General features: G+C 43.8%; 1 protein-coding gene across 1 annotated transcript; it reads left to right on the top strand.

Moving 5' to 3' along the window:
* Positions 1-37,394: 37,394 nt before the first annotated feature.
* ache (acetylcholinesterase (Yt blood group)) lies at positions 37,395-42,847 on the top strand. Its single transcript, XM_067246478.1, has 10 exons — positions 37,395-37,462; positions 37,833-38,155; positions 38,295-38,523; positions 38,705-38,837; positions 38,928-39,079; positions 39,301-39,487; positions 39,723-40,033; positions 40,129-40,338; positions 40,586-40,734; positions 42,499-42,847. The coding sequence occupies exons 2-10, from the start codon at positions 37,849-37,851 to the stop codon at positions 42,591-42,593; spliced, it is 1,773 nt and encodes a 590-aa protein (XP_067102579.1). The 5' UTR covers positions 37,395-37,462; positions 37,833-37,848; the 3' UTR covers positions 42,594-42,847.
* Positions 42,848-72,089: the final 29,242 nt, after the last annotated feature.

The raw sequence follows: 72,089 nt of genomic DNA, 5'->3' as shown, positions 1-72,089 counted from the left end.
CATTTTTGACCAGGGGTACCAGTAATACTGGAGCACACTGTATGTAGAGCATGGATGTTGATCTATGTATGTACCACATTGGTCAAGACCATACTGGTCAACACTGCACTGGTCAACACTGTACATCATAGACTAGAATTGATGGTCAGTCCGCCTTCAGAAGTAAACACTGCCGAGCTGAACCTGACCTGCGTTCACATATGTATGTTTTCCTCTCATACTGAGTTGTATAAATAAATCCCTTTAGTGTGTCATTGAGCTACCTGCACCAGCATTTGGATGATAGGAGAGTGTTGCGTGTGTGAGCGCATATGTGTGTGTGCGTGTGCCGTTCCCTGGGTTGATGAGATAAGCATGTTGATCATTGCAGTCTTAGAGAAGGGAAAGATTGGCCTGATACCAGTGTGTGTGTGTGTGTGTATGCATCAGAGGGTGTATGTGTGTGTGTACTATCCAGTCTGATGGGCTTGTGTTAACCACTTGACATTTTGGAAGTGGTTTCATTAAGTCTACTGGCTATCTCAGACAGTTATGATGACAGGGCTTTAAAGACTGTCATAGTCAACACTCTAGATCAATACTGTGGTAATCCCTGAGACTGCCACAAAGCTCAAACACACACACACACACACACACAAACAGGCTCATCTGACCATTGGCACTTTAATCTTGATGCCATGAGAATAGAGTGAAGGGGAAAAAAGGAGTAACAGCAGAGAGAAAATAGGAATAAAAGAGAGATGAACTGGGATTGAAAGGTAATCACAAAGAAGAAGAATGATGGAAGGCACAATACTGAAGAGAAAAGGGAGAGAGAGAGAGAGAGACAGAGAGAGAGAGAGAGAGAGAGAGAGAGAGAGAGAGAGAGAGAGAGAGAGAGAGGGGAGGGCAGGAGAAACAATACAGAGAAAGATAGAATAGAGTAGCTCCGAACAGACAGGATTGAGAGGAGGAAATTAGAGTATCAAGAAAAGAGAAAAGGGGACAGGTTCAGTTAGTGGGAACACACTGTTGATTTCAGTGGTGGACTCTGGGGGGTCCAGGGCAGTCGCTTACATTTATCTTTTTTTGCTTGTAAATTATTACAAATTGCATTTACTATTGATGTCCCTGCTTAAGCTGATATCAAACTTACGTCCCTGAACTGTACATATAGTGGGTTATGCAAGGAAAGTCTGTATAGTGCATTGTATTGCACACTTGTTGTACACAGCAAGCTTGGAAGACGATATAAAGTGATGATTATCTCTGATGAATGGTCTGTGCCGGAGTAGAGCTTGTGCCCCCCAGAGGTGCCCCTGTGCCCCACCGTATGCAGCTGGTGCCCTTTTAATTGTTTTCACCCCTGCCCCTCAGATAGCCTGAGTACCGTCCCTGGTCGATTTGCTGGGACTGCCTCTGTCCATCTTCCCCAACAGGTTTTCTCTACCTGTTACACCCACAGCCATATAAATCATGTGGTGTAAGGTGTTTGTGTGGATGTGTGTGTGTGTGTTTGTGTGTAAGATGAGGTGCTGAAACAAATCATACTGAGAAATAGCCAACTCTCAAGGTTTCCAAGGTCCTCACAGTTATTACAGAACATGCTTGTGGGTGTCAGCGTCTGTGTGCGTGTTACCCAGAGGAATGCAGCCCTTAGACCAGGTAACACTATAAATACCCCTTAAAACAAACAATGAACTGTCAGAAATAGACAATTTAAAACAGTAGACCTCAGAACGCCTGACTTGTTAGAGATTCACGGAAAATGTATGTCGTTTTGCCAGGTGAGAAAAAAAAGTTTGAACGACGCGACAGACCGCCAGATTCTGAGACCAATGAGACTTCAAGTTAGAGAAATAGTCCTCTGGCAACACTTCCTCAGCAGCCAAGGACTGCAGTGGAGTATCGAGCTCAAAGAAACGATTTGACAACCTGAGTCTGTGCTTGCTTTGGCACAGAGTCCAGCCCTCATATCGACAGTCTTCTCTCTGAGTGAACTACTTAAAGACAGATTTTTTTTATTTTCGTCTTCTTCTTCTTCCATGACGATCAATACGTTTGACTAGGCTGAGGAAACGCCTGACTTTATTAATTAACTTGATTGAAACTAGGAAGCACAGTCTGTTTTAATTGCTTAGTCAAGGATCGGCTGCAATAGCACAGGAAAATAAGCTACTTTGTCAATTCTCACAAGATAGCACAGGAGGCAGGCGCCGAGAGGGCAAGAGGCTGAAAATATTAACTTTCAATAACTATGATATTTAGTTTTTTGGTGTGCAAAATCATTAAGCACAAATGATTTTAATAACATTGCAGAAATTGAATTATGCTAATAAGTTGAAGTTAAGTTGAAGACAGTGCTCTCCACCCTGTCCTACTGATTACTTTAATATTTTCTCAGTATTTTTCTAATTTTCTCTCTGGTACCAAGTAAAGTGGAAAAAACATTGTTCTGTGATATGAGCTGGAGTGTGTGGTGAAGGGAAAATAATTACACATAAATGGAAATATGATTAGCTTTTTTCCATATCAAACCACGAGTCTGTGTTTACACACGATAATTATGACGTGTCATTAATTACAACCGGAACGCAATGTGGACTATTTACAAGCCTTCAAAGGAAAAAGAAATAGAGGGGAAAAAAACATACACATCTTAGAGGAACAGACTTGCTGTTGTTCCAACCGTGAACTCGCTGAATTTGCTTCTGGTGGACAGTTGGTCCACTTGAGGAAGTCTCAGAGTGGTCTAAAGTGAGAAGGGGGGTGGGGATAGAGAGGATGAATTTGCATGTAAGGTGTCCCAGTGCTACGTAACTGCTATAGTCTGCCCTAGTTAAAGTTGTCACACAGTAACATTATGCTACTGTATTATTATTACAATTGCTCTCCAAATGGTTCTTCTTCCATACATTTTTCAAAATTATAAATGGCAATATTTTGCCATTTATAACACCAATTGCTAATGTACTGTCTATTGAAGAAGTTAAGAAAAATTGGTCCTCTGATAACCTAAGCCTTTCTGTCAACAGCTTCCTGTCATGCAAAAAAGCTATCCAATCCCAAACCTTGTGCGGACCGTGAAGTGCGCAGGAGCTTAATCTGGAGCAAATTGTAGTTGTTGATGGATGTTATCCTCTCCGTATTCTCCTGTTCTGTGCTGTTCACTCTATAATCCTTCTGCTACAGAAAACTAACTATGACACACCGGTCATGGACCATCAGCGTTTCTCCTTGTGAAAAAAAAAAAACTGTGTTCCTGCATCGCTCCCTCTCTCTGCTCATTCGGCCCTGGGCTGCATTTGCGGTTGCCAAGGTGTTTTGACATAATTTCCTAAATGAAAATAAATGAGTCTGGGAAGTCAATATGGGCTGTGGGCTGGTGAAAGGGGTTGTGGGGGAAAATGATTCCCACAAAATGCCACCCACCATCCATAGGGACTCACGGGGACCCTCACACACATACACGCGCACACACACACAGTTCTAGTCTAGAAAACCAAGGCCAAGGATAAGTGCACTACAGCATGCTGGATGATTCAACACAGGGGGGTTCTAACAAATAAGTCACATGGGTGTTTGACTTGAGACTAACTTTATCCAACTATAAAGCCTTTGTCACAGTAGACTGATAGAACCATCTATCACTATTTGGGGGGAACAGATGATGAGACAACCTACTGTATGTCACAATAAGTTATGAAGGCTCAAATATTTCCTCTTTGACCTACTCTTCTGGGACCTTCTAGAAAGACCTGTTTGAGCCTCCATTGATTTTGGTGTCACAGCTCGTCATGCTCTGCTCCTGCCCGGGCCTTTATCTCTTTTAGCTCCGTCCATGACAATCCCTTTTTATCCCCTGCGGTAAATGGATCCTAGCAGGGTTACTGGCCTGGCCTGGCCCGGCCCAGCACATCACTCTGGTACCTGCAGTATCAGCTCCAGCCTGTCAGCCTGTATCAGCTCCAGCCTGTATCAGCTCCAGCCTGTCAGCCTGTATCAGCTCCAGCCTGTATCAGCTCCAGCCTGTATCAGCTCCAACTTGTATCAGCTTCAACCTGTATCAGCTCCAGCTTGTATCACCTCCAGCCTGTATCAGCTCCAGCCTGTATCACCTCCAGCCTGTCTCACCTCCAGGATGTATCACCTACAGCCTGCATCAACTACAGCCTAAATCACCTACAGCCTGTATCACCTCCAGTATGTATTACCTCCAGTCGGTCTCACCTCCAGGATGTATCACCTCCAACCTGTATCACCTCCAGGATTGAAGGTTTAGCCTTGTATGGAGAGTATGTAGGGTTTTGCTAAGTATAGTAGTAAAGGGTACAGTAGAATAGGGTAGGGTACAGTATAGTACAGTACAGTAGAGTACATTACGATTGTGTAGAGTAGAGAAGAATACAGTACAGTACAGTAGGGTAGAGTAGAATAAAGTACAGTACAGTGTAAAGTACAGTAGGGTAAGGTAGGGTGCAATAGAGAGGAGTAGAGTAAAGTAGATTAGAGTAGTTTAGTGTAGAGTTGAGTATCACTTTATTGATCTCTTGTGGGGAATTGCATTGTTTCAGCAGCAGACTCACAGAAGCATTGGTTGTTTTCCCTGGTAGTCATCATGCGTTTTCTCTTCTGTACTGCTCCATTGCTCTACCTATCCTTGGTATCCCGGATGTTACAATCTGAATTTGATCAACTTAAATTTTATTTTACATTGAAATACGTATATTCATATGAGAATTCGGTCTTGTTTAAATTGTATTATTAAGTATTCAATGCCTTTTAACATTCAAAACATTATGTCACTGATTTCCATACAAAATATATAAATGCAGAACTAAATGGAAACTAGAGAGGGTACAAGAGGTGTGCTTGTGTCCGTTGCAGATGAGTGCTTTTTTTTGTACTTAAATCATATTTTGGGAATTTAAATAATATGCATACTTATTATTAATGAAAATTACAGAGATTAAAAAGTTTACATTTGTTGCTGCTCATTTACACTTCAAAATAATAAGAGTGAAGTGTATTGTGAAACCGTGATCTCATCTCATTTCCCTGCGATTCTTCTCATACCCTGCAAGAGGGGATTGTGATAGTCTATGTGGCAGCCTCACATAGTTGAAACAGTAACATGAAAATGAAGAAATTGGGCAATCTTATTAACCTATGTGTCTTAAACTTCCCCTGAAGTTTTTACCTTCTAGTGATATTTTTAAGCATTTACTCATATTGCATTCATTCACTAAGAACCCACTTTGAAATAGGTTGATTCTAACAACGTTTTCACTGGCAGTATCTCAGCTGGAATCCCTATTCCAACATTACCATCTGCAAACTGAAAATATGCCTCCAAAAAAGTAAATAAGCTTGAAATGTATTTAGGGAAAACTGGCTGATATGACAAGTTTACTGGAAGCGATACCTGACAGTAACAGCATCCCTGGTCTGAAGACTCGGCGCTCATTTGACCAGTTATCCAAGTTGTAAGTAGGGAAAAGTGCATTTAACTTTGTCAGCCTCTCTTATACACCCTCTATATCAGCCTCCCTCAATCCTGGTCATTGATGCTGGTCCCTGGGTCTACTGTAGCCCTGCAGGTTTTGAGATGTTTATCTGCTCCAAATGACTGGGTTGTGAAAACAAAAGTAGGAAGCAAGATAGATAGCCCTACAACTAATAAGTGTGCCCTTTTTGCACCTCCCCCCACCTGTCACTGAGGTCAGTCTGCTGACCACTGCTGTTGCTAGCCAAACTTCACTGAAGGGATTGCTTGAATGCGCCGGAATTGAAAAATGTTTCTTTATGTATATTTGAGTCCACACATTCGTAGATATAGACCTACGTTTCAACTATATGGAAATGGATTATGAGGTAGATCGGATGAAATGAGCGAAAATGAAGCACAATTCTCCCTCATCTGTCCATATTTTTTTTGTGCTGAGAAAATGCCCGTGCTAGCTATCTAGCTAGATCGAAGGGCAGTTTGTAACACTCATAATGTACCCGCTACTCTAAAACAGGGGCACTCGTCGGACATAAATCTCAACTTGAAAATGTTAGCCGTTTTCACAACCCTGTAGAGGAGACCTTCGTGAACAGATTGACATAAAGTTTAGGCTGTGGCATTGAAGTTCAGGTTAGTAGTCAGTTTCACCAATTGAACAACTTAGTGACGTTAGTGAAGCCTAAACCGTGCAACATAATGTAAAATCCAATACAAGCAACGCAATCGTGACCAAGACAAACATTTTGACACCGACGTTGTCTATGTCGTGCAAACATTTACCGAGCCTTAGGGTTGGGAAAATAAATAAGCATAAATATGTATGTGAGATTATAATAGCTTGTGCTATTGCCAAAGGCAAGCACACTTAATTATGAACTTTCTACATAGAGCATCCAGGAATGGACACAGAAAGAGGATTCTAGAACAGCGTTAAAAAATAGAGATAATACTATACATTACCATTAATTATTGGTTCATGGTTCTGTGTATTCTCACTTATGAATGCAGGCACGCAAACGATTTACTTTTTAAATGAAAAAACTAGATCACAAAAAAGCGAGATTCAAGGACTTTGATGTCCCTTTTTCAATTTTTTTCATCCACCTGTTCTCCATCTTCTTAGTGCTTGTATGTGTGGGCTGGATGCTACAAAGCACTCTCTCTCAACCAACCCATCCCTCTATGGTAATTAGCTGGGTTCCCTTCCAAACTTTTATTGCTGTTTTATTTCATGTTTAATAACTCCCACCATGCCCTGCAATGACGGAACTGGGTGCAACATTAAAAGTCTATTTTATAGCAGATTCTAGTTGAAACGTAATTTTTTTTCCCAGACTGACAGATTTTTTGTGAAATGGTTCTAATGTGGAGTAGAACCCTGGACACTGCGCTGCAGGTACAGTGTGTGTGTGTGTGTGTGTGTGTGAAAGAGAGAGAGTGTGTGTGTGTGTGGTAGTAACAGAAGTTGACCGTTGAATGGACAAGCAGAGGAGGGATGGGGAAGGTGTGGGGCCTCACCGGCATTCACACTCTCATCATGTCGTCTGGTTTATTCATGATGGCCATCAGGTCTCATCACAAAGACTCAGCAGTCCGTGTTGTGACTTCCGACTCACATCTGTTCAGGTACACATAGTGGGAAGGGCTTGTGTGTGTGTGTCTGTATGTGTGTGTGTATGTACTTGTGGCCTTCTGTGTATATACGCATGTGTGTGTGTTTAAGAGCAGCATGTGTGTGTCTGTGTGCGTGTTTGCATGTGCCAGTATGTGGATGCATGTGTTATGTATGAGAGGGGAAGGTCTGCGAGTTTCTGAGTGAGAGTACAATGCTTGGAATGAAATGTTCAAATAATAAATATTGGAGGGAATGTCAGTCCCCCGCAGCTCCTGCTCCCAATCTCTCCCAAAAGGCAGCGTGGCCCTGATCACATCATAGGAGCTGTAGGGGAGGGGGGAAGGGTGGGCTGTAACAAAAACACATCACAAAAGAAGGATGGAGAGATGAGTGGAGAGACCAGAGGCAAAAAGGTAGGAGACGTGAAGGGGATGGAGGTGGTGAAAAAAGAAAGAGCCCAAGTGAGAGGACAGCCTTCACTTTTGGAAATAACTAAGTGGGGGTCCTGTCTGCCAGCTCACACTGTGAAACCCTGGGATGTGGCTGAAAGAGAGAACGAGAGAGAGAGAGATGGGAGTGAGAAAAAGAGATGTCCAGGAGAGAGAGAGAAACAGGAAAAGCGAGAGAAGAGTGAAAGAAAGTGTGAAAAAGAAAGCCATTGTGTATGCTCAAGTTCATTGTGTGTACAACAGTCTAAGACAACAGTTCCAAGAGTGTGAAAACAGCAGTGAAAAAACAACTTAGAAGTCAAGTCCTTCCCCAAAGCTGCAATGGAGCTTGTTGTATGGAAGGCCATGAGTTCTGTACAGTAGCTTCTTGTGATTGGAGAGTGAAATTCTCGAATTATCTAAGAGTCCAGCTGTCATTCCCAGAGCTTGCCATTTCTCTGACCTTCGCTTCGTCCCCTCGACTCCTCCCCTCGCTTCCTCCCCTTGCTTCCTCTCCTGATGCTGCACTCCTGTAGGGAAGATCATCCGCATGACTCTGTGATCGTTGAATCATTCTGACCCCTGCGAGTCCCCTGCCAGTTATCTGTGCTGGTTTAATCAGGTCTAGAGACCGCTGTGAAAATCCATGTCAAGGGGAAGGGGGCTTTTCTTTTGAACTTCAAAATGTTGAAGGAGACAAAACCTACAAGCTTTGTCTGAGGTGAGATCATTCAACCTTAATTTAAAATACATTAACAGCGCGATTATATTCCATTTTTAATCCTGAACAAGGCCCTGCTACAACATGTTCTGGCTGTTTAGCCAGTCAACAAGATGAGTCCATTGAGATGCCAGGGCCCGGTGGTGTCGACGGCGCTCGTCTCCGCGGTGATGATCCAGATCAGCGGCGTGCGGCCGAGGGGGTCGGATACAATCTCAGCCCGGAGATAGAAAAACCATCTCCTGGTTAAGTGATTTGTGAAAAGTGTCACATTTTCACCCCGTGGTAATGGCTTGTTGGTGTCACTCAGTGAGGAAATGGTGCTTCCTGGAAAGGATGAGGAAAGGGAGAGGGATGAGATGTGTGTGTGTGTGAGGGGGGTTGAGGTGGCAGGGGGGGATGATTTGATGTAGGATCACGGGAAAACGGGGGATAAACAGATGAAATGCCACCTCATCCTCTCCAACCAAAGTACTGTGCGAAATGCAGAAAAGGTGTGTAAGTGTGCATTCCGGTGTTTTTGTCTGTGTGTTTGTGTGTGTGTGTGTGTGTGTGAGAGGGGGGGGAGACACATTTATACCTCTCAATCTGATGGTGATTGGCAGGGAGTATAATCTAGCCTCAGGCGACATAGAGATAGCCTCATCTGGGATTCCACCTCTCTTTGAATGACAGGAACTGAAGGAGAGAGGGGGAGATAAATAGATAGAGATGGGGAAAGATACGTATATACAATATACAGCATATGTATATGTATAAAAAGAATGAAAGGGAGAGAGAGAGGGGTGGAGAGGGGGAGAAAGTGGGAGATGAGAGGGCGAGAGAGAGAGAGGGGGGGAGGGGGGTAGAGAGAGCGTGCCAGAGACAAAGAGACAATGGAGTGCAATATGGGGAGGATGAGAGTAAGACTGAGCCTTTAAGGATATTCAGAGTCAGAGGAATGGCCCAGTCCTACATCTGGGATTTGTATTATTATTTTTTTGATCTGTATAGTTCAATTTCATTTGTTTCTTCTGTAACTTTTTACCTGCAAATATCATTCCAGATTACGTGCATTTTCACCATGAACATTAATTCACCTCTTGCAAGAAACACTAAATGGTCTCTCGTTAAATCAGTCAGTTATGGTTTTATCCTGGTGTGGCTATAGAGTATTACAGTATGCATCAGCCTTGATTTGATTGGAGCGGAACACTGATCCATATTCTATGAGAGTGCTTGGACCTTCCATCTATTATTTACTTTGTTTTTCATTCTTGTCAGCATCCTTTCATTTTCTCAAAGACTTGAACCCGCCAAAAATTTATGAAAAAGAATCACCGGCGACAGCCATGTAAACATTTGTTCCATTACAAAATGTAAATCAGACATCAGTTTGGGCATATGCATGTGTATTTGCTGGTTACTGGTAATGACTTCTCCAGGCAAGACTCTTCATGGTTCCCCAACATGGTCACTGCAGCGTTGTAGACCTCATTAGGCGGGGGACAGATCGTCCTCCGCCGTGCCTCCTGAAGAGGGCCCCTGCGTGCCTCTGAGGGCCTCTCGGGGGGTGCTTCACCTTTCTGCTCTCACTAGAAAGAGGCGCAGATGACGCACACGCACAGATGCTTGCGTTCACCCCGACACCAATAAAAACAGCAGAAATGTAGTGATGCTCACGTTTGCTTACACAGGCATGCGAAAACACATGCACACATATTCACATTCACAAACACACATTTCCCATGAAAGGGACAATGTGGGGGTGGGGGGCAGGTAGGGGTGGGGACAGAGTTGGTTTGGTGTGTCTAAATGACAGGCCTTAGAGAAGGATTACCTACAATACAGTTGGATCTTCAATGTGATCCAACATGGTTTCAACACGGAGAGAAACTGTACACCACAGAGACCTGGGAGACGGATCATGGGAGGGGGAGTGAGAGAGTGACGGACAGACATACAGAGGGGACAGACAGGGAGACAGACAAATGGACACAGAGGGAGATAGACAAAGGGACAGGGAGACAGACAAAGGGACAGACAAGGGGACAGACAGGGAGACAGACAGGAGGACAGACAGGGAGACAGACAGGAGGACAGACAGGGAGACAGACAGGAGGACAGACAGGGAGACAGACAGGAGGACAGGCAGGTGGTGGAGGGACACATGGTGGACACGACCTCCACCATCTGTGTTCCATGTTGTCAATTCAACATGGAGGCCAGTCGGGGCTCTGACTACTCTCGCCAGCCCCCACAGAGACAGAGAGAGCTGCATCAACAAACAGACAGAGAGATATATGTGAAGAAAGAGAGGACATCTGGATGTATAGAAATATGCTGTATAAAGAGAGAGATACACAAAGGGAGTAAATAAATCAAGGTCCATCCTAATATTGTATCTCTCTCTTTGTCTATTATATTCTGTTTCTCACTCTCTCTCTCTCTCTCTCTCTCTCTCTCTCTCTGACATAAACATGGTTGCACAGCGATCAATAAGAGTTTGAAAAGATCATGCCAAACACCTTACAGCACCACTATCATTCCTACCCTTATGGCTGTGGTAGCCAAGCACACTGCTGTTGATGACCATTACCCCTCACAAACTATGTGAAAACATATATGTTCAGTATACTGTATATGTGCAGAAGAGAGAGAGAGAGAGAGAGAGAGAAAGCAAGAAAGAGAGAGAGAGAGAAGGAGAGAGAGAGCACAGAGAATGATAGAAAAGGTAATAGGATAATATTCCGAGGTGATGAGTGAGCTTTAAGTGGTGTGTCTGTATGTGTGCGCGAAGGCATCCCTCACTCATCATTCTTGAGCATGCTTCTCTACCACACAGGTAGCCCCATAGTTACGAGTGATTAGGATAATGATCTCTCTCAAGGTTCAATGGAATTGAGCTTGAATTTACATGAACTGCCACATCGTACTGTGGCTCAGACAACTATGAAGGCTGTGATGGAAACCAAGGTTTTCTTTGTATTTGATAGATCGACTGACTTGGTCAGGTTTTGCTTATGTGTAGGCTTGTTGTGTGAGTCCAAGCTTATATGTAACTGTTGTATTGTGTAACAGTAGCTTGTCCATTTATGTGTGTGTGTGTGTGTGTGTGATATGAGGCTCTGGGGAGCTATGGTGCCGAAGTGCTCCAGTGTTCACACCTAAGGCTCTTTACTTCTCTCTCTTTCCTTAAACACAAATTGAATTACTTACCTTGACAGAACAGTGGATGAAAGGCAGAACACCATTCGTCCATTAAACGAGACGAGCGATATTATCTTCCCTCCTTCCGTTTTACCTCTCTGCAGTTTTTTTCAATGTCTTGCTCTCTCTCTCTGACTCTAGCTTTCTTCCTCTATTTCAGCTTACAGTCAGAATGACACAAATTGTGTTTCCTATTTTAACACTGAATCTTTTTGTTTTGTCTTGCTTCTGTCTGGAAATAAATTTAATTCAAATTGCTTTATTTGCTCACTACTTTTCATGCAAAGTGAGCAAATGTAAATCTGAATATGTAAATGTTTATTAACTTTAAATTATGATTTAATCTTGCGGTTGATTGACTGACAGTACCGTGTAAATGGATGTACAACGGCACAAGAAGGAACAGAGGCTAAAATGACCTAATGCAGTTCAGCTCTGCTCAAGATCACACACAACACAATAGATCACCTCAGCAGTCAGGGATAGAGGTAGAATTTGTGTGTGTCTGCATAATGAGTGTATCTGTATTTGTCAGATTTTACATTACGAACACTTTCTTGATTCAAATCAGGTCTAATTATGCGTCCAACGGAAATAGAGAAATGTTGGAGCCAGGCAGTATGCACGAAGATTAATTACACACACACACATCTCTATAAATATGTATTCACACATACACACACATACTATAATTAATCATGAGACATTGATAGGGGGGGTTCTAGAGATCAATAGGGATATAAATGTTGAGCCTTCCAAGAAACTTACATCAGCACGCACGCATGCACACACACACACACACATTTGTGTGTGTCTGCCTGCATTTGCATGCAGTATGTGTGTGTGTGTTATACAGAACGATAGCAGGGTGAGGTGCTGCTGTGATCAGATAATTAAGGTTTTCCAGTAAGGACCAACTGAGGGCAAGGGATAGGAGGTGAACTCTCAAGACTTTACTAACTTAAATAGCTTTTTTATAAATCTACAAGTACAGTACGGTAAGACTGCAAATAAACAACAATGTTAAAACCTGTCTTGTGTTTGTCTGAGAATGACAGAGGTTTTTCTGACGCCCTTTGGTTTGACTGCATTTTGTCTGAAAATGACAAAGGTTTTTCTAACGTTTTAACCCATCTTATCTAATCAGCAAGCACTTTCTAATTCATAACAGAATGGAAAAGAGTTCTAAAACATATTGCAAGCTATTGCTAATCCATCCTGTCTAATATGGAAGCAAGTTCTAACACATCCTATGCAAATACACATTTTATCTAGTAAGCATTTTTATTCATTATTTCTCCAAGGTGCATCCAAACGAAGGATCCTTAAGGATCCTTTGACAGTATCATTCTGCAACCTCTTAGTGACATTCCAGTTGAATTAAATAACACGTACAGTGCCCTGCTATGGAACAGGTCCTTAGGTCCATAGTGTATTAGAACATAATAAAGGTTTAAATAAAATAGAAAATATATATAATAAGTCAGTGGTGTGAACAGTCTGTGTGTCTGCCTGTCAGTACTAACATGGTGTGGATCTCAGTCACACCACAAAGTTCTGCTCTTCACCCTTGAATTTATGATGAATGACATAAATGAAAGATGCAATAAGAGGTGGGAAGACAGAGAAGGAAACAAGAAGAGGAGAGAGGAGACTCACATGTGACCTGGACCAGAAGATAAAGACCTCCCCAACCATCCTAAAGAGGTCCCCATCATCAGGGACAGGTCTCATGAGTCTGGGTCAAACACCATTCAGGTTTTGTTTGAGCTTCTGTGTGTTCAAATGAGGGTCTGTATGTTCAAATGTATCTTGTTTCTGAGTCAATTGGTCTAAGGCAATATTTATTTATTTATATATTTTATCACACTTTGTCCATCTTAATTGAGTGCTTAAATAAGTTAACACTCTGATGCTATTGAGTATGTATCTTTTTATTGTGTGTGCTTGCCTTCGGAGAGCACAACCATTGTTCTCTCTCATATATATTTATTATTTTCCCACCCCTAAGGATTCCTCAATATTTATACACAACGTCATTGTCAAAATGTTGTTCTTGGTCCCGATTGCGTTGCTTGTATTTTTATTTTCGTTCCGTTGAACGGTTTAGGAGTTTACAAGGGACCTCAGTGCTAGCTATGGCGTGAAATTAGTGCCAGGAGAGCGAGCTCTGTAAAAACGATTTGTAACTTGCAAAAAAGATTTGTCTCTGTAGAAAATGATTCGTGTACTTGCAAAAAAACGTTTTGTGTCTCCGTAGAAGAATTGCAGGAGCTAACCAGTCGGACGGCGTACATAAATACAGGGTGTTGATATTCACAGCCTGGAAACATACCCATCTGAAACCGACGCAAGCACACCCCCACAATTTCCCCAGAAACTTCCCCAGAAATTGTACCCTCTCTAGTTACTTTTTTTTGTCTCCATGGCAATTCGAATTTTGAGAGATGTAGTGATACTTATTTTATTTTTATTTATTTAACCTTTATTTAACCAGGAAAGGTCCCATTGAGATTAAAAATCTATTTTTCAAGGGAGACCTGGCCAAGACAGGCAGCAACATAACGGTGTTAGTCATACTACAACTGCCTTGCGAAGAGTACAGTCCACTACAAGTTTTTTTTCTGTCTCAAAGATGTCGAGCCGACGTAGAGTTATCGAAATCATGTCCTTCAAAATGACGTGTGCATCTCCAGACTACCCAGAGCCTCAGACCTTGAAGCTAAAACTTTACAATCTGGGGATTGTGCCCTTGGTGTGCGTTTGTTCTCCATGCTCAAGCATGCCTTCATGCCTGGCACTGGCTTCTGCCACCACAGCGAGAAAAAGGAACCTCACTTCTTGCCACGTCCTCACCGCCTCCCCAGCCGCTTCAACAATGTCATCCACCCCATACCCTTCCACCCTGACACCTACCGCCAGTTGGTGCTTCAGGCCAACCTTGGGACTCACGTCTTGGCCAATAAGGACTTTATGTTCCTGGTCTGCTCCCCAATCTACGACAGGCGTGGGGATATCGTGGAGGACAAGTGGATGGTGTCCCACAACCAAGAAGACGGCTGGCTCAGCTTGTCCCTGATGCGTCACTTGAGGCACCGTCCAGGAAGGAGGACCGATGCCGCGTGCACCGCAACAGATCCTTCTGGGGCGGCCGAGTAGGAGCAAAGCGCCCCCCCCCCCGGTTCAGACGAAAAGGAGGGCCGACTCCAAGAGCTCCAACGCCCCCGTCCCCAAGAGGAGGTTAATGTGCATGTGAGGAGTCCTGGTGGGCGTGGCAACTCCAGATCCGTCAGTGTGTCCAGCCTCCTGGTTCTCTGTGTGGTGTGACATGCAGACCACAGCATCATCAGACAGGAGCTTCCTGGAGATGCATCCACATGGCCAGCTACCATGGTAGCAAGCACTACTGAGCTGAAAAGCTTTCGATAAAAGTGGGCTTTATTGAAAAGTTACTATAATATAGTAACACATTGTCTAATATATTTTCTGTATGTGTGTGTGTGTGTTAGGGTCTGCCAAAAACCAGGCATGGTTAACCCTCAGGTACCTACTTGTTTGTTTAGACAGAGTAGGTGATGAACTCGTTGAGAGCAGGCTCCAGGTAGGCCACAGGCATTACTGCAGCCAGATGGGCCAGACACTCCCCCAGGGCTAGCCTCGGTCTGCGAGACACTCACACACACAGTCACATTAACTTATATGCGCACATACATAATTATGTCAAGCTTCTAATAATAATAGTTAAAGAGGAAAGACAAAAGACATGAACAAGTGGGAGAAAGCAGAAGTGAGAAGAAAAAGAGATGAAGAGAAGGAGGAGGGATGGAGCAGAGGATAAGGGTCAGGGGTGAGATTCACCACCGTCTTACATCCGTTCTCATCAAGCCCAGGGTGGGGAGGTGAGCTGGAGGTCGACACTCCGACAGCTCTGACTTTTCTTTAAATTCCCTCTCACTTCACTTCCACAGTTCATTTGACATTTTCTCTATATTTCCCAGTTTCTCTTTCATTTCTCTATGTGCTCTGCTCAACTTTTTCTTCATCCTTTCGCCCCAATTAAATTCATTTCAATAACACTCTGCTAGGATGACAGCAGTGAGCACAGTTACTGGAGTGCACCAGACATAATTCAAACAAATCAGTGTAGCATTACACATCTGATATTATCACGGCAACATGTTGTCTCTCAGTACTTCCGTTTACAACGCTTGTGTTCCTCTCTTTCTGTCTCTCTCCCCGTCTCTGTCTCATTCTCTCTAATTTTTTTAAGTGATTTTATTTCTCTCCCTGTTTTCTCTTTCTTTTTCTCTCCCTCTTGCTCTGTCTCCCCCTCCCTCCATCCCTCTCTCCCTCTCTTGCTCTCTGCATTCTATCTCCTCCTTTCTGTTCTCTGAAGGGAATCAAAGCCAGCCAGAGACGCAAGGCTTCGTTGTGATTCGTCTGGTCTGTCTTGATTGGAATCAATTAGACAGCAGAACTCATTACGGGAGGCTTGCATCTGTCACAGGAAAACAGCCCAGTACACTGCAATCTATATGTAAGTTCACCTAAGTATACTTGTGTCCATATACATACATGCATACATACATTCATTGATTCATACATACATATACATCTGAGAACAAAAAATCTACAATATTAATTTACCACATGTTGCATCAGTCATTAAACGGTAAATTGTGCTTATTGGGTGTGCTCAAGCCTTCGGCGAGAGCACAACCTTTGTTCTCTCACATATATATTATTATTATTATTATTTTTATTTTTATTTCTTTTTGCCCCCCTAAAACTCAGTAAATACTTGGCCTACATAGACAACGTAGGTGTCAAAAGTTTCGTCTTGGTAGCGATTGAGTTGCTTCTATTGGAATTTACGTTCAGTTGCATGGTTTAAGCTTAAATTAAGTTTTTGTGGCGAAAAGTGAAGCTAACGGTGGCTAATTTGCTAGCCACAGTCACTGACGTTACTAACGTCACTGCGTCACTAACGTCACGAAAACACGCGTGACTACCTTTGCCAGAACATTCGTTTAGCATCTGTTAACTTGGGGGATAGCTAGGCTAACTATAGCTTTACTGCAAGGCAGCTGCAGAAACGCCACAAGAAAAGAGGCCAGGGTGATAACTATTTACTCATTTTACTTTGTGATATGACACACAATTGTGATGTGTAATGTACAATATAAGCTGATATTATTAAGGAAGTACATCTACTTTCGGAAACAGTAGTCTACTATTTCACTGAAGTATTAGCATCATGACATTAGCCTGTGTTTCCCGGGCAACACATACTACAGTGGTCTATGATGTAGCGTTATCTGTTTTCAATCGTTAAAATAAACATTCCTCACATATACATTTTCGTTGTAGGATTTATTCTGACATTAGAAACCGATTTGTTGGTGAAATTACCATTACCTGTGGTTTCAAACCAGTGTAGCTCACTGCAACGCTGTAGCTTACGCGAGACACACTACAAAAACATCTAGCTACAGTACACAGCTGTTTAGGAAGTCAAACGGCGACAGAAAATGTTCGGCACTCCCCTTACTTAAATCAAAAGTCTATCTAACTACTAACCTGAACTTCATTGCCACAGCCTAAACGTTGTCAATCTGTTCATGAAAATAATTAATTTCAGCCTAAACCGTACAACGGAACGTTAAATCCAATTCAACCAACGCAATCGCTACCAAGACGAACACAGCAGTAGCCTAGTACTGTACCGTAGTAGTACAATTTACCGGGGCAGCTTCTCAACACAGGGCTATATCGCATTTTGCGTTGTTACTGACAATGATCGCTACCAGTGAGCTTTTTATGAATGAGCAATTTTCCACTAAATAAATGTCAAGCTTATTTACGTTTTGGGGGGCATATTTTCAGTTAGCAGATGGTACCGTTTGAATTGCGATTCCATCTTCTACTGCCGGGTAACGTCGTAGAATAATCTTCAAAGGGGTTGTTTATTCATGAATGAATGCAATATGAGTAGGCTAAATGCCTGAAAATATCATGAGAAGAGAAAAACTTAAAATGACGTTTAAATCATAGAGATTAGGTCAATTTTTACACCGGTCTGCAATAATGTAACGAAAACACGCGTGACTACCTTTGGCAGAACATTCGTTTGGCATCTGTTAACTTGGGGGATAGCTAGGCTAACTATAGCTTTACTGCAAGGCAGCTGCAGAAACGCCACAAACAAAGAGGCCAGGGTGATAAATATTTACTCATTTTACTTTGTGATATGACACACAATTGTGATGTGTAATGTACAATATAAGCTGATATTATTAAGGAAGTACATCTACTTTCGGAAACAGTAGTCTACTATTTCACTGACATATTAGCATCATGACATTAGCCTGTGTTGCCCGGGCAACACATACTACAGTGGTCTATGATGTATCTGTTTTCAATCGTTAAAATAAACATTCCTCACATATACATTTTCGTTGTAGGATTTATTCTGACATTAGTAAACGATTTGTTGGTGAAATTACCATTACCTGTGGTTTCAAACCAGTGTAGCTCACTGCAACGCTGTAGCCTACTGTACCCGAGACACTAGTGTGAGTAGCTAACAACAACTCCTCAGCTGTTTAAGTCAAACGGCAACAGAACATGTTCGGCACTCCCCTTACTCAAAAGTCTTTCAGTAGGGAAACTATCTGACTACTAACCTGAACTTCATTGCCACAGCCTAAACTTTGTCAATCTGTTCATGAAAATAATTAATTTCAGCCTAAACCGTACAACGGAACGTTTAATCGAATTCAACCAACGCAATCGCTATCAAGACGAACACAGCAGTAGTCTACTAGTAGTACTGTACTGTAGTAGTAGAATTTACCGGGGCAGCTTCTCCACACAGGGCTATATCGCATTTTGAGTTGTTACTGACAATGATCGCTACCAGTGAGCTTTTTATGAATGAGCTATTTTCCACTAAATAAATGTCAAGCTTATTTACGTTTTTGGGGGCATATTTTCAGTTAGCAGATGGTACTGTTTGAATCGCGATTCTATCTTCTGCCGGTAAAGTCGTAGAATAATCTTCAAAGGGGGTTCTTTATTAATGAATGAATGCAATATGAGTAGGCTAAATGCCTGAAAATATCACGAGAAGGGACAACTTAAAAGGACGTTTAAGTCATAGAGATTAGGTCCATTTGTACACCGGTCTGCCAAATGTATTCGTTTTGATTCAGCCTGTCAGCTGCCTCTTGCAGGGGAAATGAGAAGACGTCATATTTCATTCTACACTTCACTCGTATTTTGAGTTGTAAATGAGCAGCAAAAAAAAGATGCTTTTAAATCTATGTAATCTTTATAAATAATAAGTAGGCCCGATGCATTTTTATATAAAATATACAGACCCCTGTGCAACCGACGCAAGCAAGCACACCCTACAATTTCCCCAGAAATTGTATCCTCTCTAGTTATTTTATACTTCAATTTGGGGCACAGTTGTCTGCTAACATTATTCTGCATCTTAGCCGAACTGACTCAGTCTGTGTTTTTGTATACATATTGTATACATAATCACTTAAAATAATAATAATGATGTGATTATCGGCAGAACAACTCTGAAGTGTTGGAGTATTTTATCCAAATTTGCATGTTAATACAGTAGACAAGCCCTCTACAGAGCTAAATAAGACGCCCTCTACAAGGAAGCTAAATGTCATATCATCATCCCATCCCTGCCTCAGTCTGTCTACACACTGCCAAGCATTTTCTGTAACAGACGCTCACAAACACCTACCTCTCTCCCCCCTGCTGTTGTGTACGCGCTGACAAGCAATACAGGCAAGTACACAGCCACGCACACACACGTGAACACACACACGTGAACACACAAAACACACACACTGTACTCACACACACACACACACAGAGGGGAAACCTGAAGGTGAAAGGCACCACCAGTGTTTAACAATTATATTATTCAAGGTCACAAAGACCAGACAGCTACAAACACACACACACACACTCACAGGTTACAGCCTTGGCTTATAAATCACAGTGCGTGGAGTGTGAGCATTTAAAAGGGCCAGCTCACATAAATATATGCAGCCTGTATGAGTACCAGGAGTTATAGAGGTCAAAGAGGGGACGACTGGAGAATTAATCTCTCTTTTTCTCTCAGTCTTTCTCTTTCACTCACTTGCTTGCTTCATTTTCTCTGTGTCTCTCTCTCTATTTTCTATCTCTCTGTCACTTTCTTTTTCTCTGTCACTCCTTTTCTCTCTCTTTCTCTCCATGATCTGTCATTCTCCCCCATTCACTCTATCTGTCGATGTCCCTCTTTCTGTTCCTCCTGCCATTCTTTCTCTTATAGTCATTTGATGCCCTCTTGTCTCAACGTTATGGTCATGGTCCTACAGGGCAAAAACAGGGTGAGGTTTTCACACCACCTCTAGAGATGGAGAGACAAGGTGCTTCAGTCATCTGCAGCACAACTCCTGGTGTTACAAGTGACAACAACAATATGTTATCCAGTTTGGGACATGTATAGAAAAGAAGCAATTACCAAGCCAACGTTATGCTAGACATTGTATATTTAATGTTTTTTTTGGGGGGGATACACTTTGTGTGAGTTGAGATAGTGTATGTGTGTGTGTGTGTATATATACAGTATATGTGTTTCTGATGTCAGTTGATTGGTGACACTGAGGGGAAGGATGTGCGTTCATCCCTTCCACCCTGCTGTAAATTACTCCTGTTGTACTGTGTGTGTGTGTGTGTGTGTGTGTGTGGGTGTGTGTGTGGGTGTGTGTGCTGTGTGCATACAGTAGACTTGTGTATGCCAGTAAGAACCTTCAAGGTTAATTGACCACAAGCAAAGTACTTGTTCTTCCAAACGCTTATAAAAGGCAAAGGTCTCATCTCCATCTGACCCTTGACACGCAATATTATTAACTAAATGCTGAGGCTCTGTCTCTCACACACACACACACACACGCACACACACACACACATGTACACACATACTGCATGACCTACAAGGCCCCCTATTAACCCAGTCTGGCATTGGTGGCTCCTGGCATGCAGTGAGACTGGTACAGCAGAGATGAGACAGGGCTAGTGTTTAAAGGTTCTGTTTGGCCCACACCCAGACAGCCTACTCTGTGGGTCTGACACAACACTTCTTTGCACTGCAGAATCTCTAGTGCTATTACAGTCATTAATCTAAGACCAAGCGGAATATCTTACTTGAACTGTCCCTTGGGGTTTTATTGGGGTCTTTTTTCAACTCCTGCCTGGGAATTGACAGTTATTTGACAATTCTATCTTACAGGCGGGGACTAATATACACGGTAAAGCTTTAATAGAGCTCACTGGAGTGTAAAATGTCCTTGTTGGAATGTGTGAAATGTGTCTGTAGTCCTCATGCTCTCCAGTGTTTGTGTCCATTACTTTTCATTAGCGATGTAATAGGTGTGTGAGTGCGATGCTATGAACCAATGGGAGAGGATCCATTCCTGCATGAGATGGAACTCGTCCTCCCTGATTGGCTCGGGTAGTGGTCACAACACTGTGCCTAATCAGGAAATGTGTGTGTGAGTGTGGGAAGAGAAGTGTTGGCGAGAGAAGTGTTTGAGTGTGTGTGTGTGTGCATGTGTACTGTATGTGAGAGTGTGTGCATACTGTGTGGGGCTATGGTACAGGTAGGTCAATCAGCTAATCAATACACAAAGAGTGCTAGCATGGAGCACATACTTTATCGGTTTGGTTGAAATCATCAAGTAAGCATTTGATCATTACTATAATGACATACATTATGTTCCCCAGCTTAAAAGGAGAGGAGAAAAACTGTAACTATGATTATGAGTAAGAAATTAATTAAAAATTGCCACTTTGCAAGTGTGACTACTCACAGTCTATTTATATAAAGCAGTAGACCAGCCACAGACCCACTCCTATTGAGATTTGAAGTTCGACTGTGTATGTGTGTATGTTAGAGAGAGAGAAAGGGTGAGAGAGAGATTTTCAGCCTCAGTGTCTACTTGTGTGTACTCTGCCTGTGTGTTGTGTGTGTGTTCACATGCCCTGGTCTGGCTCTAAAACAGATTAAGTGGGCTGGTGTCTGACCCGCTGCCCTAGGTTGGGTTTATCCATGACGGTGGGGGCAGAGAGCAACACTCAATCCCCCTTGGGGGGCTTCCAGCCTGGGCTAGTCTGCCACCCTTTGACCCCCCACCTGGAGGATCCGGCTGGAAGTGTCACCGCAGGGTAATTGGCCTGTCTGTCTCCTTGTCGCACTGAGAGCCTGACACAGCATTGTCCCGGGCTGTGTGTGTGTGTTTAAACAACAAAGAGCTGTGAACTACTTTTATCGATGATCATAATTAAGCCTCAAATTTGCTAGTTGTTCGCGCTCTGCTATTAATTTTTTTTTTCTGGTCAGTGTATGTATGTTAGTGTCCTAAAAACCTCCTGATGACCCACTGGCAATGAGGAAACTGACTAACTCTCACATGTGTGCATGTGTGTGTGTGTGTGGGTTAGTGTGTGTGTTTATAGTTGTGTGTCTGTGCAAACGTGTGTGGGGGCCTTTACCCTTATTGTGACACGTTAGGGATAGTGAGGTGCCTGAGGACATAGTGATGCAAGCATGATTCAAAGCCACCACGGCCAACCTTCCAGTGACCTTCCAGTGACTTTCTCTCTGATTCTCTCTTTCTGTCTCTCTCTCTTTCTGTCTCTATCTCTTTTCTGTCTCTCTTTCTGTCTCTCTCTCTGACTCTCTCTCTTTCTCTGCCTCTTTCTTTGTCTTTCTCTCCCAAGTGCACACCGACACACAAATTCGTGCACACTGTTTCTTGTACACACCCCAGCACACACACACATGCAAAGAAACAATACACACACACAAATGTTCCCTCACACACATTTTTCTCCCTGAGCTAATTGAATTGCAGGAGCAATAATTGGGGCAAATGAACAAGGTTACAGTATTGATGAGTTCACATGAAGCAACAGTCTGAATCCTTGTAAAATTAAACTTTATTATGACACTTAAGTTAATGTCTGATGGTTTTAACTAAATCGGATATGGGGTATATAACATGACTGAGTGATCTTGTCAATTAGCACACTTCTGTCTTATTTGAGGAAATCATCCATGAGCATTCCTAAAACCATGACTATCATCCACCATGTTTCAGAACACATTCCAAGAGCTTGAAAAATACATCTGTCTTTTATCTAATGAAAACAGTTTAGGTGTACAGCAACCAGCCTTTCTTCCTCTTGTGGGAGATCTGACAAGGTCATAGTTACATACTTTAGACATGCATGCAGACAGGCAGGCAAGCAAGCAGGCAGACAGGTATTGACATTGTCTGGGAGGAGGCCATTTTGTAATGAATGAATCATCAGCCAAACAAAGGTGTAATGAAGGTATTCTCAAGGACAGTTTGTTTGTGTGTGTGTGTGTGTGTGGTGTGTGTGTGTGTGTGTGTATATTTGCATTCCACACAAACACCCCCAAAGGCCAAATTCCTGGTGAAATGCTCAAAGCTCGTTCATTGGTTGTCTGTGTGGAGTGAATGTGTATGTTTGTGTGTGGGTGTGTGTGTGCGCGCCAGACAATATCCTGCCCTAATTCATTTTATTGTTATTTATGTCTCTGGCAAGGGAAGTGAGGCAGTAATTTCAGGGTTAGAAAAAAGTATTTTGGGGGGAACAGAACAACGAACTAAATCTAATTAGCTCACAAACACATTAACGTGGAGCAAGTGTGCAACTACTGCTGCTCTTCTAAAACCTAATTTGCACCAAATAGGCATTATTCTCATTTGTTTCCATACTTTACATTCATTTTTCTTGCCGCTGGTTTCAAACAAAGTCATTTTGTGAGTGTGTGTGCATTGTTTGGCATTTTCATCTGACTTTTATTGTGCAGGGAAAGTGCTGTCACTGCAAGACAGACTTCTCCCTGAGTGTGTTTCAGCTAATATTATGTTAGATACAAAGGCTAAATGCAGCGTTTTCAAGGAGAAGGCATAGGAACACCAAGTGTGTGTGTGTATGTCTGTGTGTCTGGGCATGGGTGGGGGGTCATGTGTGTGTGGACCGTGAGGGGTGCTATCTGTAAGTTTGTGTCAGCATAGAAAGGTGTAAGCATGTCTTATTAGTGGGTTTTAACAAATGGGAGTAGATACAGCAGTGTGTGTTTGATTGTGTGAATGTGTGTGTGAGACTGTGGCCGAACCCCATTTCTCTGTCTTACCCCTTCCCCTACCCCTTCATCTCACCCCTAGCCCTTCTCCCTCGAAACTGAGTAGTAAGAGCTAGGGGTGAAAACATACCCCTATGAAATGAGACATCGCTTGGTTATGGTTACATCATCATACATTGTCGCTAGTTGGGTGACCATGGCGAGGGAGTGCAGTGACAGCTCTCCCTCACAGCCCACATTGCTGCGGTCTCCCGGTGGTGTTGATTCACCCTCTACAACATCCGGAAGATCAGGAGATACCTGTCTGAGCATTCCACACAGCTGCTAGCACTTGTCCAAGCACTTGTCCTCTCAAAGTTGGACTACTGCAACTCGCTCAGTGCCGCTGCTAGCCATTTTGGTGCCCTAAGCATAATTCCTTTATGATGCCCCGCCCCCCCCCCCCCCCCCCCTAAAAACCCGATTGTTTTTGCCAGTTTAACTTTTTATTACCAAACATATAACTCAATAACAATAGCCTAACACAACAGCAGCATCACAATGTAACACCTATTCAGAGGTGGTGGTTCTCTGCTGTGTATCTGTCCCTAAACAGCTGGTTGAGGGTGGTTGATCAGGGCTTGGCAGGGACGGACTTGGAGTAAAAATAGGCCCTGGACTTTGATCCAAACCGGCCCACCAGAACCGGTCCCCGTATACGCCACCACAGCTGGCCTGCCAATGCATCCACATTCTGTGTTTGATGTGATGCTAGTTACGGAGTTCCCAACGTAATGCGAGCGCGCAACACGCGCGAGAGAAAAATGTTGGCCTTTATTTGAGAGCAACATTTTTGAGCTTCATGTAAAATAAACAGCCGTTTTTTAATTGGTAAAACCTTGTCTAGTGAAGGTGATGTATTTTTGTCTCTTAATGCTTCAGCCCCACCCTTAAATTTCTTAGCCTGGTTTTCCAAATTCTAAACATTTAAAACTGAAAGCATGCAGCCAAGGAGCTTTCCACCTTTATTACTCATTTAAAAACTATTTGATAAATGCCATATAAAAGCATAAAAGAATGTAAAGTAAAGTAACAGCTAGCTGGCGTCAGTTACTTGTAAAATGCATAGATAATGTTTAACAGTAAAATCTCAATTTAGCTTGCATCTAACATATTTGAGTGTGCTAACATTAGCAATAACGTCAGCTAGTTCGAGGTGTATGCATAGGCTAACCATTAAATTAGCAGCACATTTCCCTTATTTAACCCTCGTGCTGCCTTCGGGTCACATGACCCAAAGGTTCATAACGAACCATCGTTGTGTTTACCCAATTTTACCCAATACAAAAACAAATAAAAATAATTTTCTTTTAACATTCGCAATGTGGGGGGTCTGAGACAGCCCAACGGTTAAAAGAAAATGCTTCACTTTGTTTTTGTATGCGGTAAAGTTGTCGCAATACGACGGTGGGTCACAATGACTGATGGGTCAGAACGACCCGAAGATAACACAAGGGTTAACATGGACTTACCTGAAAGTGATGCACGGGCATCATTTCGCAGTTTCTTTCTCTTTATTATTTCTGCCCCTGACTGCTGTTGTGTTTTTGAGGCCATTTTCGAAAAGTTGACCCTACTGTCAAAGTTCGTCAGGCCACTGAGATAGGAAAGGGCACCCACGGCAAGCTTGGGAAGTTGAGTGTGTATTTGTTTTTTTTGGGGGGGGCACCATTGTAACTTGTTTTGAGCAATTAAATATATCTCTTGTTCTGCCTGTTTTGTGATATACATGCCTAGAAGGTTCCTAATATTTATATATTGATATAATATCGGCATTATAATTATTAGTACAATGATGATTTTTGAGTTGGCAATTTTTTGGTGCCCCCTCAGGACTTGGTGCCCTACGCACAGCGTGTAGTGCGCGTTATGGGAGCGGCGGCACTGAACTCGCTGCTCGCCGGTCTCCCGGCATTCGCAACCCGCCCTTTTCAGAGGATTCAGAACGCGGCGGCCCGTCTGGTCTTGAATCTACCCAGACTCCCCATGTTACCCCGCTCCTCATCTCCCTCCACTGGCTTCCCATCACAGCCCGTATCAGATTCAAGACTCTGGTACTGACCTTCCGAACGGTGAATGGGACTGCACCCGACTACATCAAGTCTCTCCTCCAGCCTTACACCCCCCCCCGCCCCCCCCCCCCCCCCCCCCCGCCACCTACGGTCTTCTTCTGACAACCGTCTGGTGGTCCCACCGCTCAAGAGCGCCCGGTCCCAACACAAGCTCTTCTCCTGTCTGGCCCCCCAATGGTGGAATCAACTCTCCACCTCCATCAGGGACACTGACTGTCTCCCCACCTTCAAAAAAAAGGCTCAAGACACACTTGTTCCGGGAGTACAACGGCACTTAAGAATGCTTGGCTGGACCTGATGTTAGTTTCCTCCAGGATCACAATGACTCGTATTGAGAGACTTGTTGCTCTTGTTGTTTAGTTGTAACGGTATCAAATTCTTTCAAATTCGCTGTGAAATATTTTACTGTTGATTGTTTTTTCTACAGGTACACTCTTGCACTCTTGTGGGGAGTTTCATGTTGTTCAATTGTAACTTGTTTAACTGCATGCTCTTATGGTTCTTCCCTTTGGCACTTATTTGGTTTTCCACAGTGTATACTTCATGTTTTGGCTGCTCGCAGTGTTTGGTGTCTCGCAGTGTCTATCTCATTGTTATGATCAGTGACCTATGCTCTTTTGTAAAGCTCTCTCTTGGAAGTCACTTTGGATAAAAGCGTCTGCTAAATGCATAAATGTAAATGTAATGTAGTTGGCTGCTACGTCACCAGAGGCGACAAGTGTTGATCACAATACGATACGTGTGTTGATTACACACGTATCGATGTCTCCAAATCAAGTTGTGTTATCCACTGATATCAAACAAGATTCGCTGCTGATGGAGTTTAGTTAAAACTGTTGACATGCATGGAGTCCATTCAAGGCTAATCAGAGAAATGCGGGACTGTTGTGCAAATCAGCAATGTAACGTTAGCGTAACATACTAGCGATTTTTTTTAATGTTTAAATATTAAGAACATGGCTGCAAATATATATGTACAGGACTGTGCCGACATCTCTCTCTCCTGCTACATTGTTGTTTGTGTCGCTGAGTGGTAGGTCTATGTATATACACGTGACGTGACCCTCGTGCTGAAAACGTGACATAATTGTTGCATAGGCTTAACTCCCAGAGACGCAAGAAGAAATCAAATATATATTTTACTATTAATGACAAAATAGTAACACACAGTGACTTGGACAAGTAACTTTACATTTAGTCATTTAGCAGACGCTCTTATCCAGAGCGACTTACAGTAAGTACAGGGACATTCCCCCGAGGCAAGTAGGGTGAAGTGCCTTGCCCAAGGACACAACGTCAGTTGGCATGACCGGGAATCGAACTGGCAACCTTCGGACTACTAGCCCGACTCCCTCACCGCTCAGCCAACTGACTCCCTGACTTTAATCTGATTACTGGTTTGGAAATAGTAACGCGTTAGATTGCTCGTTACTGAAAAAAGTGGTCAGATTAGAGTAACGCGTTACGCGTTACCGGCATCACTGGTGGGTACTCCTTGGTTTCAAGTAAGCTCGCAAAAAATACTTGGTTTTAAGGGGTATCTACCCCCTTATCCCCTCAATCAAAACGAGAATTGGGAAACCCCTTACTCTCACGTGAACGCACAATACTAAGGGGAAGGGGTAAGACAGAGAAATGGGATTCGGCCTTTGTGTATGATTGTGTGTGTGTGTCTGTGTGCTTACAATTTGGCATCCTATCCCATGCACACACACCTGCATGCCACACACTTGCAAGCACACACACACTCACATTTACATTATGCAGGTGGAGAGGACTATACTAGTGGCAGCAGACAATGAATTAAGTGTTTATCAGATCCAAAAATTGAGTTTTCTCTTTTGAGACAGGTTGACCACACATCAGATGCTGTCTGGTCCTAACACGCTTACTATACATTTACATTTATGCATTTAGCAGACGCTTTTATCCAAAGCGACTTCCAAGAGAGAGCTTTACAAAAGAGCATAGGTCACTGATCATAACAACGAGATAGCCCCAAACATTGCGAGCAGCCAAAACATGAAGCATACATTGTGGAAAACCAAATAAGTGCCAAAGGGAAGAACCATAAGAGCATGCAGTTAAACAAGTTACAATTGAACAACATGAAACTTCCCACAAGAGTGTAAGAGTGTACCTGTAGAAAAAAAACAAAACAATCAACAGTAAAATATTTCACAGCGAGTACGAGAATTTGAAACCGTTACAACTAACCAACAGGAGCAACAAGTCTCTCAATACGAGTCATTGTGATCCTGGAGGAAACTAACATCAGGTCCAGCCAAGCATTCCTAAGTGCCATTGTACTCATGGAACAAGTGCGTCTTGAGCCTTTTCTTGAAGGTGGGGAGACAGTCAGTGTCCCTGATGCAGGTGGGGAGTTGATTCCACCATTGGGGGGCCAGACAGGGGAAGAGCTTGTGTTGGGACCAGGCGCTCTTGAGCGGTGGGACCACCAGACGGTTGTCAGAAGACGATCGTAGGTGGCGGGGGGGGTGTAAGGCTGGAGGAGAGACTTGATGTAGTCGGGTGCAGTCCCGTTCACTGCTCGGAAGGTCAGTACCAGAGTCTTGAATCTGATACGGGCCATGATGGGAAGCCAGTGGAGGGAGATGAGGAGCGGGGTAACATGGGAGCGTCTGGGTAGACTGAAGACCAGACGGGCCGCCACGTTCTGAATCGTCTGGAGAGGGCGGGTTGCGCATGCTGCGAGACCGGCGAGCAGCGAGTTGCAGTAGTCCAACTTTGAGAGGACAAGTGCTTGGACTAGCAGCTGGGTGGAATGCTCAGATAGGTATCTCCTGATCTTCCGGATGTTGTAGAGGGTGAATCTACACGACCGGGAGACCGCAGCAATGTGGGCTGTGAGGGAGAGCTCGTCATCCATGGTCACCCCGAGGTTCCTGGCAGAGGATCAAGGGGTCACCGTCGCCGATCCCAGGGTGATTGAGAGATAGTGGGAGATTGAGGGTTTGGCCGGGATGATGAGGAGTTCTGTTTTGGCGAGGTTCAGCTGGAGGTGGTGCTCGGTCATCCAGGCGGAGATGTCTGTTAGGCAGGCCTCGATCCTAGCTGAGATCCCCCGATCAGTCGGGGGGAACGACAGGTACAGCTGCGTGTCCTCAGCATAGCAGTGGTAGGAGAAGCCATGGGAGGTGATGATTGGTCCAAGCGAGGTGGTGTAGAGGGAGAAGAGGAGGGGTCCAAGGACGGAGCCCTGTGGGACACCAGTGGAGAGCTGGCGGGGGCCTGACACTTTGCCTCCCCAGGAGACCTGGTAGGATCTTCCCGACAGGTAGGATGAGATCCACTGAAGTGCAGTGCCAGTGATGCCCATCTCAGAAAGTCTAGCCAGCAGGATTTGATGGTTAACCGTATCAAACGCTGCAGAAAGGTCCAGCAGAATGATGACGGATGACCTCGAAGCCGCTCTGGCAGACTGGAGGGCAGTGGTGACTGAAAGGAGGGCAGTCTCTGTGGAGTGGCCAGTCTTGAAGCCTGATTGGTTGGGATCAAGCAGGTTGTTCTGAGAGAGGAAGTTTGACAGTTGGTTAGATACAGCGCATTCAATTGTTTTAGAAAAGAAGGGTAGTAGTGATACCGGTCTATAGTTCTGGAGGACAGCTGGGTTACTGGAGGGTTTTTTGAGTAGAGGGCTAACTCTGGCCTGTTTGAAGGCAGAGGGGAAAGTGCCGGAAGTAAGAGAAGAGTTAAGGACATTGAGAAGAAAAATTATGATGGAGGGAGAGATGGTTTGAAAGAGAGGGGAGGGGACTGGATCAAGGGGACAGGTGGGGCGATGAGAGAGAATGAGGTCAGAGATCTCTGCCTCGGACAGGGGAGAGAAAGCGTTTAGACATTTAGTTGGGTCAGTCATAGAGGGTGAGTGGGTAGGAAAGGTGGGTTCAGGGAACCGACTGCTAATGTCAGCAACTTTTTTCTCAAAGAAGGAGGAGAAGTCGTCTGCTGTCAGGGTGGAGGGGGAGGGTGGGGGAGGTGGGTTAAGAAGGGTGGAGAAGGTAGAGAAAAGTTTGTGAGGGTTTGAGGAAGAGTTAATTTTGTTCAGGAAGTAGTGGGTTTTAGCATCAGTTATGCGGGCAGAGAAGGATTTGAGGAGGGAGTGATACTTATCGAGGTCCAGACCGTCTTTGGACTTGCGCCATCTCCTCTCAGCTGCCCGAAGGATGGACCGTTCTTCACGAATCACATCCGTGTGCCACGGGCAGGAGGGAGAAGATGGCGCAGGCCTGGTTGACAGGGGACAGAGAGTGTCGAGTGAAACAGTTAGTGTGGATAACAGGGTGTTGGTGGCAGTGTCAGTGGGGTGGCACATAAACTCGTCAATGGGAGGGAGGATGTTACAATGGAGGAGAAATGGGAGGGGGATAGGGAGCAGAGGTTGCGGCGGAAAGTTACGAGGGGAGGGGAGGTAGGAGGAGTTGGGGGGAGAGAGACAGAGAATTGGATGGAGTGATCAGAAATGTGTAGTGGGGTTACAGAGGTTAAGTCAGTGATACAGTTACGTGCCAGGATGAGGTTGAGCTGTTTTCCTGCCTTGTGGGTCGCCGGTGTGTTCAGCAGCTTCAGGTTGAAGGAAGTCAAATCCTACAATGGCCCTTATTATGTAAACAAAGCCAGGGTCTCACTCGGCGGCAAGTACCCTGAAACTCGATCTCGACAAAGTTTTAGCTAAACACAAATGAATGAAACAAACACTATACTGTAATATGATCCATATAACACACTTACAATACTGCAGTGGGATTCACATAACACATAACGCACTTACTATACTGCACTGGAAATATGCGTCTTGTTTCCCATAATCATATGGACACACATATACACTAATTTACAAGAACACACAGAATCATGTACTGCATGTGTGCATGCAAATACCCACAGAGGCAAAGGCCAAAGTGATTTCAAGATTAGTTTTGTGGCGCAACGAATGAGAAATCACCTTCGATGTATTCTCTTCAGTTTTATGTGTGTGTATGTGTATGTGTAGTGTGTGTGGGTGCGTGTGTGTGTGTGTGTGTGCATGTGAATGAGAAGTCGCTAGTGGAAGATATTGTGTTCTGTGATGAGGAACAACATCAATATGCGTCTACACTGCAGTAATAAAACACACACACATGTAATTTCATCTAACGTTCTGAATGTTATTATATTTCTCCCCCAAATGAAACAATGTACAATTTGTTTTGCAGCAGCAGAAAAGTAAACAAATAGTCACGCCGAAGTGAAAGCAATTTACCTTCCCAGAGCAAACCTGTTGCTAGAATACTGCCCTTGTTCAATCACACAATTTATAAACCATGACAAGGAAATATATTGACTGAAAAAATGGATGGCATGTTGGAAAGCATGTAAAAACAGTATGACATCACACCTCCGATGTAAACAATCTTTCTGGTGACAGCTGTCAATCACACAGCTACAGTAGACCCCTCCAACCAAAATAAATACCCAGACTGGTTAGATACAGGAGAGTACCTAGAATGGTTTGGTGGTGCGAAGAAAAATTGAGAGAGAAAGAGAGATGGAGGGACTGTAGGAGATAGATCTGTGTTTGAGAGTGATTGGTAGAGATGAAGTAAATGACAGCCGAACAGGTCTCCCCTTCTTCAATCTCATATAAAGATGCTCACCTTGTAGCAAACCCCACAGGTGGTTTAAGGAAACTAGGCCAATGTGAATTATGGCTGCAATATACCAGTCCCTCAGAAACACAGTGGTTGTATTAACCTGCTTTAGTGTGTGTGTGTTTGTGTGTGTATATGTGTATGTGCGTGAAAACACCAAAGTTTTAATGAGGATTCCTCCCAAGAATAAATTATGAAAAACACTCAACACAGCATTTCTTCGAAATGTCCTACTTTACTAAACTAATGCCAGTCCATTGTTCTGATGGAAGATAAAAGCTTACCTACCAATGATAATTCCAAACTGCTGGAATGCATAGCTAGTCTTGGTGAAGCGTTAGCCAGTGATATGAGTAAGCTAAACTTTACCTACTTTTGGCAGTGTAATGTTGTTAAGAAACACACACTTAAACTCACTCACTCACACACATACGCACACACACACACTAAAAGCCCCAGCACACTGAGAGCATTAGCGGTCTAATGCTTCGTAATCCTTCTGTCAAACTCTAGACTGACTTTCCCCTTGAACAATATGGCTGTCACTGGAGCTGTGGCCAACGTGACCCACTTATCACCCCTTTACGGACAAGGCCACCGAGACAAATATGAGCAGGGATTTGGTCTGATTGGATGTTCATGAACCAAAATGTTTTTGACCTTCTATGCACCAGGCACTAATCCCCTCGCTCTAATCTAACCATCAGAGATATGGCTACAATACATTATTCACAGTTGTTCATCACTTCTGCACTGGCCACGTGGAGAGAGAGAGAGAGAGAGAGAGAGAGAGAGAGGAGAGAGGAGAGAGAGAGAGAGAGAGAGAGAGAGAGAGAGAGAGAGAGAGAGAGAGAGAGAGAGAGAGAGAGGAGAGAGAGAGAGAGAGAGAGAGAGAGAGAGAGAGAGAGAGAGAGAGAGAGAGAGAGAGAGAGAGAGAGAGAGAGAGAGAGAGAGAGAGAGAGAGAGAGAGAGAGAGAGAGATATTTGTTAGGCTTTATTAAAGTCACTGGAAGGTTGGCTGGGGTGGATTTGAGTCATGCTTGCGTCACTCTGTCAGATAGGCCACAGGGGTGGCCTACACATTCTGAAATACGCCTTTTGTAATACCAAAAAAAGTTATATATTGATTGATTTCACAATCCAAATACTCTATTCAAGATGCAGAACTGTGAGTCAAGTCCACAGTTTATACTCAAATGTTCTTTACCTTATATGGTATAGAGGGCATAGCTCTGTAAGTCAGAGCACGTTTGTCGGAGAAATTTAGAATGTAAGGTTATATTCTGAAAATACTGGTGCAAGCATTCCTTTATCAGTAGAGAGCCCTCTCCCCACATGACCTATAGATGACACTAGGCTTACGTAAACAAACTGACCTAGGTTGACCATTATCATACTAGAGGTGCAATAAACCTTCTCTGTGTTGATTGAATCATATGGTCAAGCCTAGGGTCGGAGAACTCTGTAAGTTCCACGTGCACGCGCACTCTGTCTCTGGGATCGATCATATTGACAGCTGATATGCTGAGGAGGGGACTTCTCACCAATAAATGGTCTTACCTGAAGACTTGTGAACCAGACAAACTTTGTATTGCGATCAGACTTTGTCTCCTTGGTGGCAAGCATTAAACTATTGTACTTTCTTTGAATCCAACGACTCTGTGCATTACTTGATAAAGAAATGATCCTAACAACGTTGTTAAACGGTGATGGTGTTATTTGAAAGACTGCACAGCAACGTGTTCCATTTTGTCATTTCAACAGGGGCTCTTACTGCTCTCACCAGGCCCCACTGGTCTCTTCAGAGAACCTCCCACCCTGTCTCCCAATTAACCACTCTCTTCTGATCACGGGGATTTAGAACCAGTACCCCTGGCATTCAAAGTTTACCCCTCCCTTTCTTTTCCCATTTGACAAGCTTTTTGATTAATTGCCGCCCCCCGCCCCCATTCTCTCTTCTCAGCCCCCTCCTCCACCCTGCCCCCAACCCCACTTTCTAATTACGCCTACATCTGTCTGTGATGGACACATCTGCACGAGGGATGCATTGCCTGTGGAGGTTAACAGAAGGGAGGCATGAGGGTAGAGAGGATCATGTGTGTGTGTGTTTGAGTGTGTTAATATGTGCGAGTGCATGTTTGTAAGTCAAGTCAAGTGGTTGTTATTGTCATTTCATTCATATACGGTTATACAAAATGAAACGAGACAACGTTCCTCCAGGACCATGGTGCTACATATACAATATAGACAACCAGTACTACATGAGGCAACAGGTATTTCACAAGGTTCCTTCATAAAGCGCACGTGCAAACGACAATAGGCACAGTCAGAGACAGTGCAGCGCTGACCAGCACAGATGTAAATTAAAGTAAGTATTGCATTGAGGTAGCAGTTATTAGGTAGCAGTAAGGATACTGTGGATGTAAACATACATATTGTGGCATAGTATTTAGAATGTGCAAGGAATTGCAAGGTGTGTGTCAGTCCAGTGTCTGACGATTGAGGAGTCTGATGGCTTGGGGTAAGAGGCTGTTTCACAGTCTGGCTATGAGGGGCAGAGTGCTTTGGTACCTCTTGCCAGACGGCAGGGGGGTGAAAAGTTTGTGTGAGGGGTGTAATCAACAACGCTGTGGCTTTGCGGATGCAATGTGTGGTGTAAATGTGATGGGGGGGGATGATCTCAGCTGTTTGTTTGTGTACGTGAGTGTGTCGTGAGAAGTGAGGTCTAGTGAGGCTTGGAAACCTGTCTTTCATCTGTCTCAGGTCATGGTGGTCTGTTGAAGTTCATATAATGTTGCTCCATATGACATGAGGCTTTCAGCTTGAGACAGTGGAGACACTACAACCTTAAAATACATGGTGAGTTGTGATTTTGTCATGTTTTCTTACAAGGCTGAGAAGTTGTACACTGCAGAATTTGGTGTTGAAACTTGACTAACTCTCTGTGCCCTCAAAGTAAAGTATTCTATAGAAACAATGTTTGTATAAGTTTACTGCATTTCATATGAGGTCACTCTGTATCCTATCCCCTTCCCTCATCAAAACCACAACTCACTGGGGTAAAATAGTTCACACTAGGAAAACATGTTAAACTTTTTTATTGAGTCTTAGTTTTTCCTCGGTCATCAGTTATTTTCCCTTGGACTTCATCACAACAGTGTGTGCATGTGTGTTTGCATTTGAGAAGCATATTTGACAAATGTTCTTCCTAAGGGTCTAAGGTTCAAGTCCGGGTAGCAGACCATGACTTGTTATGGGGACACATATTTTACATCTTCCTATTTTCCAGTGATCCGCTCACTTGGGTGATGCCCTCCCAGTCCACCCATCAGTCCCAGTTATACCTGCTAACATTTCCATGAAGTCCCAGTAGAGAGAACAGTGTCTGTCTGACTACTCTACTGTGTTTGGTTGTTTTGTGTCTGTTGTCGATGGTGTCTTCATACTGAACTGACTTCACATGCATCCCCTTCCACCACACTAACATGTACAAACACACACTCAAACACACAAAAAATCCCATCCCAAAGGGTCTGTGATTGGATACTTACCATCTCATCTTTTAGCTAACACACAAAGGGCAAGACATGAGTTTTTTGGTTCAGGTGTAGAAATTCTATATTGAAGTAAAATGGATGTGTATGAAATGCAATCTGGGGGCAACTCTGTTTTCCAGTCCAAGAACCATTTTGATGACTGGAATCAGAGGAGCTTTCCCTCAAAGGCCCCAAACGAATGACTGTCAGTTCCACTAGTTCCAGGCTAATGCCACTGGTGGCTAGGCAGAATACTGCTTTTTTCCTTTTTATTCCCTCCCTCCCTCCCTCCCTCCCTCCCTCCCTCCCTCCCTCCCTCCCTCCCTCCCTCCCTCCCTCCCTCCCTCCCTCCCTCCCTCCCTCCCTCCCTCGGCCTGTAAAGAGCCAACCTCCCATCCCTCCTCTTTTGCAGTTATCCCCCACCATTGAAGATTGCTGATTTTCTGAAAATAGGACAGGTAGCGGGAGGTTTTAAGTATGGAGGGATACAGATGCATTGTATGAGATTACTTTTCAGTAAGTATGCGTTCGGTAACACATTCAATAACCGTGCTCATCGACAATTATGGTCGACACGTGTCTCTACACATTTTAGCAGATGTTGTGATTAATTAAAGATTTTCGCCACTTAACGTTTGGGGCCCAAACCTACTTCGGAAATGACCAATTTAGAACGCCACGCAATACAAATTGGTGGAGTGTGTCTCGTGTCGGTTCAGTCACAGTGAGGTGTTGCTGATCTTGCATATCTAGCCTAAATTCATTACGGAAAACTTTTTGCGCATGTACTACTGCATTGTCAAGTCATTGATAACCCAATTAACAGTAATTTAGATCAATAAACAGTAATTTAGTTAAATAAAACGAACTAAATTGTACATTTACATTGTGGCGCTAAGTCAAAATACATGTGGTGTGATCTGGTCAGGAGGATTGTTAAGTACATATTTTGGCCTGTCGTGATAAAATAAAAGGGATATATTGATTTCACAATCCAGCCCCCCTATTCCACCATACCAAGAATCAGAATTTCACCCGAATTGATCTTGAACAGGGCGTAGTCGTGTAGGTTGCGCTGTTAGACTGGGAATTATTTGGAAGACTGCGCAGCAACATGATACGCATGTTCTAGTGGATACAAACTATTTCTCTCTCTTGTCGCACGCACGCACGCACGCACGCACACACACACACACACACACACACACACACACACAAAAAAAAAAAAAAAAAAAAAAAAAAAGCAGGAAGGCAAAAAGGGTGCATGAGTTAGTCGAGAACAGAGTAATATCTAGGCCTATCTGAAGTTAATAGCCTACATATGACAGGGTATAAGTTTAACTCTTTAAATGCTATAATTCTGCTATGTATTATGGTTTACTACAAAGTAGTCTACAGTGTACTTTAAATGTCGGTGTACTTTGCAAGTCGCATGAACGCAAATGTTGCTCAGTGCGATCAGTTGGTCTAACGTCAGTGTGCGAATTACGGGGGGAGTTGGGGGGGACACACCGAGTAGACCCCCCGATTGACATAGTATAATTCGCACACTGTCTAACGTTATTCAAGTCTTCCAATTTCTCTAGGCTTTTGTGTTATTTGTATTTGCATAGACAATGTAATTAAAAACCAATTCATAATGACTGTCATTGCCGACCAGTCCCACGTGTTTTTGCGCACAATAGCCTATGACTGCAGTTTTACACCTTCCAGAATGTTTTACAGTCCTATAGGCTAAACATTCTGTCATAGATAACTTTTAAAAATACTTTAATAACAGCCATCCCAACTATGTAAAATAGTTGTCATGTTTAAAGTCAAAGCTTTAAAAAAAAGTCCAATATGGTTTAAATGTGACAAGAAACGTTTGACTCACTTAGAATTAACCTTGCTGGGTCCGATTAGGTTGCAGGTGTGCAGCCCAGCGGTCACTGCCTTGTTTACTTAGACACGGAGTCCAGACGCTCATGTCAGAACTGTCTAGTCTGTCATCAAACATCCTTTTCACGAGTTCAGTAACACACCATTGAATAGATATGCTTTTATTGAAGCAGGGTTGGTAGCAGCCCAGCCCGATTGGTGGTGGAGCCTGGTAGCAGAGCCAAGACGACAGGGAGCGCAGAGAAGAAAGGGAAGGGCAGGAGGGTGACAATAACATGCTAGCACGAGGACCAGAGGAACGGAAGAGACTTTATACAGAACTCGTAATTGAAAACGGGGAGTTCGGTTGCATTCCTCTGTGCTTTCACTGGGCTGATGCGTATTAGTTGATTGGCGTGAAGGAGGAGTCTTGGTGCGCTTTCTTCCTCCTGAACTTTAACTAGTTAATCTAACTCCATTCAAATAGCAATGCTTGCGCAAGTGAAATGGGCCAATTTATAGCAATCTAACACAAACCAAATCAGACTACTAGACCACGTCCCTGGCGAAAAGCGACAATAGGCAAACTGGAATGAGGGGATAACAGAAGCTACACTCGAGGGATCTTTTCTCACTCTGCGCATTAAAGTTAACCCACTAACGTCACGCAGTAAGTATGAGTAGGTGGAATAAAAAAATAAAACGTTTCATTAGAAGGATGACCTATAATAGGGATGCACACATGAGCAGCACTTGGTTTTGCGAAATTGTTAATTCTCCTTTCTAAGGCCTTTCTGGGTTCGTCGCGGTCAGAATAATTCGAAAACGTGGCTTTGCTGTTTTGTCTTAAATCAATTGTCGTGTTTTACAATGATGTATTACTCATTGCGTCAAGCGTAAAGTGGGCCACAACAGAAGCACATGTGCGCGGTCATTTAATACATATACACACTTCATAGGTTCTCATCAGACAAACTGTCTGTCCCTGTGTATGAATTTCTGACTTTATCTGACTTGCTTTTGTATTTTCTTCCCCCAAGACCTAAAGGTGTATCTATGGCGACCCATATTCCAGCCCACATTACCATCATCCTGTCACTTTTGTTGCTCCGCCTTCTCACCTTGACTTCAGCTACTCAGCATGACCTCATTGTGGCTACAGCCATAGGAAGAGTCCGGGGGGTGCGTCTCTCAGTGCCAGGGAGTGGCTCCATATTGGCATTCCTGGGAATCCCCTATGGAAAACCTCCCGTCGGGAAGCTGAGATTCCGAAGCCCAGAGCCAGTGGAAGAATGGGCAGGGGTGAAGGATGCTACACGCTTTCCCAATTCATGCTGCCAACCACTGGATACAGCCTTCCCTGGTCATTCACACAAACCCACCCGCATCATTTACAATTCATGGAAACATGCTTAATGAACAGCCACCCACATGCACACGCCCTGTTTACCTGTACATAAAGTATCTGGGCATGCATTGGTAATGCTGCCTTCCATGGACAGGGTTCCAAGGTGCTGAGATGTGGAATGCCAACACCCAGATGAGTGAGGACTGCCTCTACCTCAATGTCTGGACCCCCTGCCCCACCCACCCACAGTCCAGCACACTGGCTCCTGTAATGGTGTGGATCTATGGGGGCGGGTTCACTTCAGGGACCTCCAGTCTGAACATATATGATGGACGCTTCCTCAGCCAATCAGAAGATGTTGTTGTGGTGTCCATGAACTACAGGTAAGGCAACGTCAAATCTTTCACCAGCTCAGAGCAAGTATACATACAGTATCTACAGTAAATCTAAACAAAGGAGGCACATGGCTATATATATATATATATATATATATATATATATGCATACGGTATGTCAAGGTATTGTAGGTAGGATATAATGAACTTAAGTTGTGATTGAACACAGACTGGGAGCCCTCGGCTTCCTAGCTCTCCCTGGGGCACCTCGTGTCCACGGAAACAGTGGAATACTGGACCAGCAATTGGCTCTTCGTTGGGTAATGGAAAACATTGAAGCTTTTGGAGGCGACCCTTCAAAGGTAGCAATAAAGCTAAGTGTTGTCAGGCTATTGCATCAAGTCAAGGTCCAGAAAAAAGGACTTTGTCAGCTGTTTTGTGTCCGATCTCAGGTGACGCTGTTTGGGGAAAGTGCTGGAGCAGGGTCGGTGGGTGTCCACCTGCTCTCTCCAGGAAGCCAGGGGCTCTTCCATAGAGCCATACTGCAGAGTGGTTCGCCCAACGCTCCATGGGTCTCACTGAGCCAGGCAGAGGCCTGGAATAGGTACCCATACACAGAGAAAATATCAACATTGGAATCTACGTATTTAAATATTATATTTTCTTTATTCAGTTTAGGAATTTTCCACACATGCTAAGTTAAAAGGCCACTTCCTACAAACACGTGTGCACGCACGCATACCTACTTTAGCTGATTTTTGGGGGACACCTGTGACATGCAATCGGACACACGGGCTGTGATGGGTCTTTCTTCGCCGGCGGCAGGTCATGGAGCCTGGGGAAGGCTCTGGGTTGTCCCCTCTCCTCCCTGGCAGACCTGGAGCCATGTCTGCAGGAAGCTCCTGTTGATGACATCCTCCTCCACCAGTTTCATGTTCTCAGCGGCCCCTCACTTATAGGGTTACCATTCCACCCAGTTGTGGATGGACACTTCTTACCAGAACACCCTGAGGTATAATATGTATGTACTATGTGTGTTTAGTGGTGCCTACCGTTTAAATGCTGTCAAATTCTATTTGGAACATGGTTTAATTAAATTTGAGGGTGAAAAAAACTTAAGGAAAAAAGGTTTATTCTCAATTTTAGATGAGTTTGCCCATTGTTCCAAGAATTTCCTCCATCTGATCACTGATAATCTCTGAACGCTGATTAAATAAGATATTTGTATCTGTTTGTATAAAACCCAGGTCCTGCTCCAAAGTGGTAACTTCAAGAAGACTGATGTTCTGGTTGGTCTAAACAAGGATGAAGGGACTTACTTCCTGCTTCAAGGGGCACCAGGATTTGACATCACTGGCCAGAGCCTGATCAGCAAAGACAACTTCCTGGAAGGGCTGAAATTAGCACTGCCACAATTCAATGATGTTTTGAGAGAGAAGGTGGCTTCACGCTACCTCTATTGGGCAAATGAGAGTAGCAGTGCAAAATATCGTGATGCACTTGGTAGTATAGTGGGTGACTGGTTCTTTAACTGCCCATTGTTAAACTTTACCCACAGGTAAGGATGGAGAGAAAGGACAGAGTTAAGTTCTGTTTTGTCACAAAGACTGAAGTTCTATTGGGCTTACACATTTGTGGTTTGTTTCACTACAGGTATACAGAACACGGGGGTAAGTCCCACCTTTATCTGTTCGACCACCACTCCTCAGCCAATCCCTGGCCAGCGTGGATGGGCGTCATGCATGGCTACGAGATTGAGTTTGTCTTGGGAATTCCGCTGAATAGCAGTCTGGGATACACATATGAGGAGGTGGCTCTAAGTAAGGAGCTTATGAAGCGTTGGGCCAACTTTGCCAGAACTGGGTATGTTAGATTTGCTACACACTCACACAAGGATCTCTTCATAGATCTCTCAAAGTTCTACTCACAAGTAAATCAAAGTATATAATATAATTTAAAAAATGTGTATCAGTTTGCATGCATGTCTTCTCATGACCATGCACAATGTTTATATTTATGATGCAATATTTGTATATGGATATGTATCATAAATACCTCCATGGGGCAATGTACCCAATGTATATGCAGTCACCTATTCTTTTTTTGGTAGGCACCCAATGATAACAGATGGGGATTGGCCCATGTTTACCTTGGAGCAGCAGGAATACATCAGACTGGACAGTGGCCCGCCTCTCCTCCAGAGGAAGATGTTTGCTGAGCGCTGTCAGTTCTGGAACTTCTTGGTCCCCATCATGAATGGTGGGTCAGACACACACGCACCCGCCCACACAAACCCATCCACCCTACTACAGTTTAAATGCACACAAAAGCTGTCATTTAAAGCCGTAATGAAAGCAAAGATATACACTCAGACCCAAGTCTACCGCACACATACTGTAGGCTTGGCATGGAAAGGTGGGTGGCAGTGCGTCAGGGCCCTCCAGGGGCCTCTCCTACTTTTGTGAGTGTAGCCTGTGAAGGAGCATCATGGTCGAGTTAGCCGTGACTCCCTCTCCCCCTCTTCTCCGGAGCTCTGAGTGGGAGTGAGGTCAGTCTCCACTTCACAGCACTGACTTTTCATGGTGAATACAACTCATACGCCCCTGCACTGATCTTATTATGCATGCACACGCACACCTCTCATTAAATGAACTGTATGTATAGGAAGCCTGTTTGTTTTGAAGACAAATTATTATGAATATACTCTGGTTTCCATTTCCTGTTTTTGTTTGGTGTTTGGGTAAATTCTCAGGTCAAGTAGCTGGTTTTCCAAGTACTTAACCATGAATTAATCACCTGAAAAAGAGACAGAGAGGTTGTCCTCTTTATTTTAAAAAGGCATTTGCGTTCATGGGAGTACATATGGAAAGGATAAGACAAGGCACGGCCTTTCCCTATTTGGGATATCTGGTTTTAGTTAAGCCTAAATGCTTAGGCTCTGTTTATGCACATGTTCATGCTGTGTGGTTCTTAGACGGTCCAGAGCCAGACAAACCATCTATGTGTCACGATCCCAGAAAGGGAAGAGGACCCAGACGCAGAGTACACGGTGATGTGTTTTCTTCCAAAAAGGACAAGGCAAGAATCGTAGTCAAACGGTCGGTAATCCACAAGGCAAAAATGAATCCAAAGGGATAGACAATATTCAAAGTCAAGGATACAGGGCAAAGGTCTATACACAATCCAAATATTTCAATATATGTAGGCTCAGTATGTCCCTAACACAAACGATACCTCACAATGAAACAAAGGGCTGAATAGGCCCGCTAACGATTAACAGGTGAAATCAATACAACCAAACGACAGCCAGAACACAGGACATAAAAACGAAATACTGCACAGTGAAAAACCAAAACTCGCACAAATTGTCAAAGGTTTTTCAGTGGATAATGTGATATAATATATGATTAAAAGGTTAGAATGCAAAACACAAGACGGTTTGTAGGATAAATTTTGTCCACTGTGCGATAAACGGTGTGGGTGACACAGCTGTGCATGCACACACTCCAGACACACCCTGCCCCGTCTGTATGTCTGTCTGTTTGTATTGCTAGCTAGTTATCTTTGTGTAGCTGGCTAGTTATCTAAAGCTATGTTCCGCGAGGTCAAATGTGTCTGTAAATTGAATCAGTTGAATTGGAATTTTAGTGCCCCTCTGTTTGTGTGTGTGTGTTTGATCAGGGACCTGAGTGATGGGCAGCGAATGTGCATTAGTGCTTCTGGCCTTTGTAATCCCAGGGAGCGGAATTGAATTTGACATTGAGATGGAAAGAATCAATTGTGTCTAATTCCAATGCACACAGCCTCCCTCTGGGGTTTGTGCTTAGTTGCACAGATTGGTAAAAGTTTTCACTCCTTAAACACGTGTACACACACACACAGACAGATTCAAGTAAATGAAATTACGTTCGTCATGGTGCACACACACACACACCCCTAACTCTCCCCAAACATCACAAATTCTAATGATGCAAAATGAATGTTGCCCTCCTTTACACTCTCTCTTTCTCTTTCTCCATGCAGATCTCCGGTCATGTTCATGTGGTCGGCAGCATGTTAACAGGTGTGTCCTCCTGGCATTGGGTTTGCTCATGTTCATATTTGAACTCCTGCAATGAGTGCCACAGTGAGGGCTGACAATATATATTGTGACATACGACAGCATTTTTCGGTACAAATAACCTAATAGACTTTGAGACATTTACATGTAAATTGTATAATGAACTGATAATCAATATCTATCAATGAACCTGTTGAGGACAGCTGATGCACATATGATTGAACAGGTTGCTCTACCATGGTGTGACCTAATCATCTCTTTTACAAAGAAACGTTGCATATCAGTATATCTGCCTTTGATCAGGGATGCACCCATGCAATAAAAAACATTCTATTTTAATCTCAAGTCTTACCTTTCTCTCTGTCTCTCAGACTGGCATTCTGTTGCTAGGTGATGAGTGTGCTTTCACTCCAATAATGTCACATGGTAAGTGGCCCTGATCTGACACCCCACCCCTATCAAACCTCTTTTATATTGTCATTGTGTACATGCAAGCTGAACTCCCATGAGAGTGGGCCTATGTAAACACTCAACGAGTTTAAATAAATAATTCTGGTGTTTAGTTAAAACGTATTACTTTGCAATGTGCTGTGTAGAATCGCCCCAGCCTTGTGACAGTACAGTACAGTGTTGGAAGACCATCATTCTTCCTCGCTTTCAGTGAAGGTTCTCTCAGTCTTTCCCATGCACTAAACTCTTGAAGTGTTTATGCTGGTTGAAGACATTGTGTTTAATAAACAAGCGTTTCAGTATAGTTGTCTGTGGATGTAGGGCCCTACCATTGTACAGTAAGTGTAACAATTCATTGAATGACTATCTCTGTGTAATGTGCACACAATTCCCTTTCTTGTTCACACTTTATCCCTAAAATGTGAGTTTTCAAATTTTCTTCAGCTGTGAAGGCAACAAGAGCATAAACAATGGTGCTAAGGAAAGGTCACAAGCAAATGTTGATTCAAAACTCATTTGGTGTTGGCACAAAATTAAATGCTTTGTTTGAACAATCATTCATGCGATTAAAAATACCGTGAAGCAGAGGTAATTTCATTATTTTCTCTGTAAATTGGAAGTTATTTTTCACTGATTGGTTATTTTATTTGGATCGGGGATTGTCCGTTTTAAAATAAATGTATTTACTGTTTATTCGAGATGCACATTGCTTTGTTAAATGCCATTGCCATTATGTCTAGCCATTGCTCCCCCCCCCCCACACACACACACACAAACGCATGCACGAACAAACATGCATGCAGGCCTCGTTCCTTGCAGTATGACCTCTTGAAAGTGATTCGGCATAAGGTGCGGTGTGTGTGTGAGAGTATTTGATGAGAGAGAGGAAAAACTGATTTGGCCCAGGTCATCCTTTATGGAGATATTTTGAAGTCTGTATCATACATGACAGGGATATAAAATGAACAGTATAACCGTCTTGTATTGGCAAAAAGTCATTTTATAGTGAACACGACCATTAAAGTTTGAAATGTGTGCACCTCCAGTATCATGTCCATGTCTGATGGTTTTGCAGATTCACTCTCACCCTCACTCACACCATCATGGGTTTAGATGTTGGTCTTTGTGCATATTTGACACTTTTATATTATTTATTATTTATATAGCATTAATAACAGGATGGTTATTTAGTCATTTTGATCTCTGTCAAAGTGCGGTTGGAATTCAGTTTATGTATCTGACATGTTGATGTCGAAGATAAAATGTGATTCATGTTGGTGTCACTATCTGATTAGAAAGATGAATGAGCTGAAAGAAAGCAACTGCACTTTGTGACATCGAAAATTACCTTTGCAAAGTTCTGGCCAGTCAAAACATGACAAAGAGCTGTCACGAGTGAATACCTCATGTTTTTGTTATCATGCATCGAGAGAGGAAGGAGGAGAGGGTAAGGGAGGAGAGGAGAGGCAGCATGAAAAAGAGAGAAAGAGTTGTATTATCATCCTTGTTTTTTCTACTGTGCTTAAAACCCCACCTCACTAAACTAAATGCACACCCACACATACACACGAAACGCAAACCCACAACCTTGACTTTAATTAAAGAGCTAATTGTAAATCCAAAGCCGAGATGGATTTAGACCAACCATTTTGGTCTCTCCTTCTTTCTCTCACTCAGTTGTTCCTTTGTTCCCGGGCCACGTCTGGGTCAGTTAGGGAGGCTCATCAACTGGGTCTGAGGCCAGCTGGCAGTCAGAGAGAGAAGGGAAGAGAGAGGCTGGTTTAATTTCAGCTCCAATACAAGAGAGGGGGGAACAGATACAGAAATAGAGAAAAAGGATAAAAAATAGTGATTTTGGCTCTCATGAATACATTATTTCAGAGGGCAACATTTTTTGAAAACTCTAGCCAAGTGTATTTTTAATCTTTCCGGCAAAATCTCTGGGTCTATTTCCTATGCCAGTTCCACCAATTATAAATCCAAATGTCTGTAGAAAACTGGAGGCCTTTTATAACTTTAGCCAAAAGGACTGTTGGTTATCAGAATATCACCTTTATGATTTGGACCAATAGACTCCGCACCCAGCTCGCATTGCTCACCAGGGACAGGCCATCTGATTGGTCCTTGGTACAAAACATCAAGGAACAAACACCACGGCAACGTGTGAGTGGATCTGACCTAAACTGTCAGCAGAAACAGAGACGCATCATTCAAATGAGACATACGATTAAAAGAAGGGAGAGAGTAGGGGATAGAGAAAGTGAGACACTTTCAAAGTGATATGGGATTTTTTTGACATTGAACAACAGAAGCGGAGGCCAGGGGAATTTTAAAAGGTTTAAGACGAGGAAAAGCAGCGGGATCAGTTTTTAAAAATAATCACTTCACCAAGATTGGACAAGTTTTATAACAATTCTCCTAGCTCATGTTTTTATGCATAGGCTACGAGGTAGTTTTATGATGGCTGAGGTGCTAATTGTTTGAAACAGAGTGGAAAGTATTAAAGCTTTTTTGTGTATCGGTAGATTGACACCCCCTTCTCCCTTGTGTTCTACACCTTTGGTGCAATGCATTTTTACCATGCATTCAGTGCTGCTTGAACAGAAACCGTGCCTATTCTCCTTAAATCTTTTCATTTCTCAAGCTGCGATTCGTCTTAACAAGAAAGGCAGTAACACAAAGGAAAGACTTTGTTTTTTAGCTTCTGTGCATCGTAACTGTACAGGGAGTCTTCTCCGTTCTTCAGTGTCTCAGCTCTCTCTTTCGCTCCCTTTTTTGCTTTCTCCATATTTTTCTGTGTCTTGCCCTCTCTCTCTGACACACACACACACACTTTCTCTCTTTTTCTAACTCTCTGAATGTAGAGCTTATTTGGATTGTGTGTACTTCGATGGAAGTTGGATTTTGTGTGCTGTTTTGAAGTGAGATGTTTAGCCAGGTAGACTCTAGCGAGGGTCTTCAAAGCCAGATGGATCAATTTAGCTGAATCATCAAAAATTAAGAGTGAGGATATACAGCACTGTATGCATGTGTGTGTTTGTTTGTGTGTCTGTGTGTTGCATGTCTCAGTAATGATCAAGACTTCAAGGAATAGTAATGCAATAGTAAAATCCCTGCTGCAAGTATATTTGTGCAACAAGGTCAACAATAACATGGCAGTCGAACTCACACTAACATACGTACATGAGGACTGACAAAGAACTTCACTTAAACACTACGTGCACACACTGTCCTAGAGCCTAGCACATGTTTCTGCACTGGGTCACATTACTATCTCTCTGAAAGAGAAGGTCTGAGGTCAAATCTTTAACATTTTCCAAGTCAAAACCCTGTTAAAAAGAGGCCTACATATGGTCATGGTTATGAGGAAAATCATACATTTTTGACTTCAACTCTCTGTGCATGAGGTTTTATTCGCTGTCCTCCTTTCCATCTGTGAGTCAAAGCATAGATGACCTTGTGGTGGACTGTCAACAGAGACCAGATGAGTGACGCACATGCACACTCACACTTACATTTACTCACATTGGCTTAAGGGCAATATCGTCATATTCTTATGATGTCATTGGTTTGTCTGTGAGTCAAAATATCCTCATGGACCTCCTTTTTGAGAGAAAGAGAGGGAGAGAGAAAGAGAGAGAGAAAGAGAGAGCAAAAAAGAGAAAGATGACGGAGACACAGGGAGAGGTTGAGTGAGATTTAGAAATTGCTATGGTTTGTGTAATTTCATTTGTGGAAATTGCCCATGTGCTGCTGTCTAAGGTTCCAATCATATCTCTCTTTCTCTCTCTCTCTCCCTTTCTCTTCCTTTTCTCCCCCCCCTCCCCCCATCCTTGGTCTTGGCTCGACGAGAACAGATAAGGGTGTGCATCATTGACGTTGACAGGAGATGGAGGGATGAGGGGAATAGGGAAGAGAAAATAACAGGTCTTTTTTTCATTCCGTCTATCTCAGGGCCGAATTACCTTATCCGGCCTCCATCTCCGTCAGACGTGCTGGGGTTAAGGGAGGACCGCATCACTCAACATTCACAGTAGAATTATTCAAATGGATGTTTTAAGTGCACATGTCAAGACCACGTGTTTAAACCTGTGAAGAGAAAAGAGGTAGCTTGAGGTTTCTCCGTGTCCGAAACAAAGTTTGTGCATGTGGGGGGGGGATAGTGTATGTGTGTCTTGGTGGTTTGGAGAGGAAGAGAGGGGGAAAGAGAAAAGGGAGAAGAGGAAATGAAGAAAAAGTGTGATCAAAGTATTTTTGGGCTTGGAGCCTGAGCCCTCATCTTCTCATCCCCAGAACTGAGCTACACTATCTTCTCAGCCACTAGTGTCCCCAGCAAGCAGGCACAGCTGTCAATAACACACACATGTACGCAGGCACACACACACAGTCTTTTAAGGATTGATATCACCTCAGGTTCTTAAAAATCAAGTCCTCTAGATACCTGAAGGAATATCTTTAAACTTTTAACACACACACACACACACACGCCCACATGTGACAGATCCTCCCATTCAGAGTGGGCCCCATCTTGCCCAATTCTGAAGCTTTGAATCACCCTTCAAACCCCCATCCCCCCCACTACACATCCTCTCCTCTTCCTCTTTCACTTTTCCCCTCAGCTCTTTAGAAACCTTTGCTCAGGGAAACGAAATCTATAATCAGCTTAGTCTTGTTGATGCATCAGACATTTTTAATCAGCGATATTGAAAAGAGAACGGCTCCCAGCTAAGGAGCTTGGCAAAGCGAGGGAGGAAAAGGAAGAAAAAGGGGGAGAGACGAAAGGACGAAAGCAATGGACCGACGATTTGTTTCATTCGTCATTTCACACGGCAGCTTCAGACCCTGAAATCAAAACCCGGGTGTTGGAGTTAGTATTAGCTGTCTGCCCGGAGACTGGGCGATTATATCAGTGATTTTGCTAGATGGAGTGAGTGAAAGACTAGAAAACACTTTGTTTAGTGGTTCGTTTCGATTTGTCCTCTGCCAGGTGGACACTCGTGACATCATACTCTGCTCTGGTCCAGTTCAGTCAGGCCCAATGAAGGGTTGAAAGGGTGACACTTTGCATACTGTGTTAACACATATGGTATGTCAGGTGTTGACACATATGGGGAGTCAGGTGGCTGAGCGGTGAGGGAATCGGGCTAGTAATCTGAAGGTTGCCAGTTCGATTCCCGGTCATGCCAACTGACGTTGTGTCCTTGGGCAAGGCACTTCACCCTACTTGCCTCGGGGGAATGTCCCTGTACTTACTGTAAGTCGCTCTGGATAAGGGCGTCTGCTAAATGACTAAATGTAAATGTAATATGGTAACATTGTTAGAATTGCTACAAAGTTGCAGTTCATTGTGGTTAAGCGTAACAAATCATTACGTGTTATTAGTGAAACTTGGTATGAGGGAGGTTAGGCTTTCCAGGGGTAAGTGGATGTTAAGGTTAATCTTGTTATGGTGACTTAAACTTCAACTCCTGCTTTACAATATTTACTTAACCGTTACCCCTTACACCCCTCCCCCATACTGTGCCTTCTTATACTTTCGTAATTATCAGGCGGAGCTGGTTCAAGCATGAGACCCCAAGATGACACGCTGTCGGTCAGCACCACAGTCATATCACACAGTCTTTTTGTCGTTATAGCAGGACGGTCTACGCAATACATGGAACTGAGCCACACTGACATTGTCCCCGTACGACGCAGGTGCATCGCTTCTTCCTTATTGCCTCCACCACCCTGGCCTCCACCCTTGGTTCTGTCTCTCTATCTGAAGGGGGAATGTGTATCACAGCTCTCTGCCACAGATGTCGAGACAGGGTCTCAGTTGAGTTACATGCAGAGAGCCGGTGCAAGCAAAACCATATATGCCAGGACCAATGTGTTTTCAATTTTCAATAAAGTGTTATTTTCTACTTACTACTGAGGGTTCATGCCTGAACCCCTATTGCTAACTCTAAACCATACAATTCCCATGTAACATGATGTTATTACTAAAGGTAATGCAATGTAGTCACATGAGATACACAAGGTTTGGAAACCCTTTCAGATGTTTTTAGCTTGAATCCAAGTGGGTTTGAGTATCTGAAGTTTGGACACTCCACCAGTCTCTGAGACTGTCTTTTGTGTTACGGTAACACCTGACCTGCCCTCCATTTTATCTAGCTGTTTGCCTTTACTTTCTACATTTGTAAAAGTGTTGGAGTTTTCAGAGCATCTGTACCGTAAACAGGATTTTAAACGTTAAAGCTTTGATAAATCAATACAATCGCATGTGTCTGTTTCGCTGTCGCCTACTGATGCATCCAGATCGAGTGTGGTGAAGGGTTAGCATTCTTTCCGGCCTTTTCTGAAACGCTTGAAATGTAGTCTCCTTCAGAGTGACTGTTCTGCAGACAGGAAGGAACAAGTTGTAATGGTTTCCAATCGATTGAGGGGGGTGAGGTGGGCAAGGGGGGGGTCGTCGCTTAGCAAGGCAATGTTTCCGCCCTGCTTTGTATTCATGTAATGGGCTGTATATTTATTTACACACAAAACCAATGGGCCGGTCCGATCCATTCTAACTTCATTCCTGTGTGGATCAATCAGATTAAGGAGAACCAAGAAGGTCACTGTGTGTGTTTATCATACAGGGGAACAGCAAGGAAGTCTATAGTGTGCATCTGGCCATCTAGCACTGCCTCTGTGTGTGTGTGTGTGTGTGTGTGTGTGTGTTTGTGTGTGTGAGAGAGAGAGAGAGAGAGAGAGAGAGAGAGAGAGAGAGAGAGAGAGAGAGAGAGAGAGAGAGAGAGAGAGAGAGAGGGGGAGAGGCTGCTGATTAAGTGATTAATTTCTCAACTTTAGCAGTGGCCAAATTATTTTCATCACAGTCCCACTGTATGGTTAATCCCAATCTTAGGTTCATGCTACTCCAAGAATGGCTGTGTGTTAGCTCAGCCCCCTCACCCCCCCCTCTGCCGACACATACACACAAACATAAATATGAACACACACATACACAAAAAACATGCATGCAGACACAAGCACACAAACACACACACCACTACCTTCCCCATACACTCCACACACACTCTACACAGACACCACCCAGTTGGATAGGTGTGAGGAGCGCACCTCTTCCATGAATCTCTAGAGATCAATCAGAGCATGACTGTCAGTTCTGGAGGCCTCAATCCTCACACACTCACCAGGTGTGTTTGTGTCATGTTGGCCTGTTGCTCATCTGTCCCACTTTGTCGTTTACAGAACAAAGATGGATTCTGAAGTCAAAAACGGATTGACCGGAGAGAGTGTACACTGTAGTGCTTAACCGGCATGGTCCTGAAGTGAAGGGACTGAATGATAATTTATTGGCAGTTATGACGGTTTTTCTGCAATTGCTTGCTGTACCAGGTCAGGGTAATGCTGCAAGTAATGCTGTCTTCCAATTATTTTGGTTTTCTATGATATTGTTTTTCATTGTATGTGTTGCATCCCCCTTTATTGATTGAAGCTCATGCATTTTAAGATGGTAAAGGGCGTGAGTCACACTACACATACAACACATGGAATTCAAACATTCTTCACTCTTTCCCTTTCTCTCCCTCGCTCCATGCATGTAGAAGATCCCTTTCACTCTTCCTAAAACTGTTTACTTCATTAAAGGTACTGTGTAGATTCACGTTTAATTGAATCATCTTTTCACCCATATAAATATGTTCTATGAAATATACTTGTGTTGCTTCTGTTGGCAAAATGACATTTTTACATCACATAACATACAGTACTTGGGACAAAACCCCATTTCATCAATAGTAAATCTAATGACCAGGACACTGTCCAAGCTTGAGGCCTGATATAGTATGTATCTATGTCAGCGTGTGTGTTTGTGTGTGTGTGTGTGTGTGTGTGTGTGAGAGGGTGAGTGACTGACCTTGGAGTCTTGATTAGTCTTGGAGCTCAGGAATGGGAGATTCATTGTGTGATCCACAGTAGACTTCCTCCACATGTCTTTACAGGACGTCTCAAGATGGTAAATCACCCCTCGCCTCGCCTCCTTACCACTCTCCTCTTCTCTTTATCTTCACCTGCATCGTTCGATCCATCTGTCTATTATCTTGAAGAATTATTGAATGGTTATAAGTACGTTCTCAGGACTTTGGTTCACTGGCAAAGCCTGGGCTTTTTTTGTCAAGTAATTGTCCACCTGTATTCAATTGTTTGCATTGTGGTTTGTTTGAGGAAGCATTGATTGTTATAAAAATGGCTGTTCAAGGTTTGACACTGGAGTTTCAAGACGGTCCCAGACCCTGTTAAATGTATCCACAATTCCATGAATGCTAATATAAACTTTAGCCGCATTAGCTTGTTAGCTCAGCGGATGCAGCCATGTTAGCCTAAAAATATTGGCCACACTTAGAGGAATGCAAAGCTCTGTTAACTGCAGGCTAATGGCCCCTGCATCTACGTTAGCTGGTGCAGTGAGCTTATGGCAGGCCCCTGCAGAATAGTTTCTAATATTAGCCTCACGGCGCAGGCTAAAGTGTCTGTAAGAGTCTGGTGATTGCAGAGGAGCGAGACATGGCTGTTCACAGCCTTCCAGGATTTCAGACACACACCAACACACACACATACACACCAACCCTGTGGTCTCCTTGGTTGACAGGGGACGCACCAGACTGTGGGTGGGTCATATGGGACTGGGTAGCTGGCTAAAGAGACCTGTGTGTGTGTGTGTGTGTGTGTGACTGAGTGGGGGAATGGTAAAGAGGATGGAGTGAGGCAGCAGAGTTACAATCACAAACTGCCAAGGGCAGTTTTCCCGATTGCTCCTCAATAGCACCTCACGCACACACATGCACGCACGTGCACATGTGCACACAACACACACACCAACAGATAAACACACAGTGTTTGACCGAATCCAGCACGCAACATACACAGAAAAAAAGCATTTGTTTTCAATACACTGTCAGAAAGAGACACATATATACTTATTCATACATTGATTTAATGTATTTATTGTATGGTAATGTTATACTCTGAATGTGACATCTGCAGTGTGTGTGTACATTTACATTTAGTCATTTAGCAGACGCTCTTATCCAGAGCGACTTACAGTAAGTACAGGGACATTCCCCCCAAGGCTTGTAGGGTGAAGTGCCTTGCCCAAGGACACAACATCATTTGGCACAGCCAGGAATCGAACTGGCAACCTTCAGATTACGAGCCCGATTCCCTAACCGCTCAGCCATCTGACTCCCAGGTGTACATGGTTGTGTGTGTGTCAGTGTGTGTGTTTTATTAAGAGGAAAGGTAAGATCAATTAAAACTGTGAAAAGAAAGAACACATTTGAAGAGACTATAAGGGAGAATGATAAAGACAGTGAGAAGAGAGAGATACAAAGGAAAGGTAGAGAAAGATAAGAGTGTGGAGGGAGAGAGAGAGATAGATAGAGAGAGAGAGAGAGAGAGAGAGAGAGAGAGAAAGAAAGAGAGGAAAGAGAGAGAAAGAAAAAGAGAGGAGGGAGAGAAAAGAAGAGCGGAGGGAGAGAGAGAGAGAGAGAGAGAGAGAGAGAGAGAGAGAGAGAGAGGAGGGAGAGAGATTAGGAGGCTGTGCCCTCATCCTGTCTCCTGCAGTTTTAAGTCAGGCTCTGGGTCATTAATCAGCCTATCAAAGCAGAGTCTGGAGGAATTAATCGCTCCTACTGAAGAGGAATTAAACACACACACACGTTTTTGGGTATATGTATACACACTCACATGCATGCACACACACACTCTCTCTCACACACACACAATCATGCTCACACCCACTGAAACCCAAACTGACAAACACACAAACACACACACAGGCACACACACAGCTTATTATCTAAACAGCTCTGTGTGAAATTGCACTGGGTTGATTTTCTGCTCTAACTCCTTTTAACGCAGACAGACATGAGGTTAGACAGAAAGAGAACAGGAGGGAGCTTTCTCCCACAACAAAGGGACCCTGAGTGGCACTGTCTACTGTGTCTAGTGGCCCTACCTGCAGAAGGGACTGGAACTAATGCCCTCTGGTTGACCCAAGATCTGGCATTAGAGAGGAGGGCCTCTGCGGACTACTCACACACAGACACAGACACAACTGATGGCTGTAGAGAGCAACTCTCTTTCTAAAACCTATCCTTTCAACCCTAACTTTACATCCACATCGTATTTATTGGTTGGGGTGACACACACACGCGCACACACACACACATGCACACATGACAAGTCCACTTGTCAACAGCAAGTCATGTGCTACTCGAGTTACTTAGTATCACACACACACACACACACATAGAACCCCCCCCTCCCAGTCCCGACACACATGTCCTCTGAGTCTGACAGATTTGTCTCAGGTGGTTGCCAGGGTCACTGCCCTTGGAAACAACTTCTCACTTATCTGAGCTCCAGGAAGAAAGAACAAATGAAAAGAGGACAAAAAGAAGGGAAGAAGATTAAATGCAGATGGAGGAGTGTGACAGGTGGTCAGGGTGTTTTACCTACCCGCAGGTTGAGTTAAGGAAGTGAAAGAGTGAGCGAGAGAAAGAGAGAGAGTGAGAGAGTGAGAGAGAGAGAGAGAGAGAGAGAGAGAGAGAGAGAGAGAGAGAGAGCGAGAGAGAGAGAGAGAGAGAGAGAGAGAGAGAGAGAGAGAGAGAGAGAGAGAGAGAGAAACCGTCACTGAGACATAGTACATACATTGTTTTCTCTCGGCTCTGAGTCATATTAGTAATATAAATAGACACACACGTAGGCATTCATGCCAGAAACAATGCTCACAAAATGTGCTGGATTCACTTAAAGGGCATACTCTTTACTCACGCACTCTTTAAAAAACCTCTTTAAGCAGAAAAGGGATTTTGTTTAGCATTTCACATTTACTTCGCTCCGCTAGACTTGCCACCTCTCTCTCTCACCCCCTCTCTCTCTCTTTCCCTCTGTCTCGCTCTCTCTCCCTCTTTTTACGTTTTCTTGTTTTTTGGAAAAGAGACACTCAGTGAGACAGAGATTGTTAATGTGTTTACGCCCGCCGCACACACACATACGCACACACACGCACCTCACACACCTCACAGGAAGCCAAGTTAAGAATTCAGCACAGCATAAGATGAAGAGCCTTTTCCTGTTTCTCTCCAGCTGGAAGTGTTCAAGCTTGTTAAGTGTTGGCCTCAACCTCTATCTGTGTACTGTGGAGTCGCAAGTGAGCGACTCTGACTAGACCAAAGAGTATGTAGCCTTGCTAACCAATGTCATGTTAAAAGTCACCTCTGCTAGTGTGTTCGAAAGTGAGTTCCTTTCCTCCTTCTCTACTTCCCTTCTTCCTCCATTCGTTCTCCCCCTTGCTTCCTGGAAGAGAGACATTTGTGAGGCTTGGAAGGGTGACTGAGTCAACACTGAAAGGGGTCATTTGAAAGGGGAAGGGACTGAGTCAACACTGTTTAATACTTGACCTTGACGTTAAGACTAAGCAATCCCCCCCCCCCTTCCTACGGCTCCATTTTCTTTCGACACAACAATCATGTGGTTAGTGGGGAAAACGCATCAAATATACCACACCCCCACAACACCCTCCCCCGTCGTCCCTTATCTGTATGGCCTCAGATCTGCTGGGCTGACGTGCTTCGGATGGCCCTCAGATCTCTGAACGACAGAGTCATGGTCAGAGAGGGATGGATGATGGGTGCAGGATATCAAAGCAGCACAACTTCATCTTTCACTATGAATGGAAGGTGTTGCATCACTTTTTTCAGGGAGGTCAGACAGTTATCGATTGAGAAGACACGATTTAGGTCTTCTATATTCAGAAATAACACCCTTGACACTAAAACAGAATATGTAATCTGGAACTGTCTGCTTATTCATCATGTACAGGCATACCTTGGATTACTTCAGATTCCCTTTTAAACAAGAGCTAAGGCTCAAGCCAGGCTGGGGTCAATTACTATTTGCCAATAGTGTTATATAGTCATAAGGCAAGTTTGATTTCTCTCTCCCACTGCAGCTTAACCAAAATAGCAAAAGTGCCAACTGTCAGTCGAGTCAATGAGTAAACACACTTCTGTTATCTTCAGGTATGCTCATGCAAAATGTCTGACATCTGAGATAGAGCCACCCAACCTGGGAATTTGTCAACATCTGATTCTAAACTGAGCTGTTTAATAATTTATGAAACGCTGAGATGAGCATAATATGATATGACGTGTGTGTACAGTGTGTTTGGAGTTAGGTGGAGAAAGGAGTGTCAGGTCTCTCTCCCACAGAAGAGCATCAACGTGGCAAACCATGGTTCACTTTCATATCCATCCTTTTATCAGTCTCCTGACCTTCTTCTAGAGAAGTCAATGATCACTAAATGGTTCATTGGAACTGTTGAAGAGATGGTAGCTGCTGATCAGATAACTGCAGGTCAAATTCTTTCATGTCTGTCCGCTACACAGACTACTCTCCTTCTGTCTCTTCAGAGAACACACTGAATCAATCCCCACTTCAATTCACTGAGAAACCAAGTATGTGTGCGGGTGTGCGTGTGTATTTCTAAATTGAATAGTTCTAACTCTCTTTCTCCAGGGTTCCTTCTGCCTGTTTTTCCGGTCACTAAAACGGGTTGTAAAGTGTCGGCCATTTTGTGAATTCAAATGGGGTTATAAATAGAAAGAGCTAATGCTAGCGACAAGCCTTTCCACCATCTTGTTTTCAAAGATGTAGCAAGCTGATTACTGTTCTATAAGACAGGCACAAACAAACCCCTGCATTTATCTAGTGAACCTGTTTAAAAAAACTTAATGTTGAAAGATCTTGAGTGTTTTCTTCCGGTTTTGAAGTATGTGAATATAACACCCCCCCCCCCCCCCCCCCCCCCCCCCCCCATCTCATTTAGTTTACAGTATTTGTGTCCGGCAAGATCAATCTAGCACAAATGACAGTTCGTAATAAGTCTATCTATTTTAATCTGGTGTCCTGGTGACCTCAAAGAAAAACCAAAAGGGAAGTCCTTTGTCATTAAAATGGAGACTACAATCTAAGTATTATATGTAACTGAGCACTAGCCCTGGCAGTGAGACCCCTGCTGCTGCTTACATAAGAGATGGGGACCAGTGCAGAGTGGCAGAGTGGTACCCAAATATGGAGATGGGAGAATATTATTTCCCTAATGAGCAGGAACGCCCTTGAACCCACGCTATGATGTCATACATCCATTTTCCTTGGGGACAGCCCAGTAATGTGTGCCTCCCTCTGAAATACATGAGGGATTCTGATTATCGTGTGACTGTCTAACCTGTGCGTGCATGTGTGTGTGTGTACGCGTGTGTGTATGTGTGTGTGTGTGCATATGAGCCACTAATGAGGGAACACACAGATGGTGCCACAGTGAACAGTTGAGATGAGGGTTTAGTGTGTGTGTTCGGGTGTGTGTTCGTGTGTGTTACCTTTGGCTTATCTGTGGCAGTTATCGTGTCTCAAACTGTAATCCTTTTTGGATTGTGATGGGAACATTATCTATCCTATTCGACACGCTCCCAAAACACGCACACATACACACACACACAAACACACTCACACAAACACACACACACACCAGAGCTCCCCAAACAGGTTCAGTCTTTGGAACACTGGAGCCCCATTGTCACGGCAAACAAACAGCGGTAATTCTGTCCGACACACACAACCCCTCCAGGGAATGATTTGGAAAATAAAGATCACTATATTTCAGCTAGCGTTGCAGACACATACACACAAACAAGATTTGGAGGATGCAGATCAAATGGTTTGGTTTGTCAAGCCTGTATTCATGCCTGCAGAGAAGAGGGCTATTTGAGAGATGGTTCTGATAAAGTTTCACTCATCCAATTGCAGAGCCAGGGTTCTGTGACTGATACTGTCTTTCAGTCAGAACACGGTCATGTCAGACCCATGACTGACTCTACCCACTTACGTATGTTTCCAACAACAACACACTTACTAATACTAATACAAAGCATCTCAAAATAATGTTTTCCCTCTCTCTCTCTCTCTCTCTCTCTCTCTCTCTCTCTCTCTCTCTGTCTCTCTCATTCTCTTTCTCTATCTCTCTATCTCTCTCTCTGTTTCTCTCTCCAAACACCGATGTCCCATAGAGACAGTTTTTTGTGTTTACCACGTAGAGAAAAGTCATTTATTTAAAACATGTTTTGGTAAAAACATAATTATACTCAGATGTACTTGTGGTGACAAAGAATAGTCTGATAGAGAGAAGAGTAACATACACACACACTTGGTTGAAAGCTAAAACACTCACAGATTCACACAATATAATTCTACTCTGCGGGCATTGCAAATGTAATTTTGGAAGCAATCAGCGTTTGGATTTTCTGCTGAACTAAATGGAGGGCCATAAATAGTAATGCAGTTCCATTTGAAAGAGTAATTGTTAAATAATCGTATGCATTCCAAGTGCTGTTTTGATACGAGAGGTTGGACAGGGTGTGAGGGAGGGAACAGAGTGGAAAGGAGTGGACGGGACACCGGCAACAAAACAACTGAATGTTTCTAGAGGAGATGGAGGGAATAGAGGAAAGTAGAGGGAAGAGAGGAGAGGGAGGGAAGAGAGGGATAATTAAAGAGGAAAAGACAATAATGGACTGAAGTTGAAGAGAGCTGAAAAGAACAAGATTGCCTTTGTGTTGGTGTGCGCGCATACAGTACTTGCATCAAGCGTTTGTGCATGTGTGTTCCACCACGAATATAAGTGTTTAATTATTGCCATCACCACAGAATCAAACCTAGCAGCCCACAGGCCCACTCCCATTGGTTGTTGGCAGTTTGAATAACAACAAGAAACTGAGGCTTCAATCTTAGAGACAGTGCTTCGGTCATCCAAAATGAACGCACACACAGACACACGCACACACACACACAGACACACACACACACACACAGACACACGCACACACATGCATCTTCTCGCTTCTGTACTCCTGAGACTAACGAGCTGGGGGAATCCTCTCAACATGTATATCTATCCACTAATTAAAAAGGGCTTTCTACTATAGTCGTCTCTCTCTGTCTCTCTCTCTGTCTCTCTGTCTCTCTGTCTCTCTCTCTCTCTCTCTCTCTCTCTGTCTCTCTCTCTGTCTCTCTGTCTCTCTGTCTCTCTCTCTCTCTCTCTCTCTCTCTCTCTCTGCCTCCAGATGTCTTTTCCCTTTCCTTTACTTCTTTGGCATGTGTCAAGTCCTTGTGTGTGACTCATACAGTAGAGTCCCATACATAGATTCTGCTGACAGTACACCACAGGGTAAATCAACACACACACACACAAGCATATGCACAGACATATATAGATGACCTTCTGCACACCTACACACACACTAAGCCATGGCACACACACAATGACGAATGCCGGTTCAAATAAATTAGAGTATATAGACTTGCCTGCATAATGACCTCCAATACACAGCCTCTGTTGTATTGTTCTAGATACAGACACACATAAACGCACATAAACATGCTTTTACTGATTTCATGGTGATTTCATCATACTTTGATTGTTTGGCAAAAATAATCAAATTCTCTGAAAAGTACAAAGTATATCCTTCAAGGAAAAATATGTAGAATTCAATATTTTGTGCCAGTTTGTGTGCATATGGGCAGAATCACAGTCCCAGTTGAAAACATTATAAAATAATTTGTCTTTTCTGCCCGCCGGCATGGCTTTAGCTTAGCATGAGACCGATTTCTTGTTTCTTATTGAGTCAGTCGGGAGTCAGCTCTCTCTTGAAATGTTGTGGGCGGGGACAGATGTCAGTCTCACAATCACAGACAACATAAAACGTTTCCGGCACTTCAGTGAAATATACAAAGAAGAAAACAATGCTGAAAAAATCTATCCAACATTTTATATCATCAAATGCCCAAAAATTCAAAAAAAGAAATGGTGTTCACTGGTGCATTTTCACATGGAATGTGCAAAAGAACCTGTTTTTACACAGGTCACAGCTATAAAAGGTTTCATGTGAATGCACATACTGTTGACACACACACGGAAAAACCTAGCAAGCGCTGATGTACATGTGCACTGTGATGGATACACAGCTAGACAGGTTATAATGGAGGGATTTACTTCTGGGTGATCTCATTGTCAACTTAACCAGCATGTGCACTGGGAGGTCGTGACACCGACACTGAAACACACGCACATACACACACACACACACACACACACACACACATAACCTCTTATACATTACTCATCCATATGATGGATAGGATCTGACATAGTTGAGTTTGACAGAACTTCTCTCTGAGTTTTTCCATGTACTGGCCTTACTTTCTCTTTCCTTCATTTAACCTGGAACCTATACACAAAAGTGCACACACACGAGATGAATCAACACAGGGCCAAATGAACCAATGTTGAAGGACAGTGAAGGCCTGACTTGTGTGTGTCTCTGCGTACAGTAAAAGTCCCCAGGCCATATCACGGTCCTAATACTGATGTGTTTGTTTGTTTGTCCATCATTCTTCATGCACTGATTGTCACATTTACCAACTGATCTGTGCATATGAGTGGAAGAGTCAAACGTTCTCTCTAGACCCAGGGGACTGATAGTACTGAGAGAGCATTTGTTACTCACATTAGACTTCCCTTGTTAGGCTTTTCCTGCACCCTCCCCCTGCCCACACACACACGTACACAAAAACACACACACACAAAAACACCTCCATTCATCAGTCAAAGACGAAGACCTTTAGATCAATAGTGTGAGATGGTGACGACTGGTTGGATGGGACGGGAGACCAGGAAGAGAACATTCATCACCCTCTTGACACCTACACCCCTGCCCCCCTTTACCAAGCCCCCTCTTGTACCACGCTCCCCTGACCCTCTACCCCTTCATCCTCCATCCCACTTCAAACTAAACAATCCAGATATCTGTGAGTTCTTAGTCACCTGCCAGGTACCAGTTGACAGTAAGACCTGAACAGATCTAGACCAGTACTAGACCAGAACAGATGAGAGAGTATATCCAGAACATAGCTTTTCAGATGCTGTAGGGAGTCAATGTGGAGTTTAATGGACAGGGTGTTTGGGCCTAGCTGCTTATGTATGTGCCTGAAAACAGATGTTTTTCATTGCTGAGTGTGTTAGTGTGTGTGCTTGTGTCTGTGTACATGTGTGTATGTGTGTGTGCCCTCATGTGTGTGTTTCGGGGCAGTAGACGGACCAGCTGCTCTATTAAAAGCTCTCACGCAGTGACAGGATCCATCAGTGAGCAGGAACCTTATGCTGCCATGTCCTTGTTGCAGATAACAAAGAGAAACTTGCGTGTGTTGTTGTGTTGTTGTAGCCTGGTCCTACCAGACTCTCGTATATTTCATTTGTACAGAAAGTCTGGGATCGCTCCATTGACAATTGTTAACTTCCTTGAAGGCGGGTACTCTGTTGAAGTTTAAAACTATTGGATCTTCCCAGAGTTGAGGTGGATGAGGTTCGCCCGGAGTTCCTTAAGGCTCTGGATGTTGTAGGGCTGTCTTGGTTGACACGACTCTGCAACATCGCATGGATATCGGGAACAGTGCCTCTGGACTGGCAGACCGGGGTGGTGGTTCCCCTCTTTAAAAAGGGGGACCGGAGGGTGTGCTCCAACTTTAGGGGGTTCACATTCCTCACAGCCTCCCTGGGAAAGTCTATTCAGGGGTTCTGGAGAGGAGGGTCCGTCGGATTGTTGAACCTCAGATTCAGGAGGAGCAATGTGGTTTTCGTCCTGGCTGTGGAACTGTGGACCAGCTCTATACCCTCGGCAGGGTCCTGAAGGGTGCATGGGAGTTTGCCCAACCAGTCTACACATGTTTTGTGGATTTGGAAAAGGCGTTCGACCGTGTCCCTCGGGGGCTCATGTGGGGGGTGCTCCGGGAGTACGGGGTACCGGATTCCCTGATCGGGGCTGTCCGGTCCCTGTACGACCGGTGCCAGAGTTTGGTCCGCATTGCCGGCAGTAAGTCCAACTTGTTCCCGGTGAGGGTTGGACTCTGCCAGGGCTGCCCTTTGTCACCGATTCTGTTCATAGCTTATATGGACAGAATTTCTAGGCGCAGCCAGGGCGTTGAGGGGTTCCGGTTTGGTGACCTCAGGATCGGGTCGCTGCTTTTTGCGGATGATGTGGTCCTGATGGCTTCATCGGGCCGTGACCTTCAGCTCTCACTGGAGCGGTTCGCAGCCGAATGCGAAGCGGCTGGGATGGGAATCAGCACCTCCAAATCTGAGGCCATGGTTATCGACCGGAAAAGGGTGGAGTGCAATCTCCGGGTCGGGGAGGAGATCTTGACCCCAGCGGAGGAGTTCAAGTATCTCGGGGTCTTGTTCACGAGTGAGGGAAGAATGGAGCACAAGATCGACAGGTGGATTGGTGCGGTGTCCGCAGAGATGCGGGCTCTGCATCGGTCCGTCGTGGTGAAGAAGGAGCTGAGTCTAAAGGTGAAGCTCTCTATTTACCAGTCGATCTACGTTCCTACCCTCACCTATGGTCACGAACTGTGGGTAGTGACCGAAAGAACGAGATCGCGAATACAAGCGGACAAAATGAGTTTTCTCCGCAGGGTGTCCGGGCTCTCCCTTAGAGATAGGGTGAGAAGCTTGGTCATCCGGGAGGGGCTCAGAGTAGAACCGCTGCTCCTCCGCGTCGAAAGGGGCCAGTTGAGGTGGCTCGGGCATCTGATAAGGATGCCTCCTGGACGCCTACCTGGTGAGGTGTTCTGGGCACGTCCCACTGGGAAGAGGCCCCGGGGAAGACCCAGGACACGCTGGAGGGACTATGTCTCTCGGCTGGCCTGGGAATGCCTCGGGGTCCCCCAGGAAGAGCTGGTGGAAGTGGCCGGGGAGAGGGAAGTCTGGGCCTCCCTGCTTAGGTTGCTGCCCCCGCGACCCGACCCCCGGAAAAGCAGCAGATGATGGATGGATGGATCTGCCCAGAGCCACTCTGTATCTGCCATAACCAATCGCTAGCGTTCGCCTTAGCCAACTCCTTCACCACTAATGGAGCGAGCTGGAAAGTCAAACTTTTCTCGAACCCTGTGGGTAGGAGGGCCACAATATCATGGCCACCAAGAAAACTCAGCAAAGAATGTTTTTGCTCCGGCTTTAACTTCTGGATATTCGTCAGTTGCCACAACGGACCGAATGGCTTCGCTCGCATCTTTCTCCGCCGCCATTACTGAACTACAACTCATACTAGCGCACAACCTCAACATCATCGTTCTCAGCCGCTCCCTCTGTTCGCTGGTTGGACCACCAAAACTGTGTCTGGAAAAAAACAACTAATATACAGAAAGCCCAGACCTAGTACATAAGGAAAATGAAAATTTTGGGGAAGTACGCAGGGGGGCAGAGCCTGGCTAGTGTTGCTGCACATGTAACACAAAATAAACTCCCATGGTTTTACTCCACCTACATGTATTCTCGGACATGGTAAACATCCATTCATCTGTCTTTCAAGTGCAGAACAACTTACCTTATGAGATGTTCCCATTCTAGACCATTCCATTTGTCGTCACTGTAAGAACAGTTTGCTATAAAGTGTGTCCATTTAAAGACCATTTTTATTATCTGCAGTATAGACAGATGTTGTCTATGCTGTCTCACTTTCTCAGGACTATCTGTCCTAAACAAAGGTCCTCATGTATAAAAGATCGTGCAGCTTACATACCAAAAGATGGCGTACGTCCAAAACTTGAAAAGTAGGCCTACCTACGCACAGAAATGTTCACATGTATAAAACCGGCCGCACGCCAGGTCCTGCGCACCTTTCCTTTATAAATCACAATCAACGTGAGATTGACCGCCCGTGAATGAGCCACTGACCTCGCCTTGCCTCCTCCCATAAATGAATATGGAGATGGCCTATAAATGTGCTCCTGATGTAGTTTCTTTGTCTGAATTAACATAGCAAAGAAAAAAATAATAATCACAGACTGTGAGATCGAGGTTCTAACAACAGAGGTGGAGGCGGGAAAATGTGTCCTGTTTGGCGGCCTGTCATCAGGTATTAGCAACAAAAGAAAGTCGGTGGAGTGGAAAACTGTCACTGGTGCCGTAAATGCTGTGGGTTCGGAGAACGTACCATGGCAGAAATTCAGAAGACATGGTCTGATGTAAAAATTATCCAGAGTCAGGCTCACAGACACAATTGCTATTTCCCATTCCAATATTGTAGTTGCAAAGCACAGCGAGTATATATTTAATCTGTGGTAAATAATCTGTGAGCGTGCAATATTACAGTAACAGAGGGTGGCATGCATTTCCTGAGTGATTTTGTCGTTCGTTTGACACCCTCAAGTTTACTTCAATGTTGAGATATACAGTTGAATGAAACAAGGAGATGCACTTCCAGGAAAGTTGGCAGGTAGAGTGAGTTCATGGCCTTCTTGCCAGACCTATATACACATTTACAATCCAATGGCATTGCAAGGCAATACAATAGGACCCATTGACTATGTAAATGTGGTCTTTTCCCAAAACACTTTTTGAAAATGTGTTTTTTGGAGCGATAACAGTGACGTTGTAATTTTGCAACAAGGGGTCTTACAGGGTTAACAGTTATTAAATGGTGGCGGATCAAACAGTTAATCATCCACATCAATGATCAAACTTTTATTAGCGGAGGTAATTATGTTTTTTGAAGAGTCAACGTCATAGACGTATAACAGTAACTGTAGTGGAAACTTTATTTTGTAACGTTTGGTGAGTTTCGGCCCTTTTCAGTTAGAATTCGCCACGTCACAGAGCCAGACAAGACTTTAAGGACGGCCCTCACATTCTCGCGTCAATAAATGTTTATACATGAGGCCCCGGGTCTACAGTACTGCCGCTCTTTCAGCCTTTTCAGAACCACGGAGAGCTCCCACAAACTTTGCTGCTTGTTTGTGTTCACTCTCAACTCTTGTGCAGGTTTGATTGCAGACACACACAGACGCGCTATTAGGTGTTAATTCATTGCATCAGCATTGTACCTTGATGGTGTCACTCTTACTTCTTCACCCACCCATGCAAAAGAAAGAGAGAGAGCAGACAGATGGGGAGAGATAGAGAGAGTACAGAAATAGAGAGAGCAGAGACAGTTATAGAGTAGAGAGATAGAAAGAGAGATGGAGATAGAAGAATAGAGAAACAGAGGTAGAGAGAGAGACAGTCAGAGAGAGAGAGACAGTGGGTTGGAGAGAGAGACTATGAAAGAGAGAGAGAGAGAGAGAGAGAGAGAGAGAGAGAGAGAGAGAGAGAGAGAGAGAGAAATCATATGGAAATACTCACACTCACTCACACACATACACACAGACACACACATGCACACACACACCTTTCCATTCGGTATTTGTATGCAGTGACATCACCCTCCCCCTCGCTCAGCTCTCTCCCAGTCAGTGGAGGTCTTTGTGTCCCAGTCCTCCCCTCCCCTCCACCTCTATATGACCTTTGCTCATTCACCCAGGGTCAACCCTCCACACTGCTTCAACCCAACTGATCCTCTTCTCTTCTCCAACCTGTATCTCTCCATCGCCACCTCCTCTGCTCTCTCTTTCATCACTGTGGTCTCTTTTATCGCTCTATCTCTGCGCTCTCTCTCTCTCTGTTGTTAATTTCACACTCTGCTCACTTGTCCCCTAACTACCCTCCTTTTTATTCTCTACTTCTCTCTTTACTTCTCTTCCCCCATCCCCCAGCCGTTTGTGTCATTGTGCTAATGCATATTCATGTTGACCCCTTTGGCAGTCTTTCACAGAGTTCGCTGCTGTGGCAATATTACACATACAAACATACACACACATACAAACATACACACACACACACACAAATACACACAGAGAGAAGGTGACAGTGCAGAGAGTTGACCAAAAAGGACCTGGCGTTAAAGCTGTTATAAACCAAAATGACATGCTCCTTAAAGGGAGGCAGCAATGTAATGGCAAATTAATTTCCTGTCATGCTTACCTGTTATATCAACAGCCTGTCATGAATCATTTTAAGTGGGGGCAATCACTTCAACGTACTTTTAGGATACAGTCATTTTTTTACAGATAATTGCTGCTTCACAAGTATGTCTGTATGTCTGGTTGGTGTTGGTCGTTACAATAGCCTCTCGTGACTGAATGCGATCGTTCGTGTAAACCATCTACGAGCATATCTGAGACCTACGTTCACCACTTCTTTTTTCTTTCTTTCCTTCTCTCTTTCGTTCTCTCTTCCTTTGCACCTCTCATTATAGTTGTCTCTTCCCTCTCCTCTCTCAGCATGAGTCAGGTTGATCAGTCCCGCCATACTGCTCTCTCCGTCTTTTAGCGTCGAATCACTTCCACAACCCAGTCCGCTCTCTCCTCCACCCCCGCTCTCATCCCTCCTTCTCTCCGTCTCTGTATAATCATCATGTAGATGACTTCTCTCTTTCATCTTAGGTCATCTTCCCCCAGAGGGCCAGAGAATCCTCTTCCATGACTCACCTACAAACCAGCTTACGTGTGTACGGGTGTGTGTGTGTGTACGTGTGTGTGTGTGTACGGGTGTGGTGCGTGCGTGTTCATGAAAGCATGGTGGAGTAGTTAAGGGTGTCTGAGAGTATGTTTGAGAATGTGTGTTTGACGTTGGCGGTGTTGAAATAAAGTGGATTGTGTTTGTGTATTTGTATGTCTCACTCTGTATGTGCGGGTACACTCACGTGTGTGCTGGAGATTTTTCTGTGTTCATTCCTGGCACGGGGTATAAACCGTAGTGTGCTGTCTCTGAATGATATGATATTTCTGTTGATTGCATTCCTCAGTTTTACATGTCTGAAAGTTGTCAATGTGAGGTTGAATCCTTAGGTTGGCATGGATGGCATGAAGATGCACTTTCAGAATGTCTCCTGCTATGCTGAGTACGCACTCACACACAAAGCGACAAACACACAGGAGCACACACTCACACATACAGTACACACAAACCATACACACATGCATCCAAACACATGCATCCACACACAAACACAAGCCCCAAAAAACACCCCACCACACATACACACACAAACACAGAAAAGCACAGAATATTTGGTATGTTTCTGTGGCTATCCGGAGCTTAGTGGCACCTGTGGAACACATCCATCGGATGTAAACAAGGGCTGTGTTTGCGAGACTGGATTCTGGCCTAAGAGACTTTAATCACTGCTGTTATAATTGTATGATGACAGTCTCAGCTTCTTACACATTATTGTTCATTTCACCCCCCAAGACACCTGAATGGCTGTGATTCGGAGTGTGTTGTGACAGTCTGTCTCCAGGCGTGCGCTGATGCTAGCTCGCTCGCCACTAATTCAGGACGACACGCTGTATCTATACAGTACATGACTCAGATATTCTCTTCTATTTTGGGATTGCCACTATTGTGCGTCTGTGTGCATGTGTGCATTTGTGTGGAAGCACTGTATGTGTTTGTATGTGTGTGTGTGAGCGTACGTGTTTGTTTAAGTGTACCTCTGTGTGTGCACGTGTGTGTGTGTGCGCGTGCGGAGGTGAGTCATAGATAGTGGAGCATCAAGCTAACTGCCTGGTCATGGACGTTGATTGACACCTGACAGACCCAGGGAATGAGTCGCATAATAGTCAACACCAAGGGAGCATACACACACACACACACACACACACGCACACACATGCTCAAACACACACACACAGTCCCAAACAAACATACAGATTGACGTTTTTCATTACAGTAAGTCCCTGTGTACAACCACTAAATTGACAAGTTCACGTGCCATTCCAAAGAGCAAATGCTGTAGTTCCCCTGAGCAGAAATAAAAGGCAGACACGGTGGCAACAGGAGCTTGTATTCGGCTTCCTGGTTCATGTCCCCATTGCTTTGATGAAGGAGAGGAAGGATAGGGTGTGAGGTTGATTGATGGACAAACGAGGGAGAGAGAGGGGTTTGTTGTGTTGGGGAAAGAACTGTCCCACTTGAATATGAGAAGGGAGGAGCCAGGGTGATGGAGAAGAGGTGTGGGCGGTCGAGGGTGGGGGAGCTGTGAAGAAGAGGAGAGAGGGAAAGACATGTAAAGGGACAGAGAGAATTTCCTATGAGAGGCCGTATAGGCCTTAATTCATACTTGATCTCACATACACGCCATGACCTCACATATATACCATTAAACTCTCACATATATACCATTATACTCTCACATATATAACATTATACTCTCACATATATACCATTATACTCTCACATATACACCATTATACTCTCACATACACGCCATGACCTCACATATATACCATTAAACTCTCACATATATACCATTATACTCTCACATATATACCATTATACTCTCACATATATACCATTATACTCTCACATATACACCATTATACTCTCACATACACGCCATGACCTCACATATATACCATTATACTCTCACATATACACCATTATACTCTCACATTATACCATTATACTCTCACATATATACCATTATACTCTCACATATATACCATTATACTCTCACATATACACCATTATACTCTCACATATACACTATCATACTCTCACATATACACTATTATACTCTCACATATACACCATTATACTCTCACATATACACTATTATACTCTCACATATACACCATTATACTCTTGCACGTAAACTGGCATACTCTCTTACACACACAAAAATACCGTCTTATATGCACCATCATACTAAAGTATGACAATATATGTAAGAGACAAATAGTATGTGTGAAACAGAATGTTACTATATGTAAGAGAATAACAGGATGTGTAAGAGAGAATACTTGTCTATGTGAGAGAGAATACTTATCTATGTGAGAGAGAATACTTGTCTATGTGAGAAAGAATACTTATCTATGTGAGAGAGAATACTTGTCTATGTGAGAGAGAATACTTGTCTATGTGAGGGAAAACACTTGTCTATGTGAGAGAGTATACTTGTCTATGTGAGAGAGAATACTTGTCTATATGAGAGAGAATACTTGTCTATGTGAGAGAGTTTGATTGAAACGGAAGGCAGTTTGATTGAAAAGGAAGTAGTACTGAATTCTCAGTTCCTGATTGCCTTACACATGAAGAAGAAGGATTTGGGGTAGATGTAGCTAATGCCCACCTTCCCTATCAAGACGAGACTGAGTGACATGGCAAGATGGCAGAGAGTGGGCGGCTTAATGAAGCCATTGGACTTATTAATAACATTTTGAATACTCCAAATGCTGCGGCGTTAATGTAGGGAGGACAGACCCGTTCCTGAAATACGTTTTTACAGTTATTCCTGGAGACATTATTGAATTAAATTACATATTAACTATACTAAAATACTTGTGCACAATAATATTGGATAAATGTAAACGTTTTTAAAGGTTTTTAATTTTACCCCAAAGCTTTTTGTGAAAATGAGGCTAGTTTCACGACAGCGACTTTGGATGTAGACTAAGCTACTTTAATGTGTTAGCTGATTAGCCAGTATGAGTGAGATATGTATACAGTCACATTAACAAACCTCTTCTTTGTAAACTATTTCGTCTTAAATACGATGGGAACACATCACAATAACAATTCCAAAACGCACCACACGCCAAACACATTTTTTGTCAAGGCGTCTTAGCTCAGATTCCGAGTCGGATCCATGAAGCTATTTCGTTGCAGTGAATGGGTGCGGGCACTCATCGGGCATAGGGGCCTACACTCAAATAGGATCTTAAAAGTCCCAACTGGAAAATGTTGTGAACAGATTTACATCAAATTCAGGTTGTGGCATTGAAGTTTAGGTTAGTAGCCAAGGGTGTAAAGACCACTCGGCTAATTAAAGACGTCAACGGTTAAAACCCCAGTGCCACGGGACGGTATTCACACAGGCATTGGCTTTAATTTAAATGATAGTTTGTTTCATCAATTGAAAAACTGATATAGGACTTTTGACTCAAGTAGTGGGGGTCGGTATAGCTTCCTAAACAACTATGGAATTCTACATTTGAGTTTTTTTGTGGATTTGCTTGAATCGTCAGTCTCGTCTTGATAGGGAAGGTGGGCGTTAGCTACATCTACCCCAAATCCTTCTTCATGTGTAAGCCAATCAGGAACTGAGAATTCAGTACTACTTCCTTTTCAATCAAACTGCCTTCCGTTTCAATCAAACTCTCTCACATAGACAAGTATTCTCTCTCACATAGACAAGTATTCTCTCTCACATAGACAAGTATTCTCTCTTACATAGACAAGTATTCTCTCTTACACATCCTGTTATTCTCGTACATATACTAACATTCTGTTTCACACATACTATTTGTCTCTTACATATATTGTCATACTTTAGTATGATGGTGCATATAAGAGGGTATTTGTGTGTGTGTAAGAGAGTATGCCAGTTTAAGTGCAAGAGTATAATGGTGTATATGTGAGAGTATAATGGTATATATGTGAGAGTATAATGGTATATATGTGAGAGTATAATGGTACATATGTGAGAGTATAATGGTATATATGTGAGAGTATAATGGTATATATGTGAGGTTATGGTGTTGTATGTGAGACCAAGTAGTTTATGTGCAAGAGTATAATGGTATATATGTGAGAGTATAATGGTATATATGTGAGAGTATAATGGTATATATGTGAGAGTTTAATGGTATATATGTGAGGTCATGGCGTGTATGTGAGACCAAGTATGAATTATGGCCTATACGGCCTCTCATAATTTCCTTCTGGGCTGTGCCTGTTCCTGTTTTTGAAACATCACAAATCTATAAAGATTCCCCAACAGTCTCTCCTCACTCCTCATTCCCTTTTGTTATGCCGCAGTTCTCTACTCTCTCCAAACTTTCTCTTTCTACAGGATTCCCTCTTTCCCATTATTTTTGTTTCAATGTCTCTCTCTTTTCTTTGTTAACTTTCTCTATCTGTCTACAGTAAGTCTTTATGTTATTTTTTTCCTGTCCCTCTTTGTATTTTCTCTCTCCCTCTCCCTGTCTCCCTCTCTCTCTCCCTTTCTCTCTGTCTCTCTCTCTCCCTTTCTCTTTGTCTCTCTCTCTCCCTTTCTCTCTGTCTGTCTCTCTCTCTCTGTTTCTCCCTCCCTAGCACCAGCATACAATCACAAACAGAGAGATGCATGGTTGAGAAACACAATAGGGAACGGTCAACCTATTTATTAAAGTAATCATCTCGTAAATAGACAGTCTATAATTGCTTTTTGTTGTCTATCTTCAGAGGCTTATAGAGTTACAGAACTCAGAACAGCGAATTGTCTCACAAAGAATGCTCAAAGGTTACAATTGTAACTCTGTGAGTAAGCGAGCGAGTCTGTGAGTGAGTCTGTGAGTGAGTCTGTGAGTGAGTCTGTGAGTGAGTCTGTGAGTGAGTCTGTGAGTGAGCGAGTGAGTGAAGGCTATTGCAATTTCATTCTCTAGTTTGGAAAGTAAAGTATGAGACAAGAAATGTGTGAGAGAGAAAGAGAATGAGACAGAGCAAAAAAAGGGAGTGAGAAAGAGCGAGGGAGGGCTTGGCATGGTGAGGCAGGAAGTTCCTGTGACTCGAGGCACTACCCAGGAGTCAGTGGGAGGGAGGATTCCCCCTCAGGGCGAGTGCTTATTGTCTGTGGGCGCGGTGAGGGGAGGGCCCAGAGTGGGTTGGGGTCAGCGTCCTGCACTTTGATAGGCTGAGAGTTATGACTCCTGCCATGAGTCAGCGTTGCTCATGGCAAATAGCGTGCCTTTTATTCTGGGATGAGAGCAGTTGGGACTCTATGGCGTGCATGTCTGTGTGTGTCTGTGTGTGGGCTGTAAAGTTTAGGAGCGAGAGTGAAACTTGTGATGATACTCCCGTGTGTTTTCTCTGTTTTATTATAGGTTCTTTAAGATTAGTATGTGTGTGTGTGTGTGTGTGGGGAGGAGGGGGGGGCTGCGTTCAAGTGTGTGTGTTGGATTTGCGGAGATTCCTTAAATAATCCAAATGAAGGTCTGGATAATAGTGGCATGCATTGGCAGCACAATTCCACCATGTAACACTGAAGTCCTCACGGTGGAAGAACAAAAACGTGTGGCGAAGAAGAGAGAGACCAGACAGTAACACACAGACATACATACATACTCACACACACAAAAACACGTTTTGGATTTGAGGCTGTAAAAGCATGTAAATTCATTTGGGCTGTGAGGAACATGGGATATCACTAAACTCACTAACCAACTCTAAAGGTATGTGTGTGTGTGTGTGTGTGTGCGTGTGTGTGTGTGTGTGTGTGTGTGTGTGTGTGTGGGGGGGGGTGAGAGTACATAGGCCTCTCTATGAATGTGTGTGTCTGTGTGTGCGTGTGTGTGTGTGTGTGTGTGTGTGTGTGTGTTTAATCTTACTCTCTGATCCTCTCAGTGGAAATGTATTTGGTTCTAGCACTCTTATGAGGTTAAGTCCACATTGCAGTCCAATCCTTAGAAAACTGATGTGATGTCACACACACTCTACAGTGGACTGGTGTTGACATCCTGACTGTACCTGAAAGTGCAGCTGTACACACACACACACACAAACTCACACACATCTGCCCCCCGTATCTCACTGTAAGCAGTACATCTCCTCAGTAAACAGTTACATTAAAAACCTATTTTGTATCAGTTTCAGTATGCTACAACAGATGGACAGTACAGCCATTACACACACACTGTGTTACACTCTCACACACATACCTACACATGCGCACGCACGCATGCACACACACACATACAAAACAACTACTTATGTGTGACAGCTTGACAAGGTTTCCTTTCTGTTTATTATTGCAAGACATGCCCTCAACATTGCATCATCCTCTCTCTCTCTCTCTTTCTATCTATCTATATCTCCCATTACCAAACACACACGCGCACAACCTCCACACACATCCACTAACACCTACAAGCACGCACACACACCTTCTCACTGACTCTCATACAAACGTATGACACGTGTGTGCCAGAATCAGAGGAGCTGAAGGTGGAGGTACTGAGTGTGCATGTTTGGCCAGCCCTGGCCAAAGCAACATGTCACATTAAGCATTTGCATCTATGCCGAGTTACATTAATTATGTTGTGTGTTCAAAGGTCCCTTTATGACAGATGACTGTGTGTGTGTCTCTCT

The sequence above is a fragment of the Osmerus mordax genome, chromosome 11, assembly GCF_038355195.1.
Source record: "Osmerus mordax isolate fOsmMor3 chromosome 11, fOsmMor3.pri, whole genome shotgun sequence".
NCBI lineage: Eukaryota > Metazoa > Chordata > Actinopteri > Osmeriformes > Osmeridae > Osmerus > Osmerus mordax.
The sequence above is the reverse complement of the archived record's forward strand: the minus strand, read 5'-3'. Positions and strand labels throughout refer to the sequence as shown.

Excerpts from the sequence above, each read along its gene's own strand:
- ache (XM_067246478.1), top strand. The coding sequence starts at position 37,849 with ATGGCGACCCATATTCCAGCCCACATTACCATCATCCTGTCACTTTTG. Across the intron at positions 39,488-39,722 it reads TCTTACCAGAACACCCTGAG|GTCCTGCTCCAAAGTGGTAA; the intron begins GTATAATATGTA and ends TATAAAACCCAG. Across the intron at positions 40,339-40,585 it reads GCCAACTTTGCCAGAACTGG|GCACCCAATGATAACAGATG; the intron begins GTATGTTAGATT and ends TTTTTTTGGTAG.